This window comes from Papaver somniferum, chromosome 1 (genome assembly GCF_003573695.1).
Source record: "Papaver somniferum cultivar HN1 chromosome 1, ASM357369v1, whole genome shotgun sequence".
Classification (NCBI taxonomy): Eukaryota; Viridiplantae; Streptophyta; class Magnoliopsida; order Ranunculales; family Papaveraceae; genus Papaver; species Papaver somniferum.
In genome coordinates this window covers 235,326,251-235,398,339 of record NC_039358.1, presented here as the reverse complement: position 1 = coordinate 235,398,339, position 72,089 = coordinate 235,326,251, and the positions used below count along the sequence as shown (strand labels likewise).

General features: G+C 36.5%; 7 protein-coding genes, 1 long non-coding RNA gene and 1 pseudogene across 8 annotated transcripts; 7 read left to right on the top strand and 2 right to left on the bottom strand.

Moving 5' to 3' along the window:
• Positions 1 to 9,515: 9,515 nt before the first annotated feature.
• Positions 9,516 to 10,067, bottom strand: LOC113338758. The gene is made up of 3 exons (XR_003354840.1): positions 9,955 to 10,067; positions 9,687 to 9,769; positions 9,516 to 9,562 (listed from the first exon to the last, which is right to left on the bottom strand). It is a non-coding gene; the product is annotated as an uncharacterized LOC113338758 (long non-coding RNA).
• An 8,664-nt stretch (positions 10,068 to 18,731) lies between these two features.
• Positions 18,732 to 19,799, bottom strand: LOC113273032. The gene has a single exon (XM_026522806.1). The coding sequence runs from the start codon at positions 19,797 to 19,799 to the stop codon at positions 18,732 to 18,734; it is 1,068 nt and encodes a 355-aa protein (XP_026378591.1).
• Positions 19,800 to 35,023: 15,224 nt separating this feature from the next.
• LOC113273027 (probable LRR receptor-like serine/threonine-protein kinase At3g47570) lies at positions 35,024 to 35,686 on the top strand. The gene has a single exon (XM_026522803.1). It carries the CDS (start codon positions 35,024 to 35,026, stop codon positions 35,684 to 35,686), a length of 663 nt encoding a protein of 220 aa, XP_026378588.1.
• Positions 35,687 to 38,160: 2,474 nt separating this feature from the next.
• On the top strand, positions 38,161 to 39,510 carry LOC113273019. Its single transcript, XM_026522795.1, has 5 exons — positions 38,161 to 38,230; positions 38,339 to 38,584; positions 38,697 to 38,816; positions 38,924 to 39,124; positions 39,236 to 39,510. The coding sequence occupies exons 1-5, from the start codon at positions 38,161 to 38,163 to the stop codon at positions 39,508 to 39,510; spliced, it is 912 nt and encodes a 303-aa protein (XP_026378580.1).
• Positions 39,511 to 41,061: 1,551 nt separating this feature from the next.
• On the top strand, positions 41,062 to 42,645 carry LOC113338750 (leucine-rich repeat extensin-like protein 1). Its single transcript, XM_026584138.1, has 5 exons — positions 41,062 to 41,159; positions 41,285 to 41,521; positions 41,625 to 41,762; positions 41,891 to 42,064; positions 42,208 to 42,645. Exons 1-5 carry the CDS (start codon positions 41,090 to 41,092, stop codon positions 42,480 to 42,482), a joined length of 894 nt encoding a protein of 297 aa, XP_026439923.1. The 5' UTR covers positions 41,062 to 41,089; the 3' UTR covers positions 42,483 to 42,645.
• Positions 42,646 to 42,974: 329 nt separating this feature from the next.
• On the top strand, positions 42,975 to 45,436 carry LOC113273011 (annotated as a pseudogene).
• Positions 45,437 to 54,646: 9,210 nt separating this feature from the next.
• LOC113273005 (probable LRR receptor-like serine/threonine-protein kinase At3g47570) lies at positions 54,647 to 56,055 on the top strand. The gene is made up of 2 exons (XM_026522784.1): positions 54,647 to 55,928; positions 56,021 to 56,055. The coding sequence occupies exons 1-2, from the start codon at positions 54,647 to 54,649 to the stop codon at positions 56,053 to 56,055; spliced, it is 1,317 nt and encodes a 438-aa protein (XP_026378569.1).
• A 1,801-nt stretch (positions 56,056 to 57,856) lies between these two features.
• LOC113272996 (receptor kinase-like protein Xa21) lies at positions 57,857 to 59,551 on the top strand. The gene is made up of 3 exons (XM_026522774.1): positions 57,857 to 57,929; positions 58,120 to 59,073; positions 59,262 to 59,551. The coding sequence occupies exons 1-3, from the start codon at positions 57,857 to 57,859 to the stop codon at positions 59,549 to 59,551; spliced, it is 1,317 nt and encodes a 438-aa protein (XP_026378559.1).
• A 9,057-nt stretch (positions 59,552 to 68,608) lies between these two features.
• LOC113272992 (putative receptor-like protein kinase At3g47110) lies at positions 68,609 to 69,755 on the top strand. The gene is made up of 2 exons (XM_026522769.1): positions 68,609 to 69,245; positions 69,376 to 69,755. Exons 1-2 carry the CDS (start codon positions 68,609 to 68,611, stop codon positions 69,753 to 69,755), a joined length of 1,017 nt encoding a protein of 338 aa, XP_026378554.1.
• The last annotated feature ends 2,334 nt before the right edge of the window (positions 69,756 to 72,089 follow it).

Genomic DNA, 72,089 nt, shown 5'->3' with positions numbered 1-72,089 from the left:
CAGGCCCCTCTAACCAGGCTAGCAAGATTTGTTGGAAAACACAGGGTAATAGAGGATGAAAACAGAGATTGAAAGGAATGTTGTAGCACAAGCTTCAAGGCCTTACGATTCTTTTAAGCAATTATTTCGACCTTTTCCAAATAATTGGCGAGTACAATTGGTCATAAAAATATTTCCTTCAGGATACAATGAATCCCTAACAACGTTGTTGAATTCAAGAGTTGTACTCCGTTGACCCAACCAAGAACACAAAGTATTTTGTTTCTGAAAATGCTTAGAGAGAAAGGGTTTTTTTTTTTTTAATTATTGAGATGGGAGAAAGCGTTCCCTATTTAAAGAGGGATTCATGCCTTTTCGTGATGTCTTTCCATCACGACAGAGGCTTTCAACAGACATCAATTAATGGTGTCTCTTGAAGAAACCCTATGGGAACAGACACATTTTTTGGAAATTTCTGAAAAACCGAAATTTATTAACCGAAAAAGCCGGGAGGGCCTATGCTTCCCCGGACCCCCCCGGATAGCGGCAAACAATATTGAAAATATCTATAATTCTCCCCTATTTTCAAAATTGAAAAAACACAAAATAAAGTAAAAAAAAATTAAATCAGAGTGGATGCATCACCTAAGTGACTGCCTACGTACCCGAGTGGGATCAAGCCAACATAGTTTAGGCTTAGTTGGGAAATAAACATCTTTGTAGAAAACATCACATAAATGAAAGGTATATTTTGGATTTGAACCTTCACTTAGTGTAAGAAATTCAAAGCCTTATTGGGGTTCAGTGGTGAAACCAGTCTTGAACCAAGTACCCCATATGATAAAACCGGAATCTCAACACATACTGATTCCTGAGATTGTGTGTTCTGTAGCCAGCACATTAATGGCCATGTGCTTATCCAGTATTCATGAGTCTCTCAGAGAACGGTCTTTTTCTCCTAGGAAACGACCTGATTTCCATACTCATATAGGTAAGTCTCGAAGGTGTTTCTGCGAGACACCTTGTGATAAAAGTTAGACTTATTAAGGATTTTCATCCATCCGTTTTTTTCTTGCAGAACCATTGCACTAATTTGAAATGGGAAGTTTATAATTAGTGTGCTATAACCACATCCATAACTTGTTGGTACCACATTAAACCTTGTTTATCTATTTTAAAACATAGGTTGGGTTTCTGCTATGGGTGATCAACTTTCATTCACAGAACTTAGTCCCATTTCCCCATATTTTATTGAAAACACTACTTTTGGTAGACTCTTTGTGGATGGGCCTTCCAAGATCTTCTTTGATTCAATAAAGTTAACCGAAACTACTCCTTTCTTGAGTAGTTGTCTCACAATTTGATGTCTAAGACTTGCATATCTTGACTTCCCATTATATGTCTTGTTAGTGACATTAAAAATCGTAGCCTGATTATCACAATCAATCAAGACCGTTGGAGTTGTCTTCTTCCAAAATGGGATCTCTTCAAATAAGTTTCTAAGCCATTATGCCTCCTTACATGCAACCGTAAGTGCTATCAATTCTGACAACATTGTTGAATCAGAAATACAAGTTTGCTTCTTGGAACTCCAAGACACAGCAGCAGATCCTAATGTAAATATGCATCCACTAGTCGACTTGGAATTGGATTCTACATTATTCCAATTAGCATCACTGTATCCTTCTAATACAACGGGATAGCCTTGTTAATGCAAACCATAATCAATGGTTCCTTTCAAGTAAGCCAACACTCTTGAAATTTCTTTCCAGTGTTCAACTCCTGGGTTACTTGAAAAATGACATAACACTCCCACTGCTTGAGCTATTTCCGGTCTTGTGCAATGCATGGCATACATAAGACTTCCTATAACACTGAAAATATCTATCAAGATTAACATCTAGCGATAGAGGATGACTTCTGTAATTTAGCCTAGGCATGCAAATGCTTCAGACAAAAGCGAGCTAGATTGAGAACAAGATATCTCAAAATAAAAACAATTCTGATTTTTTTAACACTCTGAAAATTAACCTCTGAAAGTTAGCAGGTGTATGTTGACAATTCTAACATTGACAATGAGGCAATATACATAATCAACTGACTGGTTTATAAATTTAAACATGACTTGTGAATAAAGAGAGAATATATCACATAATGTAATGTGGATTAAAAAGGTTTAAATTTCTCGATGCTAATCAATACTTCGATGTTAACACTAAAACCAAAATAAAAAACAGAAAATGGGCCATTTGGCCAAAAAGGTACTTTTCCCGAATCAGATGGAAAGGTAAACTTTTCACCTAGGTGAAGTGGACGGGAGACTTTTTATTAGAAATAGACATAACTATCCTTTCTCTATAACACTACCATCGACGCTTTTCTTTCTCTGCACCATCTCTCTTTCTCCTCCGTCTATGTTTCTCCATCACAACTGATTTTCACAGTCTGTAATATTTACTTTACTTACATACGATAAGTGTGGTCTGGTCATTTTCACATTCCCCATTAAGGATAATATGGTAATTTCACAGTCTGTAATATTTACTTATTTTTTAAAAGGGTAGTTGGGTCATTTTCATAGTCTCCGTGATATTTATTACACTAATTTCCAGTAAGGGTAATATGGTTATTTTCACAATCTCTAATATTTGGTTTACTTATTTTTGATAAGTGTAGTCTGGTCATTTTCACAGTCTCCATAATATTTATTGCACTAATTTCCATTAAGGGTAATATGGTCATTTTCACAATCTGTAATATTTACTTTACCCATTTTCATTAGTTTCGTCTCCAGTTCATCCGAATGAGAAACTCATGTCTAACTCTAGTAATATTTGAACCTGGGATGTTCAATTCTGATATATTTCCTTTCCAGTGCATCCGATTGAGAAACGCTAACTCTAGTAATCTTCGAACTTGCAATATATCACCAGTTCATCCGAATGAGAAACTCGGATCTAACTCTATTAATCTTTGAACCTGGGATTTTCAAATCGAATAGTTGCAAAATATTTCACAGTTTTAACTGTTGTTGTATATGTCACAGTATGAGACACGTGTCGTCATCGAAATTGTTGTAATTATAGAGTAACAATTAAAATCGTTAAGATAACTGTGGCAAGTAAGACACGTGGCGTAATCTAAAAATTTAGGTCAATTGTTGCTATTAATTATTGTAACGCTTATTATCTGTGACCTTAATTAATAATTGTTACAGAAAAAACCGTTGCAAAAATTACAACAATATTAATGACAACGTTTTTTCAACAGGCTATACCTTTGACAAATCTTATCAGTAACATGTATTCCCTGTGACAAAATCCTGAATTTGGTGACCTTAAGGTGATGTGTACAGTTATGGGATCCTATTGCTAGAGATGTTTACAGGAAAGACACCAACTGACGATATGTTTAAAGACGGTTTAAACATTCATAACTTTTGCAAGATGCCAGAGAAAACTGAGAAGATAATCGATTCGCGTTTGTTGATGGATGTAGAAGGAGAATATTATAATGATAATGCAACAGATACATTGAATCATATCATGTCTACTTTTTTTTGATCGGTAAATAATTTTTTTAGATTAATGAAATAATTAGTACAAAGTACAAACCCCATTGAAATGCTTCTCCATTTTATGGAAGAAGCACTAGAATAGCTACTCACAAAATGTGAGAACCCCATGCAAATAATGAAACCCCGTTGAAATGCTTTCCCTTTTGTGGAATAATCCCTAGAATGGCTACTCACACAATGTGAGAACCCCTTAGAAATAACCCACATGACCCTTAATCATATTTTAGGGATCATGGTTTTTTTGGGGCCATGGTCTTATTAGGCCAACCTCCCTATACTTATAAGGAGTATTCTAAAGTTAGATAAATACACATTTATCCTTTAATTTAATTTATATTAAAATTAACTTAATAACTATATAAATCTAATCATATACATCTAATCTAAATGAATATATCAATCAAAATAAAACAAAGGAGGGGAATCGAAATTTTTTAGTTTTGAAAAAGAAAAATTATTCTCTTCTTCTTCTCTCTTTCCCGGACGTTCCTCGTTCGATTGAAAAACCCATCAATCTTTTTAATTCATTTTTGATTAGGAAAATTGAGTAGAAATCATCAAAATATGGTTTAAATGGAAGTTAAAAGTGGCATGTTCGGTTAGGATTAGTTTTAAAAAAACTAGTTTTGTAACCGAACATTCTTACACGAAGAATACGAAGAACACTTCGGTTATCACGAATTTAATTTTTCGTAACCGAACTCCGAGTTTGGTTGATTCGCAAAAAATAGTTTTAACCGAACTCCTCATTGAAAACTAATATATTGTGTTCGGTTGGTCCCAAAAAAATTCTAAACCTAGTTAGTAACCGAACTCTACCCATAATACCAAAAAAAAAAAACAATGTAATCGAACTGTGTTATTTTTCCCACTATGTTGAGTTATGATTTAACCGAACTTTGCCTACTCTGTTCGGTTGGTTCGCAAAATTTTCTAAAACTATCTAGTAACCAAACTTTACCCATATTACAAAAAGAAATTTTTTTTACAATGTAACCGAACTGTGCTATTTTGCCTACTATGTTGAGTTTCAATTTAACCGAACTTGTCCCACTATGTTCGGTTTGTTCACAAAAAATCTTGACAAACCAAACTCTTCACTAATTGCATAAATGTGGAGTTCAGTTAGATATTTTGTTGGGTTAAAGTTTGCGAACAAACCGAACTATTCTATAAATCCTATAAACAAAGTTCGGTAACATGTCTGTTTACCGAACGACTAAAAACCTCCATTAAAGAGCGAGTTCGATAACCTGCGTGTTTGCAAAAAGTAACCGAACTACACTTTCAGATGAGTTTGGTAACCTGTTCTTCACATCTGCTCTAAAAATTTACATTTTTTTGAAAATTTGGAGCAATTCAACCAGCATTAATTATCTAAGTTTGAAGCATACTTGGGTACCCAAATACCCTTCCTTGGGCTGTGGTTGATAAAATCCATCGTTTTTCATGTTTTCCTTATTCATCTTCTCTGACTTTACTCTCTCAATAATTCTACTTCTTTAAAAAAAAATCATCTAATTTTTTAATCTCATTAATTATCTTTAACTTAATCATCTCACTAATCATTATAACTATTATTTAGCACTTTTTTGATGCAAAACTATTATTAGCACTAACTAATCATTACCCAAAATTAATCAAGAGGGTAATTTAGGTATTAATATAAATATCTAGATAAGATGTGACCTACATTTACTTCTAATGTCTTACCCAAAATAAAACCATGGTCCCCCAAGAAAACTATGGTCCCCAAAAACGGTTCTTAGACAATTAGACAACCCTCTCACAGGTAGACCCTAAAACACTGGAAAAGCCCGATCCCAATAGAAAGATCTGAATCCAATTGGAGACCTTCATGTTTCCTGAAACCTAATTTTAATTTCATTTCCGCCGCCAAGTTTGTTGATCTTACGAACCAAATCCACCACAACTGAACTGACATCTTCCATAACCAAATCGTCGCAACTTCATTCGTCATCATCATAAACAAGTACCTTAGATTAACGAAATCAGTGATTTCGATAGGAGTTAATTGTTTCTCAGAGTTACCTTCAGGTAGAGGGAGCATGAGTGAGGTTTTTGTGGATGTAGAAGCGGTTAAGAATAGGTTTCATAGTGTTGGAATGTATTAAAATTGAATTGTTTCCTCTATCCATGTTAATATCTTACACCATTCATCTGCTTCTGCATTAGTCTTTGTTGGTTCCTCTTCCTATATAAACTCAGTGACCGAATATAAACAGTTCACTGCAGTATATTTTTAGTTACATAGTGTTGGAATGTAATAAAATTGACTGTTTGTTGTTATCCTACACTTTTTTTTTATAAGAAAAAGAGTCTAGGAAACTATAAAGTTTTCCCACTCACGGTTACATCTAGGATGATGCCTGTGCTGACTCGAGCGCCAGGCTCATCCCTCAAAAGGACATTAATGTTATTACAGTGATCCAAACACTAGTACAAACCTTCACATAGGCCACATTTTTTGGTTTACAGCCTAGCCACGTTTTGGGTTATTTGCGTGGCTACTGGTCATCAACATAACTATAGCCACGTTTTGTGTTACCTTGTAGCCATAATGCACCATTTGGTCATGGGTTTAATCATAAACCCATCAACTGTAGCCATAGGGAATCGTTTAGCCATACTTTTCAGTCTATCCCATCATATGTAGCCATAGATGCGAATATGGCCACATTTAGAAATTATGTATGTGTCAAATGTGTAGGATGGAAATAGACACAATTATCAACCCGTGACGAAAAGATATTTATTTAGCCACTTTTTGTTTATGTGTCCATAGTACATGGTTTTTTAAACATTTACATTTTAGAAATGGATACATTTTAAAAAAACATGACAAAAGATTAACATATTGCTACACCAGTTCTTTTTCTGGCAGGATTATTATATGGCCACAATGATTTTGTCTATGTGACCATAGCCTTCAGTTCATTTGGAAACTTGACAGCCACAATAAAATGTTTACCACCTGGTTGGGGAGAACCTCAATAAAATGTTTGCATGACCTCTGCATTCACTAAAATACGTAATTAACAAGCTTAAATTTTATGAAAAAATTAAGAAGAAAAAGACAAGCTTATTACAGCACAATGAACCACTCTGGAACACATACAATTAAATTTATAAGAAATCTCTTAATACAGCATTTCATTATTCCAGATGCAGATTTATACAACTGCAGTACCTGCCAGAGGGTGTCACTTTGGCTTGCGTATAAGTAAACCACGGCAGTCAGTTCGGAAGTAATTATTTCGGGATTCTTTACCCAAGTCTTGTCGATCTACAGTCGGCAAGATATTATCATTCCGAGAAAAAATTATTGTACTGAATTCCTCATCGTTGCCATCATCATATGCATCTCTGTAATTTTTGGGAGGTACCACAAAAACAATAGACTTTTTCTTATCTTTCTGGTCTTTGTGTCCCAACATAGTAAGCTCAACAATGTTGTAGCCTAGAATATCTCTTTTGACCCCACGGTTATTATCAACCCAAATTCACTTGAATAGATGAATTTTTCTTTCGCAGTAATCTAACTCCCATATCTCTTGCAAGACACCATAATAAGACGCTTTACCATATGTTACGCCATCATCTCTAGATATGTGCATGTCATTTTCCGCAACGCTAACCCCACTATTCTGGTGAATTTTACCATCACGAGATCTTGTGCGGAATAGATATCCATTGATGCGATATACAGTGTATTTTGTTACCTCGTAGTGTGGGCCGTGTGATATCCATCTTAAGTTCTCTGAGATATTTTCTCCATCGACTTCCAACTCTTTCTCAACCTGAAAGGGGAGAATACAAAAATTCAACTTGCTTGCGACTCTTAGAGAAGCCTTCCCTGCATACTTTGTCGGTAATGGTTTTCGTCGAGACCATTTTGTGAGTGTCAACTAGTGCAGTTTTTGTGAGCTCCAATCCCCCCTCCCTTTTATTTTGTTGCTCATAGAGAATATCATTGGCCTACCCTCCTGCGAACACAATCGACCAATTAAAGAAGTTAATACCAGACAATGTCTGAAGAAAAGCTTCTGAATTGGCCCATATCTTTCTTGATTCTTATGTTACTGGATTTATGTGTTATCAAACATACTGTTATCGATACAACAGTTTTAACTTAAAACTCTTATGTTTTTTAACAAGGAAGTTCTCATTCAAAATATTAAAAGAGACTGCGTAACATTTTTACTAGTCAGTCGAGAGCCAATAAACTAAAAACAAGTGGCAAACAGATGTAGATCAAAGTAAAGAAAGAACCTCGTAGAAGTGGCAAACCGATGTAGATCAAAGTAAAGCAAGAACCTCGTAGGAGAGGCAAAAATAAGGGTTGACATACGACCTTATGAAGTCACTGGGGACTCTCCGCACAGGACTCCATCGCAAGAGCCAATTAACAAATCATAAACTACTCTTGAAACCTTGCTATTTGATTAGTCATCATATTCAGGCTTATATACCACACTACTGTCCGTGTATTCTGACCAAGAATCCACGCTATGTAAATATCGATGTTAATCACTTACAAATGTCAGGTGAATTGAGAAAATAGGAAGGGCAGCATTGTATAACATGCGATGGTGGCCAAATGTAAGAGCCAAACATGATAATTGGTTAAGTACATTTCCATGTACGGACCTTATAATGGACATATCGGTCACACAATCCTTCAACACAAAGAAGGAAATCAAAACACAAACAAAATTTGGAGTACTGACATGTAATCAAAAATTGTGCGAAAGATACAATTAAGACTTGGTATCACTAATACTAAATAAAGGGGATTTTTATCAGAAGCATGAGTTGGTTGGTTATCAGATCAATTGCTCCGCCATCTAATCTATAGTCTATACAAATGTTTCTGGTGGCTTATAAATTCTATGAAGAGCTTATCATACAATCACATAATTCTCTGTGCGTGCCACAACAAAATACAGTTAGCGTAACTTGTACCTGCAGAATGGACATGTGACCAATATTCTTTCACCAGTTGACTAAACAACGATCCGTCCTTCTCCATCAACTTGATTGGTTCATCGTACACCATTATTTTACCTGTAGGATAATAAATAACACTTAAACTCTCCATTTTTAAGCACTATGAAATTCATTTTTCAGGGTCTGATTTTAGTCTTAGGATAAAATGGAACAATATTTAGTCTAACCCATTCATCTGCAAGTCATTGATTACCAGATACATCTGAACTATTCCACATTTTCCACAGACTACCAGATCGACCTCCATTCAACCTTTAGGTTACTGTCAAACCTAAGACAACGAGATCTATAAAAATCCCAAAGGAACACCCCCAAAGAAGCTTTGTAACAAAAAGTACTATAACCCCAAATACCCAATCCACATATCAATCTGATTATTAGTTATTAAGCCAGTAAATTTCTCGTATAGTCCACAATTCACGAATTCTGCACATTGAATCTGTAAATTTTCTGGTGGAAAACCAAAAGTTAGGTTCAAATTATGAACAAACAACTCTAGATATTGGGAGGCAGTAGGACCTCTCTTAGCAAGATAGGTTCCAAATCTCTTTAAGGTGAGTAGAATCATGGACATTCATAGATTTATAAATTTCAAAATTTATCAGAAGATGATTTCAAAATATACCAACTAAATAAATAGTACAAAATGCAAACTGTGTATATTTTTTTCTCTCAATTCCTAGACAAAGGTTCAACCACATACTAATTCTGAATGCAATCATCTACTCAACTATAAACAAAAATGCAAAAAATTGTAGAAAATTAACATCAGTCCCATTAAACTATTAATCAAAAAAGAGTTTGATAAGTGAGTTAAAAGAGACTGTTCCAAGAAATAGGAAATGTAGCTGAGACAAATTAATATCGAGCTTTCAATAATTTCACTTTTGAACTGGATTGGAGATCAGATATCTCTACTTACACGCATATTTCTTAGTTCAAACCAGAGCCCCATCTTTTTCACCACGATAACTACTGTTGAGAAAGCAATCCATCACATTCACAAGTGAGACATTATCTTAAACAGTTAAGAGGTATCAAAATGATGACAAAGATTAGCTCAAACGAGAGGGGAAAAGAAAGACAATAAGAAAATTACCACAAACTGGTGATTATTTCAGACTTCCAGTTGCTGATGGATACCCAAACGTCCAAATCCTTCAAACGAACAAAAACTCACGCCTGCACCAAAATAAAAACCCAATTAGCAAATCAATTTATTTTCTTTCGATGAATACAAGACTCAAATAGTAAGGAATCATACGAAATTAGAAAAACAAAGATGTAATCCCCACCAAAGCTTCAAAAGATTGAATCTATATAAAACGTATTTCAAGTAAATAGATGAACATATCAAGCTTACTTACCAGATTAATAGATTTGTGCAGTTACAATCCGATGAACTCTAATTTCCTTAATTAGATCGAAAAATTGTAATTTGTAAATGATTTGACTATGAACCGTTTTACGGGTTATACAAATTACCGCATACTGATCACTGATCTGAGGTTAAAGATTTGACTGGGAAATCAAAATTCAGTCACCAACATGCCCTAAAGCTTTGATGTGCATTCTATGTTTATGAGGGGAATCCTTTTGTGGGTTTTTAATGGGAAGAAACTCGTTGTTGTTGATGATGATTTCTTTTTCTCGAACAAAAATCATTCAAACGAAGATTCGAAGATGGGGTTTCGGTTTAGGTTAGAGTTTGGTGAGAGAAAATTATCTTTTGGTGGTGAATGGTATGAACTATGAAATTCCGTTTGTGGGTTTTGTTACAGCTTTGAGTCGAAATAACGCGAAGTAGAAAAATTATAGGCAAAGATGCAGCTAGGGTTCCAGTGGAGGGAAAAGAATTCTAGACAAAATTTGGTTGAAATTTCGTGGGATTTTGGGCGCCAAAACTTAGTTATTCCCGCCAACAAAGATTGAAATTGTGAAACACCTTGACCAGTGCATACGGATCGATGACTTGTCATAGTTTGTTGTCGTTAGATTTGAAAGACATGGGACGAGATATGAAAAGATATGAAGGGATTAGTGAAAAAAAAATTGGTGGGAATTTAGAGCGCCAATTTTATGTGAATATGTAATGTAAAATGGATCAAATTTCCTCTACCCGCTCCGTTTTAATTCTGATATAGGCATCGTAATGTGAATGCGTATTCTTTTGAAATAAAAAGGTAAAAATATACACAGGTCAATTATATTTGTGATCCATATTTCGTTGGAAAATGGGTTCAAATAGAGGATGAAATAAACACAAAGAAATTGTTGTACTCTAGACTTTCAAGAAAAGTCTATTAATGGATAACAGGAAAAGTCGAAGGGATCCAAGTGAAATTGAGCAAAGTCGAGTGACGTTGGGTGATATTGATAAATAACCAAAGAAATCGATGAAATACAGGTGAAGTGGGTGAAATTGAGTAAAAGTAATGGACATTCAGTGAAATAAAGGGATAGTCGAGGAAATGGAAGGAATCCCGATGAAAACGAGTAAGGTCAAGTGATATTGTATAAGCTTGATGGATAACATGCAACATGAGTGTGGTCGATAGACATCCGGTGAAATTGGTGCATCACCGGAGAAACAAATGAAATACGAGTATAATTCAATGAGGCGTTTCAAGAATTCGTTGAAATATACCGACTCAAAAAACCGTTTGATCCCATTGGATATGCTTAGATATTTATATAAGCAGACTGCATGACAAGATTATACGACTCTATGATCTTTTCAATCTCACTGGATGCGCGTAGAGATTTACATAAGTCGATATCGGGAAAGACTTTTGCAACTCTATAATTTTTTCAAGGCAAGTATATAGCTTCAAAATTTGTTGATTAGTTCCTTAAGATGCCCCACTAAAAAATTAATTATCATATAATCCGAAAAGAAAAGATAAAACCTAAATAAATATATATTTTTTGTGTTTCTCTTATTCCCTCAACTCGACATTACTTTTTTCCCATTTAGACTCATCAAACCAACCACGAAACTTAGATCAGGAAGAAAGACAAGAAAAGTGAATTCACTTTATGATTTAGACCATCAAAGTGCACATACATATATATCCTCTCGAGGAGTTTAGCGACCCTTGAAGTCTTCTTAAGGATATATCGAGGTACAACCGCATACAAGACTTTATTCAGGATCCGAAAGTCGTTAAACATATGATTCAGGTTGTAGTACTATTACAACTCAGATTCATTTGTGGATTAAGTCCATCTAACTCAATTAGGGTTGTCAGTAAGTGCCATATTACTCGTTATGGATGGTTTATCCATGATCTACTTCAATCTAATTGCCCACAATCTTCCAAGAAGATTACTCGACCATACTTGTTATGACGAATTCTCAACAAATTTGAACCAACTATTCAAGATTTTGCATAAATCGAAAATCACTAGATCATAGTCATTATGACTCAATATACTCGTTATGGATGGTTTATCCACATGATGTACTTTAATCAAATTTCCCATAATCTTCCAAGAAGATTACTCGACCATACTTGCTACGACTAATTCTCAACAAATTTTATCCAACTATTCACAATTTTGCATAAATCGAAAATCACAATTTCATAGTCATTAGGACTCAATATACTCGTTATGGATGGTTTATCCATATGCATTTCCATAATACTTCAATCAAATTGTCCCCAATATTCCCATAAGACTACTCGACCATACTTTCTATGACCAATTCTCAACAAATTTAATCCAACTATTCACAATTTTGCATAAATCGATCATAGTCATTATGACTCAATATACTCGTTATGGATGGTTTATCCATGATCTACTTCAATCAAATTTCCCACAATCTTCGAAGAAGATTACTCGACCATACTTGCTATGACCAATTCTCAACAAATTTGATCCAACTATTCACAATTTTACATAAATCGATCATAGTCATTATGACTGAATATATTCACTATGTTTGATCTATCCATTTATTTCCATCCACTTCAATCGAACTATCCATAATTTTGGTTAGTATTACTAGATCATACTCGTCAGGAATGAGTATCAACAAATTCATTCCAACTGTGCTCAATCTTTCGTTATTCCATTGAACCACTAGATCATTGTCGAAATTATCAGATAGGGCTCGGTATAACTGATTACACGCCTGATTATATGTATTCCAATTTTCCTCGATTTTCCCCCAACATTACTGGATTGACACTTATTTTCCTAATTATCCATAAAATCCAATGCAATTTAAATCAAATTTACTTTGTTCCAACAAAATGTCTTGATCAAATTTAATTTTTTTAGATCACATGGTTTAACCCACCAGTCCAACCCAGTCCAGTCCATTATGGTTTTAAGGTTTTACTTATGTTATTTCCACATAACATCGAATAGGATGTCCTTAGTAGATCTAACGGTGGATAATAGTTATCATTAGCCCAACCAATAGTTAGATCAATAGAAAAGAACCTCTTATCTTACGCTCTGTAACACCTCAAATTTCTTTTTTATTTTTCCTCCTCAACCAAAGTTACAGAGCGGAGAGAACTGGAGATAACTAAGCCGAGGGGGATAAAGTTCTTGGCTGAAAATCAGGGAAAGTTTGAGATTTGTTAGAGAAAAAAGGGTTCTCAATTTTGGAAATATTTTTAGCTCTACCGTAGGATCAAAATCAAATGGTGTTTTCTTAGGAGATTTTTCCCGAAAGAAGAAATCGTAGATGAAACTCAATATTTTTTTCAGTTCACCCTAAATAATTTTGAGCGGGATGAAAATCAAATGCAAAATATTTTGGGCGGGATTATTCAATCTGTTCAACGATATAAAGATCCCTAAGATGATGAGGAATTGCATCCGATTTCAGCTAAATCTTACAAAGGTAGATCTTGTTCTCAATTTTTCCTTCGTCTAGAAAGCTTAGTTATTAAAACCCTAATTGATTCAAACCTTAATTTTTGATTCAGACCCAATTGATTCAAAGGTTAAGTTTTGACACAAACCCTAGTTCTTAATTTTTGATTCAAAGGTTAATTTTTGACTCAAAAAAAACCCTAATTGATTTTAGTTTCTGTGTTTTCTTTTTTTCTTTTTTTTTATTAGTATGAGTAATTGGTACTTCTGATGTTGCTCTACAATCTTGTTTTAATTATTGGTTTCTAACAGAAGGGAATATATGGGGATACTGAGATTTTATAAAAGTCGGTCAATTTTTAGTGTTTACTCATGCATCTGATTTTGAACATAAATCAAGGTGTGTAAGAAGAGCGATAAAATTGATGGATTATTTTCATATTTGATTCAATTTTTAGTGTTTAGTTATGCATCTGATTTCTGAACATAAATCAAGGTGTGTAAGAAGAGCAATAAACTTGATATATTATTTTCATATTTGATTCATTGGAAGCAGGGTTTATGCACCTATTTATGTCTTATTAAGAAGAAGACTAGTGTTCTCTTGGGAACTTCTGGATGAATCTATTACCCATTGTTCTAGTGTTTAGTCTAGATACATATATGCATGTTTAAGCTTTTCCTCTGTTATGCTTAGGATCTTTATGCATAATTTAGTTATTATAATGAGTATCAATCAATACATGAATTTCCAGAGTATCTATATTTCATGACTGTGCATACACAGAGTGTTCTACACATAGGTTGTTGTTTTATTTATTAAGTTACAAATAATTTGTATTTACATCTTTTTTTTCTTTTGATATTCTGAGACCGCATCCTGCTCTTGCATCTAATCATACTATTACTTCTGTTAACTGTTATGCTAGCAGTATAAAAGGAGATTTCAAGATGTGCTTTCCTTTTTCTTTGTTATAGAATAGTTGTAGTTTTTTTCCCAAAATACTATCATCAGGAGGAGCATTCATCCAAGTTAGTACTGACATAATCAAGACCATTTTAATTAACTGTTATATTGAATACCAGACTTGTTCATCATCTCAAATGTTATGACATAATATCATGTTTTATAATCAAATCATCATTATGCTCGATTTTTGGATCATATATATGTATATGCAGTTTCTGATATGCCTATATACGAGAATTCCAGTTGGGAGACAGAGTATGATGATGAGTATGCTGATAATGAGACTGCTGCCCTGGAGGTTCAAGCCTTGCAGAATGTAAGAGAGTCAGAGGATGAAGGCGAAGATAGCGATGGTAGTGGCACCAGTTCCGATTCCGATGGTGATAGCTCCAGTTCTGATGATGAATCTACTGAAAGTCCTGAACATCCTGGTAAATGTTTGATCTGTTATACTAGCTTGTTTGTTTTGGACTTAAGTAGAATGTGTATACTCTTACACAATGTTTACTATTATTTTGGGTTTTTAAACTATAAAAGACACAGGGGCTCCAAACAATACATCATAGTCTGAGGAGATTACTGTTAGAGGTTTAACTAGACTTAAGAAGCTGAAGAAAAAATTTAAAGGCAAGAAACACGTGATAGAATTTGATAAACTTGGTCGATTTAAGGGGGAGTATAAATCTGAAATTGCTAGTTACATGGGTGTATTGGTACGTCGAGACGTTGGTCTCAGGCACTTGAAGTGGAAGGAAGTGAAGTCAGTGTTGAGGGATAAGTTATGGCACGAACTATTGGTATGTATATGCTGATCTATATTCAATTTTAATTATATTTTTGTTGGGTTACCCGCCATTAATATTCGATTCATATTGTGGCAGCGGTTTTATGAAATTGAGGAGACTAGGAGAACACAAATTATGAAATATTTTGGTGAACATTTGCGCAACTTCAGAAGAAAGTTGTATGTAAAGTTCATAGTGCCCAATTTGGGTAAACCTGGTAAACTAAATACTATTCCTAAACCATATCTTTGTATTGTGAACCAAGAACAATGGGACGAGTTCGTAAAGTGGAGGCTGTCTGATAAATGCAAGGTTGTATATCACATGTTTTAGTATTATTATTGATATTAATTTCATTAATTAGTCTAACTTTTTTATGAATGAAATTCTTTAAATCTGTATGCTCAGGAGTTGTCCATTAGGGGAGCTAAGGCGCGTGAGAACCACAAATATAACCACAGGACGGGAAGAGCAGGGTATGCAGGGCTGTTGGAAAAATTAGTAAGTCCAGTTTCTTATCAAAAATTAGTATTATTTCCAGTTTAAATTATAGTATTATCTATCTAATATTTGGCTTGTGTATTTTATAATTACTAGATTAATGAGAAAGAGATCCTTGAAGATGAAAATCCTTCACGGTCTTTACTATGGAGGAAGGCACATCAAAACAAAAATGGAGAATACGATGACGATGATGTTAGGGAAAAAGCAGCTCAGCTTGTAAGACGACTGAAACTATCTAGCTATTTGTTTTGTGCTTGAGTAAATGTGAAAATAATTTTGCTTTAATTGATTATCACTTCTAATCCCTTAATTCTTTTTTTGTGCAGGAGGATTTTGATAAGCAGCTGGAAGATGGAACTTTGACAAAACAACCAGGCAATGATTCTATCACCCTTGTGTTTGGGGAAGAACATGATGGGCGTGTAAGATGTATAGGCAAGGGAGTGACTCCAACAACGTACTGGCACCTGCCACGGAAAGGAGCATCCAATGAGCATATTGAACTGAAGAAACAACTGGAAGATGAAAGACGCGCGAACCAAATGGAGAGAGATAGGAAGGATGCAGAAATGAAGGAAATGAAGGCAGCAATGAAGGCACAAGAAGAAATGATGAGCAGCTTAATGTCTCAGCTAAAATCTCAAGGCATATTGAAAAAGAAAATCAAAAGCAAAAAGTCACGGGTATGTTTAACATCATCCAAGTAATTTTGATTAAGTATGTATTTCCTAATAATTCTGCAGTATCTAATATGTCAACTGCACTATATAGAAATCTCCTATTAGAGAGAAGTCTCTTATGCTTGAAACCCCTGTTACAAGCATTTCTCCGACTGAAAGGAATGAATCTAATACAAATAGAAATGACCCTGAATCTGAACATGTATCTCAGTCTACGGGATCGAAAGATAGTTCTGAACTCCAAATGGTATGTTTCTTTTGCAGGTATTTAAAATATATAGTGCTTCGAGAGTTCCATTTTTTGTTGATGTTAATATAGCGTATCTTTTTGTAGTCTGGAAAATACAAACAAAAGTCTCCTGCATCTGAGCATCTACCCCTTAGTTCACCAGACAATTCTCAATCGAAAGACAAAACTGAACTTTCAACGATATGTCCTTTTCACAGGTATTTAAGCATTTTTAGATTTGAATCTGTTGATTTCAATATAACATTTATGTTTTGCATATTGGTAAATGCAAACTGGCTCATGCTTCACTGATAAATATCATTGCATGGGGTTCGGTTCTTCCATCAGTGCCAGGTCAAAAGGTTCATGGAGATCCACTCCGGGATGATTGTGTCAGAGTGACGGTTGAAAAATCGATATTAAAGAATCATTGTTTGCCAGTCCCATCTACACATCTCAAAACAGTAGAGGATGCTGAAAAATCTATAGTAGCTTGGCATAAAGAGTTTGTGATCTCTTGCTCTAGTGTAAGTTGCTTTATTATACATGTTTATTACCTTCTGCATCCTGACCATATAACTGTTAACATGGTTTTTTCCCTTAATTATACATCCACTGGCTTGCTGCAGGGCCATCCACTTTCAGACCCTGGTGAACATGATTCTGACCCAAACGATGAATATGATTCTGAACCAAACACTAAGAAGACTAAGAAGAAGAAACCTTCATATATGAAGAGCGGGGAACTGAAGTCTCGGAGATCCATCAAGAGACTCAAGACTGCAGCCTAATTATTAATAGAAATAGTCGTGGACTATAGGATTTGGATGTTTAAACTTTTAAGTCTCTCTTTGAAAGTTTGTTTTCTCAAGGTTACTGCACAATTATCAGATTGAGATGTTTATTATATTGTGAAATGAAATTATTTTGGTGCAATTCTAATTGTAGTCTTCATTAATTTTTTATGGATGGTTATTTAGGTGATTTTTGAATAGCTACATTGAAAACACTTGATTTGTCCAAAAGGTGAACAATAGCTACATTCAAAAAACTTGATGTGTCCAAAAGGTGAACAATAGCTACATTGAAAACACTTGATGTGTCCAAAAGGTGAACAATAGCTACATTGAAAATACTTGATGTGTCCAAAAGGTCAACAATAGCTACATTCAAAACACTTGATGTGTCTTTCGAAAAAATTTAGCCACGGTGCTACAAATTTGTAGTAGCCATAACTTATTAATTGGCCATGTAAAATGTTTATCATGTGTCCAAAAATATGGATGGCCATGGTACCATAGATTAAAAGTGACTACAAATCATGTATTAGCCATGTTAAATTATTTTTCGTGTGTCCAAATGATAGAGATGGCCATGGTTGAGAAAAATTATTGTGACCGCAACTCATGAATTGGCCATGATAAAATGAATTTTGCGTGTCCTAGTACACGCTGTTGGAGCGATTTTTCTGAAAACCCAGTCGCATCTGGCTTTCCATATGAACCAACATGTAGTGACAAATGTTTCATTCCAGCTAGCCATGTTGTTGTCATATTGGAACCAGTTGTTTAGCCAATCATGGAAATTATTGTACTGAGTGAAGTGATTATGGTTTTTGCCAAACAGTTTTCTCCAAACATCAGAAGCAGCAGGGAAGGAGAGATGAACATGAGTTATATCTTCAGCACCATTTTTGCAATAGGTGCATAAAGGATCAATGTAACTCAAAATGCTAGTTGTCTTAGCATTAGTTGGTAGGATTCCATGAGCACATTTCCAGACGAAGAGCTGAATGACAGGGTTTGTATCAAGACCCCAGATTTGAATCCAAGGGAAAGTTGGATTATCTGAGGTATATTTAACTTGGATCTTCTTATCATAAAGTGATTTGACTGAAAACTTATTGTTGTTGGTGAGGGGCCATCTGATTTCATCCTGTTCATCCATGAAGTGAGGTGTTTGAATAATCAGGTGAGAACCATTGGTTTATAATGCTGATATCCCAATCCCCATGGGTATTGAAGAGCTGATTAACAGATATGAGGTTCTCTGGGCAGAGGCTTGGTTTTTGAAGTCCCCCTGGGAGGTTTGTGACCCATTTGTCTTCACAAATATGTATGTTCACTCCATTTCCCACGTTCTAAATGTAATATTGTTGGAGAAGAGCTATGCCTTCCATAATTCCTTTCCAGATCCAAGAGTCTGTGGCCTTTGGTTTGGTATCTAATCTTATGATTTCAGTGTTGGGATAGTGGGATGCCTTCATAGTACTGCTCCATAGGGAGTCTGGCTCTGAGACAAGTCTCCAAGCAATTTTAGTAAGCATAGCCATATTGAATATTTCCATGTTTTTGAATTCCAGACCTCCTAATTCTTTGGGTTTGTTTACTGCATCCCAATCAAAGTAATAGACTCCTATGGATTTGTCTTGTTCTTTATTCCAGAAAAAGTCTCTTTGAATGGCATTGATCTCATTGCATATGGTTTTTGGAATTTTGAAGCAGTTCATCTGATATATACTAGTTGTGGAAGTGACAGACTGAATCATTGTCATTTTTCCAGCAGTAGAGAGAGTTGTTTTCCATCTAGCAAACTTGAATTTAAGCTTGTCTATACAAGGCCTGAAAGCTTGGATCTTACTTTTTGTGGTGAACAGAGGGGAACCCAGATACTTGTCTGTTGGATTAATCCTTTGAACCTTCAAAGTATTACTGATGTTATCAGCAATGTCCGGGGCAGTGTTCTTGCTGAAGAAAATACCATATTTTGAGAAGTTTATCAACTGTCCAGAGGATTGACCAAATTCCTTAAAAATCTGAATGAGATTATTGCATTCCCGAAGATTAGCTTTGCAGAATATCATGCACTCATCAGCAAAGAGCAGGTGATTCATAGACGGTGCATCCTTGCAAATCTGGATACCATGAATTTTTTGATGAGTTTCAGCATGGCTTAGATACCTGGATAGGGCTTCCATACAGAATAAGAATAGATAGGGGGATAAGGGGTCCCCTGGTCTTATCCCCCTAGAGGTTTTGAATAATTTTCCTGGAGATCCATTGACCAGCACAGCCATACTTGTAGTGGAAATGCATTGAAATATCAGGTTGCACCAATGAGAGCTGATTCCCATCTGAGATAAAACCTGAAGAAGAAACTCCCAATTGACTCTATCAAATGCCTTTGCCATATCAATTTTAATTCCCATTGTGCCATTGTTTCCTTTTTTTCCTCTTCTAGTATTCATGTGGTGAATAATTTCATGAGCTATGGCTATGTTGTCAGATATTTTCCTTCCATGGATGGAAGCAGATTGAAAAGGAGATATTAATTTTGGTAAAAGAGGTTTTAGTCTTGGGCAATGAGTTTTGAGATGATTTTGTAAGTAGTGTTACACAGGGATATTGGTCTGAATTGAGCTGGTATGATAGGTTTTTCAGTTTTGGGAATGAGGGATATGAAGTTGGAGTTCATTTCTTTGAGGATATGCCCAGTTGTGAAGAAGCTTTGAACCATGCGGATGATGTCTTCTCCCACAATGTCCCAGTTGGCTTGAAAAAAGTTTGGGGGGAAGCCATTAGGACCTGGATCTTTGTCACCAGTCATGCTGAAGAGAATGTTTTTGATTTCCATGGGTTCAGGTGTTCTGATAAGGTTCTGATTCTCTTGGTAGTAATTGTGGTGGGTATGAGCTTTATAATGAAGGGGTTGATATTGATGGGTTCTTCAGTGGAAATTGATAGACACATTTATGTGTCTAATATGTCTCTATTATATGTATTGTTAGTGCTCAATTTTGTATTTATTGTGTTCTTTTATGTCTTTGTAGGAATTTTTAGATAAATAATCCCTTGCGGAGAAATGGGCTCAAAAAGCAGTGTTTTACACCCCGGAGAAATGTATCGTAGGCACCCCAGAAATGCACCGGAAGAACCCCAGAAATGTCCCGGAGGAACCCCAGAAAAATTACTACTTTAGCCCCAAAAATTACTATTTCCGCCCTAATTGCTAAAGGGACTCCAGGAATGGATTAGGGGGAGGTCACTTTCTTCCCAGAATTTGAAAATATTTTTGGCGGGAAAATTATTTCACACACACTGGCAGATTTTACGAGCATGATTTGAAAGGTTTATGAGTAGACTAAAGAGCTGAAATTCAAGGGATAGACTCCTTATGGGTATATGAATATATTTTGAGTGTTGGAATGGCCTGAGTTGGGCCCAATCGCCGGATATTTTTCACAACAGTTAAAAAAAGGAAAATAGGGTTTCAAGTTGATTTATGGAAATTAAAGGAGACTAAAGGCAAGAAAAATAATTCTGAGGATTCATATACATATTTAGAAGATATTGGAATGATCGAAACATCTCAGAAACGCGTGGAGAAAGAAAATATAGAAATTATTTCCCGTGGAAAATATTTGTGTTCAATGAAGATTATTTGGAGTTATGACGAGATTCAATGCGTGATATGGGTATAAATAGTCTCTTAGGGTGATGTAAAAGGGGTGTCGAGAGTTGGGAGGAGAGAAGGAACGCTGCAGAATCGAGAACCATGATTTATCTCTGCTACTGCTGCTGCCATTGATGAAGATGAAGAACACGAAGAACGGACTCGCAGCAGCAGTCGTTTATCAACAGTGTCTAAGACGCACACTCGTGGGTCGTAGTTCGTCGTACAACAGCAGTTATCATTTATCATTCTTCTTGTAACAGCTGAACAACGCCTTTGCAACAGTTATTTCTGTTGCGATTTTTCTGTTCAATTGTTTTACACCTTTTCATCATTTGTAAACCACATTTTGAGCAATAAATAATTATTTTGAGAGCATTTTTACTATGATGAGCTAAAACCCAACACTGGGACGACGGAGGAGGCCAAACTTCATACTTGGGGTAATTTCATTAATTCTTTTTAAGACTTTTGCATTAATTTAAAATTGAAATATGATTTGAATTAATTGGTTGTTATTTAATTTGATGATGTATGCTTGGCTTAGGTGTTTTGATACATCATGCTTAGGACTTACAATCAATGTTTTGAAAATCTACTTTGGAAAAATAAGAATCCATATAATTTATGTTTTGAGCGATTATTGTTGAGAATAAATCATTGAGCCCTATGTTATGAAAATTGGCCGAATCATTAGTCCCAGTACCTCTCGCCCATTGTGACAAATATTGTGTATATATTTTTATTTTTAAATCTTTACAAGTCCGAGCAACGAACTTTTACTACCACTTTCAATATTACAAACAACCATCTTGGAAAAATGTTTGGTGAAAGTTTGGGTAATTTCAGCAGTATCATGGATCCAAGTACCATCTTCTTGTTGGATAGTATCAATCCTATTCCTCCTATATCTTTTCTTAGCAGCAATGTGGAAGTATCCTGTATTTTTATCTCCAAGCTTGATATGTAGGTGTCTAATCTTGGTATTCTAGAAAGATTCTTGCACATGTTGCCAATGTGCCACCTGAATTCTTGCTTCTTTTAGCTCTGCTCCTCTAGATGAAGTAAACTGATTTTTTTTTATCCAATCCAGAGTTTTGATGCAATCTTCTAAATTAGTTTTGATGTTTCCATAGACTTCCTTATTCCACTTATTTAGCTTGACTTTGATGTCTCTTAATTTCCTTGCTATTTTTATGGCTAGAGATCCTTTATGAGTTATCTTCCAGCAGTCGGCTATAATGTTTTTGCAGTCTTCATGATCAAGCCAGGGACCAAGGAATCTGAAGGGGATTTGACCATGTCTCCATCTAGGATTGGTATTGAGAATGATTGGGTTATGATCATAGCCTAAGGCAGTGAGGTTTGAGATGGTGGTATTTGGGTGGTTGTCTAGCCAAGCTTCATTAGCTAGGCCTCTATCTAGTCTTTGTTCTGTGAGCTGAGTACCATATCTCTTGTTAGTCCAAGTGAAAGGGAATTCAATGTAGCTTAGATCAGAGAGATTTGCTTCTTGTATCTTGTTTAGGAAAATATCAGCTTCAGCTTGATTGATCGGATGCTGGCTAAATTTTTCATGATCATGAAGGACAAAGTTGTAATCTCCCATAATCAACCAAGGTAAGGAGTTAGCAGCAAAGGTTTTTTCAATCATACTCCAGGAGTGTAATTTATCATTAGTAGAAAAGGGACTCCCATAGTAACCGGTAAATAGCCAAGGTTCACCATGTAAAGGTTTAATGATGGCATTGATATGATGGTCAGAGAAATCCTCAATGGTGACATCTAGGTTGGTTTTCCAAGCAAGAACTAGTCTTCCATCTGTTTTAGCTTTGCCCTTTGGTTCTACAAACCAGAAATTAGTGACTCCTATATTTCATAGGAGTTTTTTTAGATTTCTAACTTGTCGTTTGGTCTCAGATAAGAATATTATTTCTGGATTATGTTTATTTAGCATGATGTGTAGGTATCTAATAGTGTCATCTTGTCCTAATCCTTAGAAATTCCAAGCTATGACAGAGTAAATTTTCCAAAAATAAGATATAATAGGATATGAGAAAATGTTGATTTTGTAACCTGGGAATGAGTAAGATATCCTATCAAAGTAACTGACAGTTAACCAAAGGTCAATCCTCATAGTTAAGATGCTGCGAGTGTAATTATATAACTGGATTATGATGTGAGTTACCTGGTTGTTTGTAGGCAAATTATCTCCCTCCATATTGCTAGTAGTATTGTTTGATAGTTATTCCTCATCCATTGTGTGCTGGCTATTGTACCTCTTAGCTGAGTGGTATGCATTCCACTGCATTGTTTGGTCCTATGGCTCATACAGTTTACGTTTAGGATCCACAAGGTGGGGGTGTTGATCATCATCGACAGCTTTTAGTTTTAGATCATTTCTTCTCCTCTCTCATATTAATCTTTTTTCTCTGGAGTGATCCTCCATTATCTGCTGTTGAATGGCAGCTAAGGTGGGGATGTTTTGGGTTCCACTGTTGTTAATTGGTTGGTAAGGTGCAATGGTTGGGAAGATGGTTGTAGGATCCAGGGTTTCCTTAGGCTCAGTGGGATTGGCAACATTATTAAATCTCTTTCTTGCTGTAGTCTTAATGTTGGATTTCTTCTTCCCCTGAGAGTCTTTGTTTTTGTAGCTCTCCATCAGCTTCTTATATATTTTTTGACAAGCTAAGGCATCAGGGTTTGAGGTTGGAATTTCTCCAGTGATTGGTTTATCCATCCCAGCTTGAAAAATCAAATGTTGTGGTGGACCATCAAGTTCTTCACAGTGGTTTCTGAGAAGAGTAGTCTGTTGTGCTTTCCTCATTTTTATAGCAAATTCTTCAGCTCCAGTTTTATCAGTGTAATAATGAAGTAATGGTGGTCTGTTTGGGCTAGTTGGGGGAGTGATGGTGTTGTTGGATGATAGGGGAGAATTGGGTGTGGATGGGAACTTGTTTAGAGGGTTGTAAGTGTATTGTTTGACTGGAGTTCTTTGGGAGTTGTCTTCTTCTTCAATGTATAATGGACCAGGGTGATCAAGAGTTCTGCAGACTTTGCAGAAAGCAACACCAGTGAGAGCATAAGCTAGCTCGAGCCAGTGGGATGTAGATTCATCTTCATAAGCATCAATGCCATATTTTAGAGGTTGGGTAACATCCACAGTGATCTGCACTTCTAGATTCTTCTCATCCTCATCTCTTCCTTAAGGTTTCTTAGATCCTTGGTGAATACCATCTGGAGCAATCATGTTTTTTATGTCTGGGATAATGTGAGTTGGGATTCTCTTAACCAAAGACCAAATGCAGACTTTATAGAAATTGGCTTCATCAATGAAGTCTGGTCCTGAGGATGAGACTTCAGTTAAAACAATGATCTTGTTAAAAATTCCTCTCGTTCCTCCTTTTCTGAAAATTTTGTAGTCTTCAATGCTAGTCAGCCTGATTTGGTAGTAATTTCTTCTTTTCTTCCAGAGAGAGACTTCAGCATTCCTTTGTAATTCCAAGTTGGTATTGATGAATCTTGTTATTTCTCTTGTTTCATAGGATATGTTGCTGCAGAATCTTCCAATGAAAACCCATTTCCAATAAATCTCCTTCTTTGGTAGAATGTTGTCTTTGTTGATAAAGACTTTGGGGAAGAGGTCTGCTGGCATTTTTAGTGAGGAGTTCATTTGTTTCACTAGGTTGTCTATATTTTCCGTATTCTTAGTTCCTGAAGAGGAGGCCATGGGAGTATGGGTGTTGGATTTTTTATGAGGGAAGTTGTGAAAGGAGTAGAGGTGAAGGAGCGTTTCAAGGTTTAGATTTGGATTGTCTTTTTGTTTCACTTTAATTTGAAATTTGAAATGTAAAAATTTGATTTTTTTTTTTTTGCTTTGAATCCACCATTTTTGCAGCTGAAAAAGCTCGGTGCCGGTATGGACGTGGTATTAATACCATGCCGGAAGTAGCCATACCGGCATGGTATTCATACCATGTCCATGTCGGCACTGAGTTTATCCCCCATTTTGAAATTCAAACCGGCATATTATTCAACCAAAAAACTATGCTGGTACGCTATGCAGGGGTCTGGGGATAGATTTCAAGCCAGCACCGAGCTTATCCCCCATTTTGAAATTCAAGCCGGCAGCGCCCCCTATAAGAGTGCGAGACAGCGTCTCGTAGAAATTTTTCGTATTCCGTTTTGAATTTTTTCTGGTTTTCATCACTTTCGGCGCCGTTAGTTAATTCTCGAGCATGCCGGCACCGTTTTCGGACATAGTATGTTGCTTAAATTTCTATGCCGGCACACGATGTAAAGTATCCAGAGGATTGAATTTTTTTTCACTTGACTACCGGGATTGATAGATTTTTATCGAGCATTCTGGCATTTAGTTACGGCATTGTATGTTAGTTACCAAGCATGCTGGCATTTAGTTACGGCATTGTGTGTTAGTTACCAAGCATGCCGGCACCGTTTGCCGGCATGGTTTTCATCAATTCCGGCATGGTCTTCATCACTTCGGGCGATGTAAAATAACTGAAATAAAAAAAAACATTAACAACAACGACAGAAAAAGAGAAAAACACCTACCTCAAATGCAAGCAAACCCTCATAAACCCAAACTAGATTTCATAAGAGGGAGACAGTATAATAAGAGGGAGAACGGGGTGATGGCGGTGGTGGTCGACTGCATTGCCGAGGGAGGGAAGAGTGACAAAAGAATGAAAAATGAAGAAGTGAATTTGTGGACTTTTAGGGTATACGAGACGGGGGTGTACTAGAGGTGTAGGTATGAAAAGAGAAATGGGTTGATGACCACGCGGTGAGGTCCAAAACTTAGGTTCAAAGGTGTGGGCCATCAGTAACCTACATGGAGCCTATTTGTCATCTATGGTCCAGACTCTGGGTTTGGTAGTGCGGACCTTTCTGAACCTATATGGCATCTATGTGGCAACCCATAATTTGAGGATTTATAAAGTCTAGACTTTTCTGAGAAAGGTCCGGATCATTTTGACCTAATTTTATAAAACCAAATTCTAATTATAGGATTTTTGAATAATTTATAAAGGTTCAGTTAGAGGTCTGGACCTTCCTCACTAAAATTAGAAAAAACATATTTTCTTTATTTTTATTTTTCTAAAGAAAAACGATTATTGATACCAAACATCACATCCAAATGCATTAAAGATTATTACAATAAAATAATCCACATATTCCTTAAAATGTGTATTCATTTATTATTTTGTCATTCAAATTTTCTTTCTCATTAATATTAAAATGTCCCATGCCCAAAAAAAAAGTTATATGCTAATTTTTTGTAATCACGATCTCTTCTACTACCGATTAATCTTCCGGTGAAAAGTAGAACCACGACCACGTCTCAACATTACCATCGAAAATACATTTGAGAAGATAACCAAAAAAAGATACTAATAAAAAAGCAAAGGTCCACAAATTTTGGGGATATCAATGTAATAAAAATAATTTTTAGGGATAAAATTGGTACATAAACCTATATTTGTGTATTAATTTATTTATCCGATATTTTTGGAAGGTAAACCCAAAAAAAAGGCTTATTTTTAATAATTGCGCCCCAGGGCCTATGGTACTTGGAATTTCACCAGATAATTTGTTTTTGGACAGGTTAAATACCCCTAAGTTATTTAAGTTGCCAATTTCCATGGGTAGTGAACCAGTAAATGAGTTACTAGCTAATCTGGGAAGTGTTGACAGGGAGGGAAGTAAAATTTGTTTGGGTATACTACCACTAAGACTGTTGGAGTGTAGGACCAAGCTCTGCAATGATTTGGGTATACTACCACTAAGACTGTTGGCTTGATGGGAGTGAACCTGTCAAGTGATTGTCATCTAAAAAGAGTTCAACCAGTCGTGTTAAGTTACCGAAAGAGGATGGGGATCAAACCAGAAAATATGTTTCTTCCCAAGTCTAATCTTCCCAAATTTTGAAGGTTCCCAATATCCGAAGGAATACTACCTGTTAACAGGTTGTTACCCAAATGAAGGCCTAGTAAACCTACAAGATTCTGAATACCCGAAGGAACACTTCCAAAATTTTTATTATTTTCCAAAACTAGTCTAACAAGGTTTGCTGTGAGATTGGCCGTAGAATTCGGTAACACTCCCCCTAAATTATTATCTCCTGCAAGTAGACCCTCCAAATTCGTACAGTTGACTAGGGAATTAATAAACCTCAGATCATTAGTTTGTCCATTTCCAAGATTATTTCCTCCTAAATATAGGTGCTTAAGACTTCTAATATCGCCAAGATTATCAGGTACTGATCCCACAAAGTTATTCTTTTGCAATTGTAACGTTTCAAGTTTAGACATATTGGAAAATGAAGTTGGAATTACTCCAGTAAAATTATTTTCGGAAATAGCAAAAAAGGTGAGATTTGGAAGTGTGGAACCAATATCAGGAGGAATACTCCCATGGAGTCGATTATCCATCATAGAAATGATTTGAAGTGACGAAATATTATAAAGTGAAGAAGGGACGGTACCTGAAAACCTATTCGAATCCAGACTCAGAATTTCTATGCTTGTTAGTTGGCTTAGAGTGCTTGGAATTCTTCCTTTTAAATTGAAGTTATAACCAATATCAAGGAAACCAAGAGATGAAAGGTTACCCAATGAAGTAGGAATCTCTCCTGAAAGATTATTAACGCTATGATCCAGTTGTACGAGATTTGAGCAGCTAGAAATATTTGCAGGAATTTCTCCTTGCAAGGAGTTAAGCGAAAAACCCAAGCGTTTCAATCGAGAAAGCCGACCAATTTGCTGTGGAATTTCACCGGTTAAACTGTTGTTTCAGAGGATGAGTTCCTTGAGAAAGCTAAGGTTTCCAATGTCAGGAGAAATGGAACCTGCCAATTTCTGAGAATTAAGATTTAACACGGTGACTCTACTTGGATGGCAAAGACTACATATAATACCTCTCCATTGGCAAAAATGAAGTGAATTATTCCATGTACTCAGCACTCCAAATGGATCTTCAGTTATTCCATCCTTGAAAGCCAGTAAGGCCGATTGATCATTCGATTTGTTATCATCAACGACAACAATGCAATTAACGTCAGTGTACATACACGAGATGATGAGAATAAGGCTGCATAATACCATATTGAAAGTCTGGTGTTGTGGTGATAACTCCATCTTGAAACTCCCTTTGGCTATCAAAAGAAAGACTTGTACAATCATGTTAATACTTAGTTGGGTATTGATGGTATATCATATACACGTTGGAGTTGAACAAAAGGAGAGGATTTCAATATATGCTACAGCTAGCTGCTCCTGGAGTGGGAAAAAGCAAGAACTTTAGAAGATGCATGATGCCAATTAAGCACTGGCCGGTGACTCAGTGAAGCTGAGTTGGTGAGACTTCAAAAAGAAATCAGAATATTATTAGACTTCCACACATCTCAAAAAAGAAAACACAGAATATTAATCAACCTCCAACATTTTATAACGGAACTTCTTCTAAGCAGAGAGAGTTGGTGGAGAGTATCACCGTGTTGATGCAATGTGGTGGGGAAGAAATTAGGAAGATCAATGGAGGACTAGGGACTCAAGTGCGAACACACAAAATGAAACGTAGCAAATTTTTGTTATATGAATTCTCTCTAAAAGTCTAGTCTGACCGGTATTCCCACTGGTATTACAAGTATTATAATGGACTAATGGGTTGGTTGCATTATTGCTTTTCTACTTTTCGTATAGAATGCAAAGGTTTTTTAGGTTGTGATTAACATGAATGAAGATGCTTAATGGGTTTCATTATTGCCTCATGTAGGGAAGGAAAATATGCTCTTGATGGGGTACAACGTACATAGATATATATTATTATGAAAAGTAATGCATGATAACATGAAGATGCTTAATTGCTTCAAAAAAAGAAATGAAGATGCTTAATCAATGTGCTTGCAATTTAATTGCACTAAAATAGCTAGAAGGGGGGATCATCAACTTTTTATTTTACTTTTTTTTTTTTATTTTGGGTTTAAGAAAAAGTATTTATCAGCTGCGTATGACTACTGCTTGTTCTATCACGCACTAGGCTGATAAAGGACATTGAGACCTTGAAGATGAATTTTTAAGACGTCATCTTTGAGCAGAGATATAGAGGCTAATTCTGTGGCACACTATCCGTCACAAAGTTTATAGAAGAGGAAGAACCAACAAGGACCAGTGCATAAACAGATTAATCGTGTAGGATAACACCATTGTCTTATCCTCCTAACTTTTCTTCACATAAAAAATGCTACGCGCTCTCTCCTAACCTGATTTTCTCCTCTTGCACCGGCTTTCTTTCCTGATCTCTCTTTGTCTTATCCTCCTAACGGTTCAATAACGGTCATTTTTAGCCTGAAGTTAGGCGTATGTACTAGCCGGTGCTTCAAATGATTCTCAAATCACTCAATTCAAACGATCAATGCAACTACATTGATCAAAATCACTCAATTGACAATCACAGCCTCACAATCACCTGAAATCAAGTCGCCTCAAACTCACAAATCTGTCAGTCACTCTACTGCTACTAGCACAATGACAGGATGGGAACGTTTCAAAATCTTGACACAAGCTGATATCACAAACAAATCTCTCAAACCCCTCACCATTCACAATTCTAAATCCCATTGAATAGATTGCACTCAGCAAAATTATCAAACTCTGAAATCTCTACACCTCCTAGAACGCCCTGAATTCCATAAACCACCCAATATCCGTTCACTAATGCAGATAAGGTCTTCACTTATTGAAACATGTCTGCTGGAAGTTCTCAACATTCTACAAAATATGGATACTCAGTCAGCTCTCGACTCAAATTGGTCATGGAAATACTTAAAGCTCTGCAAATCTAAGCTTGAAAGCTTGTCTTCTCAATGGAGCGAGTATGATGACAAGGCTGCTACCCAATTTCTTCTAGATTATAATAAGATTGAAAGCTTGTCTTCCCTATGCTATCTTACATTCAAATAATGCTATAACTCTCTACTCTCTTGATTCCAACGAGATAACTGCTATTAGTTGGCAAAACTCAAATGTCAGCCATGATAAAGATATTCCTATTCTAAATCAATCCCATGCCTCTATCCAAATACTAACCAACACATCCTTTGAGGTAACTTCAAACCACAATACCCAACTCAGTACCCGATATCAGATTAGAACCATTCAAAATCAAAATCCTACCACACAAATCAAAATAAACATTATTTACAACTGTGATAAAACAACCATCACTAGTCAAAATACCTTTAGTCATATAAACAACAACCATCACTAGTCAAAATACCTTTAGTCAAAATACCTTATTTACAACTGTGAAAAATCACATCATCAGGCATATCAGAAGAAGCAATTACCTCTCCGAGACCGAACAAGGCAAGATCAACTGCAGATTCCGCCAACCGACGCATCTTGGGAGAAAGCATAAGCAAATTGGGGAAGACTACAGTGTCTTGTGGATGTCTAAGACGCTCATTCTCTCGTATCTTGAGCTTGTGTGTATCAGGAACTAGTGCAGAGAAGAATCCCTGGATGGCACCACCACTCACAATGTGCTCCTCCCCTACAAGGTTAATTCCTTCTTTGACCACGAATTGACCTTTGTCAGAGTGAACAGCCCAAATTACCCACCCCTCCTTTGATGCTTGAAGTTGGGGCAACTGGGAACTAAACACCTGAGATTTGGATTGATCATGCACAACAGGCTCCTCTCTCTGGTCACCCTCTCTGCATTCAACATCTGCTTGATCATCCAAATTTGTATCCTCATCACTGCTTACCTCCACTATCTGCAAATACCGGAAATTAGAGATTTCCAGATCAACTTCAACACTGAATTCAATGATAAACCAAAATACAAGTACAAATCTAAATATCAATACCCAAAAATCAAAAACTACCACAAGTCTATCAAACATCATTACCTGCTTCTCATGCATGTTATGCTTGGTCCTCTTGCAACTTGCCTCATTACTAGCCCCCTGATTAGTCGACATATCCGGCTGTTCAGTCTGACACAAATTCTCAGTATACTCTCGCTTCGACATAGGGATAATTGCTGAGGTCTAAATTGGGTACTGCGATATTGGATGAAGGAAGGTACAGAGTTATGGAATTGGAAAATAGAACTGCTAATTTCCTCTAAGAAATACTGGATGAGAAGATCAAAAAGATCGTGCCTACGATATGCATGCAAAGACCTATCAAACGTAGTCTCAGCTTATTGGTCATGCGTTGGCGACTGCAGGCACTTGGCAACTATTCGAAAAGCAAAAATTCAAATCGGTCTATCTCCAGTCCGGATTTGAATCCATTTTATGACCCACCACCTTCAAATGAATTTGAAAATCCTATTGAGTCTGTATCTGGGAGCCCAAGAAAATTAGAAGAAGAAAATATCCAAAATCACTCTCTCAAGTTCACTCTCATATCTGATTCCATTAATGAATTTTGGCATCTACCCCAACTACCAAATTGCAGTGCCAGCATTATCAAAACCGGATCACACTACATACTCAAAATAAAGGTTAGCAAATGCGCACATTACAAGTACCACTCCTCCAGCGAACCACACTCACTGCTCAAGACAAAGGTTTGTAGACACACACATTACAGGTATGGGTTTAACCCAGTTACTGAGTTAAGCAAGGTAAATGACATGTTAGATATTTCTATTATCGTCGCTTTCACTTTGAATCCCACTAGTAGAACCCACCCAATGAGAGATAAAAAAAGTTTCTAATTATATACGTAATAGTCATGCACACATCACTGTCATACAACAGGCAACCCACATAACCCTCACATATTTTGTCAATGTCACACTGCAGTCCAAAATTACAAGAATCTTAAAGTACATATGTCTTCCAATCGTCTGCATTCTGTACCAAAGGTTAACCTCCCATCACAACCGACACATCATCAAACACAACCACCCACTCCCTAAACCAACCCAAAAAATTACTAGGTGGATGTTAACCAAACCACAACACATAGGTCACTATACCAGCTTAGAGTACACATCTACCTTAGAATATACATTCACTATCAAAATAATCATGATCTTTCAAGATAAAGTACAAAGCCTATATCACTATCAGAACATAGAATACACAGTTATCACATGGATCAACTCTTCTAGGTACTGGTATATGCAAATTTCGATCATCAAGTATTATGGATATTGTCTTGTCTTTGCTCATGCTTACAGGTTCTGCTCCTTCAGATTGCTAGTAGTCCAAGGCAACATCAAACTCATCCATGTGAAGGAATCTCTCAGCTGGAAGCCATGATCTTATCCTTGGTCTTATGCCTGGTCTGAGCATCACAGCTCTAACTTATCTTGGCACTCTCATACAACCCCTGAACAACTATATCAAACAAATAGTATGTACTTCAAGCAGACTGACAACTTCAACCTCTTAGCAACAATTCTCTCTTCACAATCATTCTCCATTTTCACCAAATTAATTTCCCTCTCAAATTTTCTTTTCCTCCTTTTACTCTCACCTCACTCAACCAAACACAAATAATAATACACTCTAATCATTTATCAAAAATCTTAAGATTTTACTAATTATTATTAATCACTAGTCCTGATTAGTGAGGGGTAGATTAGGAGTTACATAAAATACTTAGATAAGGAGTGACCCTGATTTGATATTTGGTCCCATTTTTGTCCTTTTCTTATATCCCGTAATTTTTTTTTATATCTCCCAATTGCGCGTTCAATAACAACCAAAGCTCGGTACGCGTCCTGATGTAAACTCTATTTTTAATTATATTAAAAATAAATAAATTATACTAACTAATTATGAAATCAAAAAAAATCTTATGACATTCCGATTGGTAACTTTTAATATTTGGGGCAAATTTCGTTACAAACTACTTTGGCAACCAGCATGTACTAAATAGAAGAATAACAGGAACAACCAAGTTTAGCTTACAAGGGTTGTACTTAATTTGTCTGACTTGAAAACATGGTGAAGTTGCTTAAAAGTGAACCAATGCTAGGAAATCTATAGAGCATAAGAATGAATATGCAGTTAAGTGGCATCAATTCGTTAGGTTGGCAACCAATTCATGTCTCCAACACAATCTCTGTAGCTTGTTATCCCTTGCAAGAAATTGTAACTTCTTCCAATCTCTTCTATATGTATGATGATTAATACTCAAAAATATCCTTGCACCCTGAGACAATCAAAATTGAGTCTCCTGAGACCACTAACATGAAGGATGATAAACCATAGAGTGGTACAAAAATGAGTCTGCTGAGATGGCGTAAACACCATATTGCGGTATCCAAATTCAAAGATCACTGAAGGAGAAGATTTCATTAGTGTACAAGTATAAAATATTTGTATGTGCCTTTCAAGGAGCACATAAACACTGGCAGCCTGGGACTACATCCCATAAAATTTTCTCATTATTCAATTTCACCGGAAATATCAAAATGATGTGATTTATTTACCTCATCACCTGGCCACTCAAATGTATTAATGCAATTTTCAGCTAACAGTGAAGTTTCAAATACAAAGTTCACTGGGACATTTTCTCAAACAGTAGCAAACCTGGTTTACAAACACCAACAAACTGATGGTAGGCAAATCCAACACGAGCAAATATTTTTAAACCCTAGTTTTAAAAATACAAAGAAATAAATCAGCAAACCCTAGTTATAAAACCATACGAAATTAGTAAACCCTAGTTTTGAAATACCAAGTATTAACGAAGGGAAAAATAACGAAAGGTTTTGTTTTTTTTTTTGGTCTTGTGCTAGATAGAAAAGTTTCCTAAAAAAATCAAAACGAATCGTACCTCAAATTGGGTAAGCAGCATTTTTGATCTTCCCCGCTTGATCGATCAAGAGATCGATTTGAGAGATTTCAGACAGCTGGAAAAGTTCCTCTTTCGCTTTAAATAATTTTATCTTCCTCCGACTAGGCAGCTGACTGTAATATGCATTAGCTGACTGTAATATACCCACACATGACTATGCATAAAAAGTCAGGACCTTAATGGCATGTTTATAAATAATTATTAACATTTGTCTGTATATGTCCATAAATCCTATTTTTGTGTATTCTTTTATTTGTCCGATATTCTAGAAAATTTTATGAAAAGAGGGTTATTTTAGATAATTAAAACCAAGGGGGGCCAGTGTTTAAGCTTAACACACTTATATTTGGATGGTAACTTATTTCAAGAAAAAATTCCTATAGTTATTACTTCCATAGAGGGTCTGGAACGTATAAGACTTTCCCACAATAATTTTTCCGGTCTCATTCCGAAAGGCTTTGAGAATCTAACGACACTCATTGATTTGGATTTTGGAAAATGGGTCATTTGTCCAAATATTTTTAAATTACGGTTGAAATGGACGAGTAAAAAATAATTTGGGTGAAATGGCCAAAAAAAAATAGTAATCAGTTTCATCCTAACTTAAATTTAAAAAATAGCAAGGATGAAACTGGATACATCCTGTATAAATTAAAAATAAGAAAAAATATTTGAAAATGGGCACGATGAAACTGATTACATCCTGCCTATTTTTACATTTTTGTCCATTTAAACAGTATCAAAATCTAACTGTCCATTTCACCCAGAAATTGTTGATTTAGGTCTTTTTAACCAATTTTGTGTTTGGATTTATCATATAATAACCTGGAGGGAGCGGTACCGAAAGGCGGCCCGTTCAGGAATGCAAGTGCATTGTCAGTTGAAGGGAATAGTAAGCTTTGTGGTGGTGTACCTTTTTTGAAGTTAAACAACTGCTCCATGTCATTAAACCCGAATTCGAAACAAAAGCACAGGAAATTAATGCCTATTACAATTAATATCATCATCATAGCTATTGTGGTTTCATTTTTAGCTTTTTTTTTTTTTCTGTTTTTCATCACTCTTTACCGGAGAAATAAGCCAAAAAACATTCTTCCTTCAGCAACTTTTGGTATAAGTAACCGGGTATATGGAAGTTTCTTATAATGAGCTTCTGAAAGCTACCAATGGATTTAATGATTCGACCAACTTGCTTGGTGTGGGATGTTTTGGTTCTGTGTATAAGGGAATTCTTCATCAGGATGAATCAAGACCTGTTGCAGTTAAGCTTCTACACCTTCGGCAAAGAGGCGCAACCAAGAGTTTTATGGATGAATGTGACGCCCTCCGAAAAGTTAGACATAGAAATTTACTCAAAATCATAACATGCTGCTCAAGCGTTGATTTTCAAGGTAGTGCTTTCAAAGCTCTAGTTTTTGGGTTCATGACTAATGGGAGTCTAGATAATTGGTTGCACCCAACAATAAGTGACACAGACAACAACGATGAATTACTAGTAAAGAATTTGAACCTGCAAAGAAGGTTGAACATTGCAGTTGACGTTGCTTCTGCACTAAATTATCTCCACCATGATTCTGAATCGCCTATTGTTCATTGTGATCTGAAGCCAAGTAATGTCCTTCTTGATGATGATTTAAGTGCGCATGTGGGTGATTTTGGGTTGGCTAAGGTTCTTCATCACACCTCTAGCAATTCTAGACAGCTGAATGAACAAGATGCAAGTTCAATTGCAATAAAGGGCTCCATTGGTTATGTCTCCCCTGGTAAGAAAATCATGATTAGCTGTTATTGATGCACGAGGAACATAGAGCCAGCACCACTTTCACATTTCTATTGATTAGAAAGCATCTCAAACATTAAACCGGAAATGGTGCTGGCTCTATGTTCCTCGTGCCATGATAGAAAGGATGCGGAACAAACAAAAGCAAAAATAAATAAATGATGATCTTGTTCTCTAATATTATACCCTTTTCATTTGATGGTGTATCCCTTCTTAAGAATTAACCCCTAAATGGGCTGGATCTTAAAGCTTCTTCAACAAGGATGCAACTAAACGGCAAGCAGACATTAAGCTTCTTGACGAAAATTTTGAAAATCACCAGCCAGTCAATGAAGAGAAAGAAAGCAAACCCATTAGCAGCCAAGTCTTCTAAACTTTTTAAAGCAAGTATAACTTTTAGGCATATATTCAAACTTTGAAGTTGGACACGGGGGGGTGGGGTGGGGGGCGGGTGTGTGTTTGTGCTTAGTTTTGCTCATCAAGAAAAATAATTACAGTAATTATCGGAAAATTCAGTCCAAAACACAAGAACACATTGATTGTACTAGTTAGGTTTATTTGAAATTAACAAATGATCTCTTACTTCTGGTTCCCAAACTGATAATAAATATTCGAATGTCTTGAACGGCCTACTATATGCCTCCTTGCAAAGAAAAACAAAAATTCATCAGGAAATGGATATACTAAAGACATGAAAGAAGATCCATACTATGAGGAATTTTTGGAAGCACGAAACGATCAACTCGCTCTTCTCCAGGATCTTTCAACGAAACAAGGCTATGCATATGAGGAATTGCTTGATAAACCCCTTCTGCAGCTTCAGCAGACCATATTCTCTTAAAAGTTGCGGGGTCATGACAAGAGAGAACGTTATTCTGCAACAGCAGAATTTCACTCTCAGTTCGGGACAATAAGCGAGTTAAGCCTTGATCCTATTTTCTGCTGAACCTCCTTATCCATGTAAAAGAGTTAAAGTAGGTACGTTCTTCCAAACTATGTCGGTAGTTGTTCATATTTTCTTCTCGAATACCCAGATATCCATCATACCATCCCCTTCCTTTACATAAAAATAAGACAGATATAGATTTGCTCCACAAGATCCAATATTAACGTCCCTATCAGATTTGGGTTGACAAGGTAGTGATGGGAGAAACCGAAATGTTTCATCTGCTAAATCAAAGGCTACAATATCACAGCTAAATGTAGAAGATCTTTTATTTATTAACCAATGCAGAGCCCAATTAGCAAAAACGCCCGATCCCCATAAATAAAAGGCAACTTTTGGTTTGCATCTCCACCCACTGCCATCACCAAGAGTGTAAACATGGACGCTTTGCATGGCAACGGTACTTTGACCAAAATCAATTGTACTTTGACCAATCTTAACAACCTTGTATGTCTTGGTGGAACGACAATAACCGAATCCAACATGACCATACTATACTCTGAACCGATGTTCGGAACACGAATACGTTCACCAGTGATATAGGATTGTAAATAAATATAGATTCTGAAATTACGTAACATACCAAACCATTGCAAGTACCAACAAAGTTTAAGAACCATAAACCAGTTTCTATACTGCTTATCTCTGTAACCATCTTGTAAAATTCTTGTGGTTCTTCCGTACAACTAAAATTAACCAACTCAGAAGATTTTTCTCTGTAGCAGAGTTTCATATCATATCTGAGCCTAGTTACGAAAAGCATACCTTTCTTTGGTAATTTCCCCAAGAGATTTCTCCAGAGTCTGCATACTTCTCTGCATTGTAAGCCGGATTTTAAACCTGTATTCGTCTTGGGTAATCGAGATAGTATCTTTAATACGATATCTGAATTCAAATTTTCCATCGATAAAGATAGCTTTTTGATCTTCTTGTCGTATGTATACCTAGGGTTTTGTAATCCAAAAAGAGCCACAACAATCTTGGCCTCGGTACACGGCAGACGGAAGTATATATATAAAAGTATTAGCGTGGTTTAAGAATCTTGGTTATTATATTTTTCGGAGTCTAGATATAGAAGGTGCTCTTATTCCACTGGCCAGCAATTACCTCCTGACTGGCTGTTAAAAGCGTATAGTGACAATCCTATCCTGGCTAGTGCAAGAGTTGAATCATCCGATGACATTATACTGTACCTGTCGTGTCACTGGAAACCAGAACTCTCGACTTCTGAATCGGTCTGCATTCTGCAATAATAGAGGGAAAACATATTAAATAAAAAAGCTATTTAAATTTAATGTGCAAACCATTAGAAATATTGATCATTAAAAGCCAATCTGCATGGTTACCAATGTATACAACGTTGTACTGGAGCATTAATAACTGCATCGTAAACCAAGGTATTTCCATTGGGTTGACATTGGAACTATAAAAATACATTACTATTAAACAGAAATTTAGCCTTTGTATGTACGGATTGGAGCCCATCACAGCTATAAGTAAAGATAAGCTATATCTCATTTTCAGCATTGATCTAGAAGTCATGGCTAGAATTCCGTTTTCTTACTTTTTGTTCGGTTGCGTCGTTCTTCTGGTTGTTTTATCTGCCTCCCGTAAGTATGCCTCTTTGGATTTACAAGTTAGTAAATATGATTTTCTCAATGTTTAAAATTATCTGTATTAATATTGATTTTTTTTTTCTTTCTATGATTTGGTTGCAGAGCTTTCAATAGCGGATTATGTATACTGCCCAAAACAGGACGATGCTTTTTGTCCCGGTAAAGAGTGCGAATCCATAAATTTTTCTCCCGATCTCCCCACTTGGGACTGCTCTTGGTGTTCCTACAGATGCCATTCGGCATACCTTGATGCCTTTAGAGGATCCTTTTGTTACATGTCTGCGAATGGAGTATTTGCAGCCTTAGAACCGCACTGCCTTTGCTGCTTTCATTCTATGGCAGATGAAGGTATGTACTATGTGATAATAAACTAGAGCAGATCACGTCAATCCAGTTATATGATAGCGGCTTATAAACTGTTAAAAAACTAATAATGGTTTTATTTTTTATTACTCTTAAGCAACAATGTCACCGATGGGGACACCGATTCCGGCACCAGTACAACTTCCTCCACCGACTCCTCCTTATGTTGAACCTGTGGCGCCTCCACAGCCTCCCCCGGTCTTTACAGTCAATCAAGGTATACACACTGAATCTAGCGGGTACATAATCATAAGATTTACATAGCTGATACTCTAAATATTCGTTTAACATTTTAGTACCTGTTTTGGTTAAATTTGTCTGTAGATCATGCTGTTTATTGTTACGGCGGATATCCAGTTACTACCCCTGTTGGTGACTGCTCAGAGTGTAACGAGAGATGTAGATTAGGATCATCCCAGCAGTATGGACTTCCAGGAGCCTTCTTCCAGTATGGACTTGCAGGAGTCTTTTGTTACAACACCCGTCAAGGAAAACCTTTTTGTAACTGCTGCGTCTATGGTGATAGTAAGTGACAAAAACAAATTATAAAATCTTATCAAAGCTCCAAGATGTGTTTGTTACAGAGGTTCTTGCATATTATTGATATTTTGTATGGTGTATGTGTGGATTGTCCAGTGTCGTTCGTACTACCCGATCCGGTATTAACAGCCCCACCAATATCGCCGCCACCAATTGTGCCACCAACTGCGCCACCAGTAGTGACGCCTACACCACCGACAGATGCTCCACAAACCCCTGCATGTGCTGAACCTGTGACTCCACCATTACCTCCGGTTATGTCTCCTGATGTTGAACCTGCTGCAGCTCCACATACTCCAAGAAAATTTAAGAAGAAAAAGGATCCTAAAGTTGAACCTGCTGCAGCTCCACATACTCCTAGAAAATTTTAAAAGGAAAACGATCCTAAAATCAGCGATTAATCTTTACTGCATAGTTGGTCACTCATTTTAATCAACCATCGAAACTACTATCTACTGCTAAAATAAGACACGCTATGTAATTCTTTTTTGTGATCAATTATGAAAATTTAAAGTTGCATGGTCTACTTAAATATTTATGGCTTTTTCAATGCCACATTTTTCTCGCTTGATATTAACAGCAACATCATGAACGCTCTACTTGCTCTTCTCGATGTTTCTATCTCTATCCACAAGATTTGGAATGCCAATCACCCAGTAGAACGCAAATGAAGATGGTCAATGGTATCAAACATCACAAATTGAGTCACATTTAAAAATTAGCTATTCCTAAATACAAACTAAGCAAAAGGCAAACTAATTAAGTAGTACCTGTCATATTAGTTTTATTAATCACGATCCAGCTTTCGACCTTCTGTCTGTGATTTAACATTTTTGTTAGTTACTCGTATTGACGAGCCCGTTATAGATGTTCTTTCAATTGAAGCAAAATTATTGACTTCTGACTTACCATTCTGCAATAGAGACACAGTACATGAAAATAAAATAAAATTCAAACTAATAGATACATGCATCATATTGGAAGCTTATGCGTAGTCCATACAACTTGTACTAATTTATTTGTATATTGCTGTAAAGCAACATTAATAACCGGAAATGCTATTCCCCTCGAAGGCAGAACTCTAGCCCACCACGTTAATAATCATCAATATTAACTACCATTCACACCACCAATATTATGGTCAGCAAGATCAAATCATAACTCATCACCATCTACCATTCTCTAGAGATGATTCTACAAAACCCATGTTCTCCGATCCCAAGATTTGAGACTAGTAATTTTACATCTATTAATTGATTTTTAAATTCAAATAAAGTGTGTATCTGTTGTGTTCTTCTCAATGTTTATTTTTATGTATGATTAGACTTGAGTTTCTCAACTAAACTGTAATTGTTCTTCTGTTAATCAAATAGAAAAAAGGCACTATTTTGAATTTTTGATTCCAGACATTCCTGTTTATTTAAACTAAATTGTTGTTTTCATTATTAGATTCCGGCAAGTAATATCAATCTATACAATATATCAAGAGTTTTATTTAATTAAGAATTTTGTGACATGGTTTAAACCTTCAAAAAATTGTGATGGGGGAATTGAGGCAGTAACAGAGAAAAGAGAAATTAGGTGAAGAAAGAGAAAATAAAGGAAATAAATAAAAGCGAAAAAAAAACATCACACGTCAAAAAAAAATGCCCCACAGTAATCTTCCGAGTCACCTCGCCAAATCAGAGCGAGTGCAGAGTAGTGTGCTAAGCCGAGAGGGGAATAGCATTTCCGATTAATAACTGCACCGTAAATCAAGATCTAATCCATTGGAATGAACTCGGAGCTATTAAAAAAAAACATTTGTTAAATATATAGCTTGCAAGTGTCAAATTAAATATGAGTGGATCGTGAAGAAGTCAACTAAGTGAGCGACATCCGGTGAATGCTATAAGTAAACGTAAGTTGTATGTACTCACAAATTCAACTTCAGAACTGATCTCTAAAGTCATGGATGGAATTCCTTCTTCTTATTCTTTGCTCGGTTTTTTCTTTGTTCTGGCAATTTTATCTTTCTCTCGTAAGTATAACTTTTTCTGTTTAGAAATTATTGTATATGATTTTTCTCTATTGCGTCAAGGTTCTTCACCATTCATAGGTACAGTAAGATCGATTAATGGTGATTATTCTGTGATTTGTGTGTAGAGTTGTCAACAGCGGATTACGTATACTGTGGGAAACAAGGTGATCCATATTGCCCTGGTAAAGGCTGTGAAGCTCCAGTTTTTGCGTCCCCTGATCCTGGTAGTAACTGCGCTACATGTAGTGAGAGATGCAAAGGGGATTACAATGATATGTATAGAGGATCTTATTGTTACATCAGTCCGCAAGATGCTATCCATCGTTACTGCCTTTGCTGCGTTCATTATATGCAAGATGATGGTACGTGACCCTAAACTACACAACCGATAACAAAATTAAGATGAACTGTAGAAAAATGTTGACATTTTGTTTTTTCCGTATGGTGTATGTGTGGATAATCCAGCGATATATATACCACCAACAACGGCACCAGCACCAGGAGAACTTGCTCCACAAACCCCTCCTTATGTGGCGCCTCCACCTCCTCATGCTGAACCTCCGCCGCCTCCACAAGCTCCCCCAGTCTTTATATTAAATCATGGTATGTACAAATTTCACAGTTTAAACGCTAGTCTATGGATTATATTTTGCGTTTTGCTTAAACGCTAATGTTCATAAAAAAGGTAGTCTAACATTTTAGTATTTCATTTTGGTAAAATTTGTGTGTAGATCCGGCCGTTTCTTGTGATAGGGGATATACAGTTACTACCCATGTTGATGACTGCTCTGAATGTAATGAAAGATGTAAATCAGGATCATTCACAGATGTCCTTCAAGGAGTCTTTTGTTACGACACTAGTGCAGGAAAACCTTACTGTAACTGTTGCGTTCGTTATGTGGAAGGTGATGTTATGTGATAAAAGAAATGTAAATTAATCAATATTTAAAAATTTATATGCTGACCGAGGCTCTGCTGCCTCACGACTGTGCCACAACCTAGCCAGTCTGAAATTACAGGTAATACTTAATTTTGTTTATGTGTGTAGTGACGCAGTTACCAATAGCGCCACCAATGCCGGCACCAATGGTCCCACCAGTAGTGACGCCGACACCACCGACTGAAGATCCTCAAACTCCTGGATGTTTTGTACCTGTGACTGAACAGACACCTCCTGTTTATCCACCTGATATTAAACCTGTTGCGTCTCCACCAACTCCTGTTCCTGATGCCAAAAAACAGAAAGGAAAGGATCATCATCGTAAGATCCATCCGGTATCGCCTAAACCTGTGGCGCCAATTGCTTCTCCCCCACCGGTATAACAACCTGAAACAGAAAAGGACCCTAAAGTCAATCATTAATCCGTCCTGGATAGTTGGTGACTTGTCACAACTAAACATCAAAGCAACTATCTACAACTAATTAAAATAAGATCCGCAATGTAATTTTTATGTTATAAAAATCTTAAGTTTGATGGTCTTCATAGCTAATGTCTTTTTACATTTTTACAAGCACATATCAAGAAGGAAATTAATCTGTCCTGTATAGTTGGTGACTTATCACAACTAATAGTCAAAACACTGGGTCTTCATGACAATAATCTTTCCGGAGAGATTCCAACTACATTGGGTAACCTTTCATCATCTCTTACTGTTCTTGATATCGGTTATAACTTCAACTTGAAAGGACGAATCCCAAGTACTCTAAGCCAACTAACAAGCTTAAAAATTCTGGGGCTGGATTCGAATAAGTTTTCAGGTATTGTCCCTTCTTCACTCTATAATATTTCATCATCACTTGAAGTCTTCTCATTGATGGATAATCAACTCCATGGGAGTATTCCTTATGATATTGGTTTCACACTTCCAAATCTTACCTATTTTTCGGTTGCAATTAACAATTTCACTGGAACAATTCCAAGTTCGTTTTCCAATATGTCTAAACTTGAAAAGTTCCAGTTGGGAACAAATGATTTTGTTGGATCAGTCCCTCTTCAACTTGGTAACTTGAAAAGTCTTAAAGTTTTTCGATTAAGAGAAAATAATCTTGGAAATGGACAAGCTAATGATCTAAACTTCCTCGATTCTCTAGTCAATTGTACCAACTTGAAGGTTATAGAAGTAAGCTACAACAATTTTGGCGGAGGTTTACCTAGCTCTATAGCCAATCTCACATCAAACCTTGTTGAACTGAATTTAAGAAGGAATCAGATATATGGAAGTATTCCTTCGGGTATTCAGAATCTTCAAGGGTTGACAACGCTTATTTTGGGTATAAACCGCTTGTCAGGAAATATTCCTGCAGGTATTGGGCTCCTGCAAAAGATGGGAATGTTAGGTTTGGCTGAAAACAAACTCTTTGGTTCAATCCCTTCTTCCTTTGGTAAATTAACACAATTGATCGAACTATATTTAAATGGCAATAACTTAACAGGTATAATTCCATCAAGTCTTGGAAACTGTAATTCTCTGCAGATATTAGACCTTCACACTAATAGACTAAGTGGTAATATACCCAAACAAGTGTTCCAGCTTCCCTCTCTATCAAGGTTGCTCGACTTGAGCAATAATTCACTTACTGGTTCGCTTCCTTTAGAAGTTAGTAACTTCAAAAGCCTTGGGGTATTAATCCTGTCCAATAACAAACTATCAAGGGAAATTCCAAGCATCATAGGCGAGTGTTTAAGCTTATCAAAACTAAGATTGGACGGTAACTTCTTTCAAGGTAACATTCCTCCAGCTATAACATTCTTAAAAGGTCTTCAAAGTCTAAGACTTTCTCACAATAATTTGACTGGTACAATTCCTAATGGCCTTGAGAATCTAACGATGCTCATTGAATTGGATTTGTCATATAATAATTTGGAGGGAGTGGTACCAAAAGATGGAGTGTTTAAGAACATGAGTGCATTTTCAATTAAAGGGAGTAATAAGCTTTGTGGTGGTATACCTGATCTGGAGTTACCGAATTGTCCCATCCTATCAAAGCAAAAACAGTCAAAGTCAGTGCATATGAAGGTTATAGTTATCACCATAGTTTTGGTGATCATATTTTTGACTTTGATTATGTTCTTCGTCGCTTTTATTGGGGAAAAAAGTCAAAATCCGTACTACCTATAATGCCTTTGGATGTGAGTATACGGTTCAAAGGAGTCTCTTACAATGAGCTCTTTAAAGCTACCAACAGATTTAATGATTCTACCAACTTGCTAGGCAAGGGAAGTTTTGGCACTGTATATAAGGGAGTTCTCCAAGATGAATCAAATCCTGTCGCAGTTAAGGTTCTACACCTTCAACAAAGAGGTGCAACCAAGAGTTTCATTGCTGAATGTGATGCCCTAAGGAAAGTTAGACATAGAAATTTACTCAAGATTTTAACATGTTGCTCGAGTAATGATTTCAAAGCTCTAGTATTTGAGTTCATGCAAATGGCAGTCTAGAAAATGGGTTGCACCCAACTATGAGTGACACAAACAACAACGATCAACTACAAGTGAAGAATTTGAACCTGAAAAGAAGGTTGAACATTGCAGTTGATGTTGCTTCTGCACTGAAGTATCTTCACCATGATTGTGAATCGCCCCTTGTTCATTGCGACCTGAAGCCAAGCAATGTCCTTCTTGATGATGATTTAGTTGCCCGAGTAGGAGATTTTGGCTTGGCTAAGTTCCTTCCTCACACCTCCAATGATTCTCTACAGCTGAATGGACAAGATGCAAGATCAATCGCAATAAGGGGCTCCATTGGTTATGTGTCTCCTGGTATGCAAGTTATTTATGTCTGTATATGAGTGGTTCAATTAGATTGAATTATATTTTACTCTACATGTTTTCTTACAAATCTTCGCTCTGGTTTGAACAGAATATGGAATGGGTGGTGAAGTGTCTACACTAGGCGATGTGTACAGTTATGGGATCCTACTGTTAGAGATGTTTACAGGAAAGAGACCAACTGATGACATGTTTAAGGATGGTTTAAACATTCATAACTTCTCTAAGATGCATGCATTTCCCGAGCGAGTTCTAGATATTGTCGATTCACGATTGCTGCTGGAATTAGAAGGTGAAGATCTTCATAATAACGAAACTAACAATTTTTACATGCGAAGAAGTGAAAGAAGAAACAGAGCAACACATACTAAGAGAGAAATTTTAGCTTCTATCATTCAAATTGGAGTTATATGTTCCTCAGAGTTACCTTCAGATCGTATCAACATGAATGCAGTCATTCTGGATGTACAAGCAGTTAAGAAACGGTTTCTTGGGATCGGAATGTAATAAAAATGAGTTGTTTCCACTGTCCATGTTGCCATCTTACACGATTAATTTGTTTCTGCAGTTATCTTTATTGGTTCCTCTTCCTCTTTGAACTGTATGACGAAATCCGAAGAGTTCATTGTGGTCCAAGGATACAATTTTAACCTGTAATCAGAAAACAATTTACGGTTGGAGGAAATTATCAAGCAGTGTCATGGATAAGAAATGCCAAAAATTATAGCGAGGCAGTCGCCCAAATGGAGCAAATTAGTGCTCATGGATAAGGCAACCCCACTAATCGCTTTGGTAAATGCTCTTTTTTTTACTTAACACACAAAAACGAGAATATCTTAATCGAGTATATGTCACATTACCGTAAATTACACAGAAGCAAGCAGCAAGCATTTCTGCAGTATTGATTTTTCAGGGATATATGACATGTCTTCACTAGCAAAGAAAATATTTTATCAAAAGGACAGTAGAACTTCACCTGATTGGATGACATTTAATGCACAAAACTATAGAACATGTCATTATAAACGTAAGACAACAGCATATTTTGCACACATCTTTATTGCGATGCTTGTTTTTGTTACAAGAGTACTGTTCAGCTACTGCTTGTTCTGTAGGTTTTGTGTCAGTGCTCAGTTTTGGTAAGATGTCCTACTAAATCTGCATATCTGTAGCCTAATATCAAACTGCTATGTCAGATTTTGTCATGAAAAACTAGCGCAAAAAGAGATTACTTCATAGAAAGGATGCAGAAGTTACAACGAACACATTAAGATGGTGAAGCATTGAAGAATGTGGACCAATCATGTAAGTAGAATATCTTAAAGGAAACATAGACAACAATGCATATTTCTACTGATTAATTAGACACGATACCACCTCACAGACAATCCAGAAAGTAAAACGAAATTCTAATCCAGTAGATATGCACTACTCACCCTTGAATCCGCTGGAAATCAGCTCCAATGCCCTTCCCACATCTTATAATCTCAATTTCAATATTTTTCTCTATGTTGATTTCAAGTTTGAATGAAAAAATTGGAAATCACAGACTCAAATTCGGTAGATATGCTCATTGAAAAACATAATCTCAGATTAATTTTTCAAATGTGATTCCCATTGATTCATTCGAAACTTGAAACTGAACTTCTCCAATTTGCCATAATTTCATTGAAAACCCACGATTTCTTTCGAATTCAAAGACGAACTCCAAAAATCTGGTTCTGATTGTAGCCGATCTTTAGCGGTAATTACCAAGATCATAAATCACAATCCATCGATTCCTAATTTCTCTGGAAATGAATCCTTTGAAACTCTCACTAAACTTCCATCGATGTCGAAGAAACTCTGCAATCCGGTAACGGTAAGTGGAGTACTGGAGTTGTATTTTAGCAGAGTTGGTCATGGTTCTGAAGCTGTAGGTCGCGGTTTAGTTCAGGGAGTGAGTGAGTTGTATATTTGTATGACCCCTGTTTCTGGGCAGGTTGTGTATAGGCAGGCAAACCCGCATAAAACTTTTACCACACTTTTATGTGATAAAATCTTTATGAGATTAAATTTCTAGCCTATCTGCAACTTGTTCTTGGACAAAAGGTTTCGGTTATCGGTTGTAATGAACCCCGCCCCCTCCCCTAGGCTAGCAGGAGCCTATTCTAAACTAGATTTTACACATGTCGATCTATGTTGTTCAGAAAATTTAATCAATTGGAAAATTAGGAGTAGGAAGCTTACATGTTTTAATATAATAAAGTCATGCCGATGATTTTATAGACACTTGTTAGAAGGCATATGAGTATGCAATCCTTATATATGATTTTTTTTTAGGAATAATTTTTTAGGGACCATGATTTTTTTGAGGGGACCATGATTTTATTAGGCCACCTTCCCTATAGTGATAAGGGGTGTCCTAAAACGTTGAAATGACTAGCCTATCCTTAACTTTATTTAATTTAAAACCAACCTAATAACAACCTATATATATATAACCACCACCTCCTCCCACCACCACCGCCCACCACCACCGATTACCACCACCACCAACCACCGATTACCACCACCACCTCCTCCCACCACCACCACCACCGCCTATTTAAGAAATGTAACAACATCAATGAAATCACAATTAAGTTTTGTTACATGATAATTTTATCGGGTATAAAAGACGCCAGCCGCAGCCTGATTCTGCCATGGGACCACTCCGGAGGTATTTTCCAACAAATCCTTCACTTTAATTTGATTTTGATTGCTTCAATCGAATAGAAATCATCAAAATAGGGTTTTAGTTGGAGTTACAGAGCCATGTTCGGTTAGGACGATTTTCCAAAAAACCCTAGTTTACTAACCGAACTTCTTGAAAATGAAGAACACGAAGAACAGTTCGGTTGTTTCGCAAAAAAATTTAAAACTACAAAGTAACCGAACTCCACCCTTAGAACCGAAAAAAAAAATTCAGTGTAACCGAACTGTGTTGTTGTGGCCACTATCTTGAGTTCCAAAATAACTGAACTTGGCCAATAGAGTTCGTTTTTTTCGCAAAAAATTTTAAAACTACAAAGTAACCGAACTTAGCCAATAGAGTTCGGTTGATTGGCAAAAAATACTTTTAACCGAACTCCTTGTATTAGAACAACAGAAGTTCATAAGTTCGGTTCCTTCGCAAAATAAGGATATCACCGAACTTTAGTGTACGAAAATAATGAGAAGTCCACAAGTTCGGTTCGTTCGCCAAAATGTTAAGTTTTCTTTGTAACCGAACTCTACCTTTGAAACTTCGTAACCGAACTCTACCTAATTCGCCAAGAAATAAATTTCGTAGTAACCGAACGTTTTGCCTAATTGCATATGTTCATATATAAACCCAGTTCGGTTGATTCGCAAAATATGTTGAAGTTTGCGAACCAACCGAACTTCTAACACTAGGTTACTTTTAACCTGCAGTTCGGTTGGGAACTTGGTTGCTTTGAAGTTTGCGAACTAACCGAACACACAAGATGTACCCAAATAAATTGTTAAGTTCAAAGTTCGGTTACCTACCATTTTATCCTAGGTAACCGAACATTACACTGTACGACCAAAACCTCCATTAACGAGCGATTTCGGTAACCTGCGTGTTTGAAAAACGTAACCGAACTACACTTTCAGGTGTGTTCGGTTACATGTTCTTGACATATGGTAACCGACTGACCCAAATCTACATAAAAATTTTCATTCTTTTTGAAAGTTTGGAGAATTCAACCAACATTATCTAAGTTTGAAGCACACCTGGGTACCCAAATACCCTTCTTCCAGTTGTGGTTGGTAAAATCCATCGTTTTTCATGTTTTCCTTCTTCATCTTCTCTAACTTTACTCTCTCAATAATTCTACTTCTTTAAAAAAAACCATCTGATTTTTTAATCTCACTAATTATCTTTAACTAAATGATCTCACTAATCATTACACTAACTATTATTAACACTAACTAATCATCACCCAAAATTAATCCAGAGGGTAATTTAGGTATTAATATAAATATCCAGATAAGGGGTGACCTAGATTTACTTCTAATGTCTTTACCCAAAATAAAACCATGGTCCCCCAAAAAAAACATGGTCCCCAAAAAATCGTTCTTTTTTAGGTACCAGAGTAACGAAAGTTAGAGGTATAAAATGTGTCGGCCCAGCACAGCCCAGCCCACATAATTCTTCCTTTTCCCATAACTGGAATTTTAGAACCGTTACCAAACTTTATTGTTGATCTGACAGACTCATCAAGCTTATCAAACAAATCTTTTATGTCGCACATATGGTTGCTGCAACCTGTATCTAAGTACCACTTAAGTTGAGGTTGTTCTTCTGTTGTATGACATGCTAGTAACATGTTCTCAGTCTTCTGCTCTTCTTATTCTTCTTCTTCTTTTTCTTCTTGACTTTCAGCAATATTAGCTTTGAAATTTGATTTATAATTATTTTTAGTAGTTTTTCTAGGTTTTGGACACTTTGGAGCAAAGTGCCCAAAGTCTCCAAAATTGTAACACTGAACTTTTGATCTATCAACTGGTTTTCTTCATTGATAACCTCCAGTATTAGATCTCCCTCCATTGTTATATCTTCCTTGATAGCTTCCAGCATTAGTTTTTCCTTGATTGCTTCTCCAGTTAACTTGACTCTGAAGTGCTTCCTCAACTTGTTTTGCAGCAGCTTTTTTCTCTAACAATATTTGTTCATAAGCTTGTAATGAACCCAACAACTCATTAAGAGTCATTGTTGCAATTGTGTTGCATTCTTATATAACAATGACCTTTGATTCAAACTTCTCAGGCAAGCTTCGTAAAATCTCCTCTACAATAGTTGAATCTTCTACAGTATCACCGTTGGCATTCATCTCATTGACAAGATTCAATGTTTTTGAGAAAAAATCTGAAATTGTTTCAGTTGTCTCCATCTGTAATAATTCATATTTTCTATTTAATGTTTGTAATCTGACCTTCTTGACCTTGTTAAATCCTGTGTAGTAGCTTATCAAGCCATCCCATGCTCATTTAACTTCTTTGATGTAGATAACTCTATCCATGAGAGATTCATGAATGCCCTGATGAAGAATATATGTAGCTTTAGAATTCTTCTTTCTGTTTTCAGTTAATTGAGTTTGCGCAGCTTCTTCAACTACAACTCCTTCTGCTGGTTCTACATAACCATCTTTTACGATATCCCATACTTCCTGGTATATGAAAATATTCTCCATCTGCAACCTCTAGTGTTCAAATTTTTTTCCTTCAAACATTGGTACCTTAATCTAACTTAAACTCGTCATCTTCTTAAACTTAATAACTCATACTCACAGCCCTAGAACCTGATACCAGCGCTCTGTTACCAGATGTAGAAGATCTGATATCAAAGACTTAATGAAAGAACACAAAACTAAACTCAAACAAACACTTCTCTTAATTTATGTAATATGACTCATGGCTCAGCAACCTATTTATATGATTAACAAACTTGACTCTCAAGTAAAAAACACTTTACTAACTTAATCAAACTCTAACAAAGACTCTTTTAGAAAATTCTCACGTAAACAAACTCTAAAACAAGAAATACTTGCAACCCAAATAAACTTCTAAATACCGTACCACGCGTCAACAACTCTTGTTGATCCCTTTTGTCTTCTTCATAGTATCTTGGTTTGTCCTTCAACATATCAATATCTTTTGTATTAAAAACAAAATCTGTAATTGTGTTTTTTGGGCAAAACATTCAACTCCCCAATCTCACATATTGTAATATCGTTCGGGCACAACGCAACACACTAAGCTATTGTATTATATTGTGCCAGGTTAGTGCCATGTTGTGGTCAAATTTTTTCTTGTTTTGTCCGGCTGCATTATAAACATACCGACACTGCTCACTTTACACATCTAGTTGCCACCACAACCACGTGCCACCTGCAGTTTTACAGTAAGTTTTCACAATCATGGTGAAGACTATTGGGCCGACCGACTTGAGGGCCCGAAGGGAGGGAGTCTCTTTTATGGTCGTTTTCTTTTTGTAAATTGTAACTTGTAAGAGTAAAAAAAATGTGCAATTTGATAAAAAATCGGAAATGGTTAATATTAAAAACCAAAAATGTCTTTCCCTTTTAGTGTAATAATTATAACTCATTATATATCCTATTTTTCAGAGGTACATTGCCAAACAAACTAGAATAGAATATAACATATTTGAAAATCCGCCTTTTGGAATTTTATAAATTTTTATCGCTTTGGAAAGATTTTTAAAGAGATTTACATAATGAGTACAAACAATAATATCAAATTTATAATTTTTACAAATAATTCGAAGGTATTTATTCTGTCAGACACAATTTCCGAGAATTGAATGCATAGTCATTACCCAAACCACCACAAAACATACATAACATATTATGCAATAATTCTTTGGTTTATGTAGTATCAGAATCTCGCAACAATTATGTCTCAGCGAAATTATCAATGGTACAACACAGTAGCGTCGCAGAACAGTTTCAGAAATGATAGAATAAGTGACGTCATCTAAAGTCATGAGAAAGATGTGACAGTCTTGCGAAAATTAGAGAGATTGCGAAATTAACATTTGTAAGGTTCCGAGAATGTCGCAAATCATATCCGAAGATAAAGGACAGGTTAGCTGTCATCCACTATGTATTTCCTTATAAATAGTCATTCGAGTTGTAAAGGAAAGATAGATCTTTTTTTAGTAAGAAACAAGTAAATAGGAGAGAGAAAGTTGAGAGCAGAGATCATTCTTGATTTCTTTATCTTTCTTGTAAGAACATCCAAAAATTTATCAATAAAATTAAGAGTGTAAACCTAAAAATGAATTAATCAACAATGAAATCATATGAGGGATGTAGTGTAGGATTTCCTGCAACTACATAATGGCGCTGGAAACAGGGAGGAGTTGAAGATTATTCTAGAAAAAGCTAAAGATTGATATTTAGATTTGTGAAAATTTAAAGTAATTGATTAAGAATTTTTCATAATTTCTTGAAATATTGTTAGCATTGAAGAAATGGCTAGAAGAAGAAATACATCCTAACAACTGACTACTATTAGAAGAAGCAAAAGAATTGCTGGAAGAGAAAGAAGTGAAATGGGAGAATCTACTAGAATGAGAAATAATAGAGATAATCTAATTCAATCGCCAATTCAACAAACACTAGTTCAAGAGAGGAATACAGATTATAAAACACAAGAATATCAAATTTTTGTTATTAACGAAAAAATCGGAGGTGATCCTCATTTTAGGGAAATTTTTTGAAAACTTGATACTTAACCATTATGCAGTCACCAAAAACGATGCATAACACATTCTGCAGACGCATAACGAATTATGCAACCATTTTTTCGACTGCATAACAAGTTATGTATCTGCATAACAAAGTTATGCATCTATAACAAGTTATGTAACCATTGTTTTGGTTGATTTTAGCCGTACATATAAAAAAATGATGCATAATGCAGTATGCATCCATATTTACGGATGCATATCAGGTTATGCATCTATTTTCTCGATGCATAATGCATTATGTAGCCATATTTTCGGACGCATAGCAGGTTATGCAGGTTTTCTGGACGCATAACAAGTTATGCAACAAATTTTGTAGATGCATAACAGGTTATGCATCCATTTTCACGAATGCATAACATGTTATGCAGACAGTTTCTCGACTGAATGACATGTTATGCAGTCATAACCACATCATCATCTTCTTTCATGTTTCATTAACTTCCACGCAAACCATTATCTTTCAGTTATTCGGGGGCTCTTGGTCAAAATCATGTATTTACACCATCATCTTCTTTCATGTATTTACACCATCATCTGCAATTAAACCTTCTTCAAAAATCATCCATACAATATATAACTAACAACATAGACATTTTGCTGTAGCACTCATATCATCACATTCCTCCACCTCTCAATTGAACCCAATTTTAACCCACATCCAAAAATCCTCCGCAAATTTGTGTTTTTGATGTTGTTGTAGACCACTAGCTACTGCCTGCAATTACCCATCGAGTCGCTACAGCTTCATTACATCTTCGACTTGGTCTCTGAAGCACAGAAATGCCGAAGTCTCTCTTCGTTGCTCACTCCAGTCTCCATCAGCAATGTAGTAGAGAAGGACAGACACCATCTTTTTCAACTCCCCATGTTCACAACGTCTAAATATCTGTCTAGCACAACCACCAATGGCTTTGAAGCTCGAGTCTTCTCCATTTGTGTCTTCAATTCTGCCCGACAAGTCGACAACCATTGTTAAATCAAGAACAAAAATGGGTAAGAACCCATCTCCACGGAATCGATTCAATTAACCAAAGACCCCCAATTTCAGTTCAAAACCAGAATTCCCAAGAATCCCATTTTAGTTTCTGCTAGGTACTGCTGATTTTTCAAATACAAACCTCCAATTTCAGGCCACAGCAAAACCCCAGTTGACAGCAACAGTGGCATCTATTTCAGCTGGTTTTCTGGCATAACCAAAACTCCACCAAACTCTGTCTATATCCAGAGAACACTCGACGGAAATCAACACCAATTTGACCTGCAAACACCACCATTACCTTCATAATTTCTCTCTCAATCGAGCACCACACTGAACCCCAACAGATCCATTTCATTTATCCAACAACTCCATATAAAACCCGTTTCAGTTAACTTCAAAAATCCCCAAAATCTGTTGCTTAAACTTCTCGTATATAGCCATGAATCAATGGAAGAAACCCTAAGTCAAATCATCGAACAACACCAGTTCTTCAATCAACATACCCCAAATTATACCACCTGCAATCAATCCACAAGCAATCACACCCAAATTCAATCGTTGTTGTTGAGAGAATTGAAGCAATTGGCTTGAAATTCAACCCTCAAACACCACGGATCCATTCTCGTCATCGTTGCTTCAATAAATCCTTGATGTCTCCATTTCAGTTCAACTGCAGAAGCTCAAAATGATGCTCAGATCCCCTTTCAACCCCCAAATACGAAGATGTTGAGATTTACCCGTGAATTGAAGCTCCAATGAAGAACTGAGATGAAAACAATAGGGAGATACGAATCAGAGAAGAAGAAGAAAAAGGACTGAAACATAATTTCAGAAATTATGGGTTTGGGAGATATTTTGTTGTAGAAAATGGGTGCGCGCCTGTGTTTTTTTGAGCATGAGTTTCACAGTGGGAAGAGTCTGTAAAATGGGTCTGTCTGTAGTTTTCACTTTCGGCATTCACAAAGACTTAAAAGGCCTACTCAGAGGTCCAACACCCCTTTTGGCACCATCAAATTTTTAGTCATTTGGACAAAATTAAGGTCACCTTAATATAAGAAATGCCGGCCACATTGTCTATTTCTCTGTGATAGTGAATTTTTTGCTTTAGACGGAAAAGTGTAAGATTTCTTTTTAAAAGAAGAACAAGAAGAGGTCTTTGCTAGTGAATACAACCAGGGTCATTAATCACCAAGACTTCAAATGCTCTCTTTAATTAATGAATTCTCCTTATAGAACACTCCTTTTAGGCACAGCTAATTAGCTTATAGTATAACCCAACTAAGTTAGAACCTGATCATTACAATTTCTTTGCCAATTTTTAAAAGGGGACTCCAAATCTGTACATGTTAGAGATATGAAGTTATTAGCGAACCATCAGAATTCTTTCAGCTTCAGAACTACACTATGCAGCCTTAGTCTCGTAATTTCTTGTATGTCCATGAGTGTCAGCTGCCTTGTTGCGATCAACGATGAAAATAAATCAAGTGACAGACTGGCGCTAATTGCATTTAAGAATGAAATCACTGAAGATCCGTTTGGAATATTGAGTTCTTGGAACAACACGAATAATTCTCTTCATTTCTGCGAGTGGAGAGGTGTTACATGCAGCCGTCGTCATTCTAGTAGAGTCACCATGATTGATCTTCGGTCACAAAGACTGCAAGGTTCCATATCTCCTCACATTGGAAACCTTAGCTTTCTTCAGGTTCTCTTCCTCCAGAACAACAATTTAAACGGAGAAATCCCACAGAAAATTGGTCGTCTTTTTCGATTGAAACATTTGGGTCTTACAAATAATTCCTTGGAAGGAGAAATTCCTCACAATATTTCTCATTGTTCCAAACTCATATACATTAGTTTATCTGGCAACAATCTTGTGGGAAGCATTCCAAATGGATTAGGCTACTTGCCTAATCTACAAATGATTTGGCTTTCTTATAACAAACTTTCGGGGGAGATCCCAACTTCATTAGGTAACCTTTCATCAACTCTTACTCATCTTGCTCATTTCAATAACAATTTGGAGGGAAGAATCCCAAACACTCTAAGTCGGTTAACAAACTTAAAATTACTAGTTCTAGAGACGAACAAGTTATCAGGTACTGTCCCTTCTTCACTCTACAATATTTCATCACTTGAAGAGTTCTCATTGATGAATAATCAACTCCATGGTAGTATTCCTTTTGATATTGGTTCCACACTTCCAAATCTAATCTATTTTTCAGTGTCGGGAAATAATTTCACTGGAAACATCCCAAGATCATTGTCCAATATGTCAAGGCTTGTGATGCTCCAATTGCAAATCAATAATCTAGTTGGTTCCGTACCTTATAACTTTGGCAGCTTAAAAAGTCTTGAATTTCTCGGACTAGGAGGAAATAAACTTGGAAGTGGAGAAGCTAACGATCTAAACTTCCTCCGTTCTCTGGTCAATTGTACCAAGTTGAGGTTTTTAGACGTATCTAAGAATAATTTAGGGGGAGCGATACCAAACTCTATAGCCAATCTCACAACAAATCTTGTTACCTTAACTTTGAGTAGGAATCAGATATATGGAAGTATTCCTCCAGGTATTCAAAATCTTCTAGGATTAACAACACTATATTTGAATTCAAACCAATTGACAGGAAGTATTCCTCCAGGTATTGGTCTCCTTCAAAATATGGGAATATTAGCTTTGAGTAGTAACAAACTCTTTGGTCCTATCCCTTCTTCATTTGGTAACTTAACAAGATTGATCCAACTCTATTTATTTGAAAATAACTTGACGGTTTTGCATCCATCGAGTTTTGAATATTGTAAATCTTTACAGATCTTGCACCTACAAACCAACAGACTAAGTGGTAGCATACCCAAGCTTCCCTACTTTTCAATTATCAGTCTAGACCAAGTCAGTTAATCTCGGATTCCGGTTTATCTCGGTCCCGAGCGAGACACTGGTACAACGTTGTCTCGAGAAGATTCCGTTTTCAAATTTCGGTGTAATTTCGGTTCCAACTTTTATAATAAGAAGTGTTTGTTGCCAGGTTCAATTTCATGGGGATGGGCGTTAATTCCAAAACAGTCCGCCCGTAATGCAAACTAAAATCCCGTTTGGCGAGGATCCAGCTAGATGAAAATTAAGCTTACCAGGCGTAAACAGTAACTCTCATATGGATTGGTGAGAAATTTTGCTGAGGCCAGAGTTCTGAAAGACTATTAGTAACAATTAATTCCATTCACAAATAAAATTGGAAGCATTTCTCATCCACATCCAGAGTTCTGACTCTGAACAACTACTTGACTACTACTGCCCACATTAAAATCCTTTTCAACTTCTTGTACCTCATGGTCCTCATCATCAGTATCAGCATCAGACTTCTCATCAGATTGTGTGCGACGATACATAGCATCAACGTTATCCCTGTGAGCTTTCTTTAACTTCTTTATAATGTCATTTTGTCTAATTTCATTTATAGTTTCAACTGTTGCTTTCATACATGATGAAACATTCCCTTTTACTTGTGTGATATGCTGCTTAAGCCTAGTAATTCCACCACCACTCATTTCTTTGTTACAAAGCGTACAACTTAGTTTCTTCGGAAATGCAGGATCTTTGCATGTAGCCCATTTCCATGCTGGATCTGTAGTTTGAGTCAGACTAGAAGATTGAGGGAGTATTGACCCACACGTAGTGTTTGATTTATTAGAATTGGATGCATTAGAAGAATCCATAATCACAACCTGAAATTCATGTAAAATTGAAATTATGAGAACAATAAGCAAACTCTATTACCCAACTGAACTTTCTTACAATTGGGAGCCAACTGAACTTGGTACACCACTGGCTAATACAACCAATTATTAGCACAAAATTATTACCACTGCCTAATAAAACTCTACTTATGAACATCGATGTATAGTTTATAAATTGATATCATATAATGACACAAACATCACCTCAACCACATTCCTACCTGAGAAGCATAGAATGGATGCCTACCTCAGATTTGCATCCATCTGAAAGAAGACTATTACTTGAGCCACCCAAAGCAAAATTAAATACTTCTTGAGCTTAACCAACAGCTAATACTGCTACCTGAGGAAACCGAACACCCAATTCTTCATTACTAAAGAAAATCAACAAGAACCCTAAAATGCATCAAACATTGTCACAAATATGAAGTGAACTCAATATTTAATGACCTCACCAGCAAATCAACAAGAACCCATGACAAATCAAAAAGAACCCATGAAAAACAAATTCAGTAATTAAACAAAGAAGGATTCAATGGAAATTCAAAACCCTAATCTCAGATTAACATCAAAAGAACTCACAATATGATAGAAAAGTTCTCAAAATATATAAATCTAGCTTCGATTAACACCACAAACCCTAATCTTGCTTCGATTAACATACCTTGTTTCGATTATGTGAGAGAGAGTCAGAGACTGAAGAAGAAACGAAGTGAAGAAGAGTGAATCGGTGGAATAGGATATTAGGATTAGTTAGGTTAAATTACTAAAATACCCTATCTCGGTTGTTAAAATCGGTGGAATTCCGGTCGATATAACCGAGTTTTCCGGTAACTTTTTGTATCACCGGAATTTCGTATTTCGCTATGCTATGAGCCGAAAAGGGTAATTTTTCGGCGGAATTTCGGCCGAGATGGCCGAAATTGACTACCTTGGTCTAGACTTGAGTAATAACTTATTTACTGGTACACTTCCTATGGAAGTTGGTAAGTTAGAAAACATTATGGAGTTGTACGTAGGCAGAAACAAGTTATCTGGTGAAATTCCGAGTACAATTGGCGAGTGTTTAAGCTTAATAAAACTAAGCTTGGATAATAACTTGTTTCAAGGAACCATTCCTTTAGCTATTACTTCCTTAAAAGGTCTTGAAAGTTTAACACTTTCCCTCCTTAAAAGGTCTTGAAAGTTTAACACTTTCCCACAATAATTTATCTGGTGTAATTCCAAAAGGCTTTGAGAATCTAACGACGCTCATTGGTCTGGATTTATCATATAATAATTTGGAAGGAGCGGTACCAAATGACGGAGTCTTTGAGAATGCAAGTAAATTTTCAGTTGAAGGGAATAGTAAGCTTCGTGGTGGTATACCTGTTTTGAAGTTGCCAAAGTGCTCCGTCCCTTTACACCCAAATACAAAGCTAACACAAAAGAAATCAATGCCTGCCAAAGTTATTATTATCATCATAGTCGTGGTTTTGTTTGCAACTTCAATTGTGATTTTTGCTACTCTAAACTGGAGAAAGCAGTCAAAAACCAAACTGCCTTCTACTTCTTTAGAAGGTGAACGGTTCAAAGGTGTTTCTTACGATGAACTTCTTAAAGCTACCAATGGATTTAATGATTCAACCAACTTGATTGGTAAGGGAAGTTTCGGTTCTGTATATAAGGGCATTCTTCAACAAGATGAATCAAAACCCGTTGCAGTGAAGGTGCTACACCTTCAACAAAGAGGTGCAACCAAGAGTTTCCTGGCTGAATGTAATGCTCTAAGGAAACTAAGACATAGAAACTTAGTCAAGATTGTAACTTGTTGTTCGAGTACTGATTTTCAAGGTAATCCTTTCAAAGCTCTAGTTTTTGAGTACATGGTTAATGGGAGTCTAGAGAATTGGCTGCACCCGAATGCAAGTGATACAAACAATGACGATCAAATACAAGGTAAGTATTTGAACCTAGAAAGAAGACTGAGCGTTGCAGTCGATGTTGCTATTGCACTAAATTATCTTCACCATGATTCTCCATCACCCATTGTGTATTGTGATGTGAAGCCAAGTAATGTCCTTCTTGATGATGATTTAACTGCTCACGTGGGTGATTTTGGCTTGGCTAAATTCCTGTTTAGTCCCTCCAGTAATTCTAGACTTCTGAATGAACAAGAGGCGAGCTCTATTGCAATAAAGGGCTCCATCGAATATGTTCCTCCAGGTAAGAGAAGAAATTTTATCATTAGCAATTATACGTACATACGTACAAGTAAGTTTGATCGGAATCCACTGTGTTTTGTTCTGAAGGTTTAATCTTTGTTTCCATGTATGCAGAATATGGGATGGGAGGCGAAGTGTCAACACAAGGTGATGTGTATAGTTATGGGATCTTATTGTTAGAAATGTTTACGGGAAAGAAACCAACTGATGACATGTTTAAGGATGGTCTAAACATTCATAACTTCTCTAAGATGCACGAGTTGCCAGAGCGTATTGAGAGGATTATCGATTCTCGTTTTCTGTTGGAATTAAGAAAACATCATAATGAAGCTGAAATTACAAATTACAATATGTGGAGGAGGAACGAAGGAAGAAAACTTAGAACAGATATTTTGGAGGAATGACTTCCACAAAACTTGTGGAGATGAAACACTTCTATTTATATTAGAGATAAGTACATTGAGATAACAATATATTCTAAATAAAGATAACTATCCCATGTTATTAGTCGGATCTCATTGTTGCTGACCAGACTTGGTTGTTGAGTCTTCAGATTTGTTACTTGACTGAGTTGATTGAGAGATTCCAGGGTACACCACACTACCTGCCTTAACACCCCCCTTCAAGTTGTACTGGAGTTTACGGATGTGCAACTTGTCTCTTATAAAGTGAAACCTTGGTGCAGACAAAATCTTTGTGAAAAATTTCTTGTTGATCTTTTGAACTTATGAAACGAACTTGTAACTTCCCCTCAAACTGTTGTATGAGAAAATTGGTGTTTCTCTTCAAATTCATAATGTGAGATAATCAAAGTACCTCTTCAAATGGTTGTGTGAGATAGTCGAAATACCTCTTCAATTGGTAGTACTGATCTGTGTCGGTTAACAGATGTAATTGGTAATGGTTACATGTGTTTTAGTATTGAAATTTGTTTAGAACTGGTTTTTAAGAATGTTTTTAATACCAGATCTAAAGTGTTGATACATGGCCTTGCCACTAGCTAGAGACATGTGAACAAGCTTGCTTAGCAGAAAACGGTGTTAATGGCGGTGGTGAATTGTTATGATTTGGTGATAGAGACTTGTGTTGCAGGTAAAATGGATGGATGATGTGAGTAAAGTAGGTGATGGAACTGGTGATATGGGTGAAAAACAAACACCTAAAGATGATGTAGAGTTTAAAACTCTCTGAAGTATTTTGATGAGCAGATTAGGGGTATATTATTTCTTTCACAGTGGAAGAATGAGGGGATTTGAGTGTTTGGATGCTGATATGAAAGTGGTTTTGAAGTTTGTTTTTTTTTGAAGATTTTTTTTAGTTTTTTTTTCGGTTTTTGAAAGAGAAGCGTGGGTTGGATCTCTAACTGATACCAACTTAGAACAATTTTGGAGGAATGACTTCCACAGAACTTGTGGATATGAAACACTTGTATTTATATTAGAGATAAGTACATTGAGATAACAAGATATTCTAAATAAAGATAACTATCCCATGTTATTAGTCGGATCTCATTGTTGCTGACCAGACTTGGTTGTTGAGTCTTCAGATTTGTTACTTGACTGAGTTGATTGAGAGATTCCAGGGTACACCACACTACCTGCCTTAACAAGAAACATAGCTAGAGATACAATGAGACAAATGTTGGCTGACATAATTCAAATTGGAGTTAAATGTTCTTCAGAGATACCTTCAGATAGAAGCAAAATGAATGAGGTGGTTGTGGATGTTCAGGCGGTTAGTAATCAGTTTCTAGGTATTAGATTGTAATCCGAGAACATAAATCCTTTCACAAACCATGGAATCCTCTACCTCTAATGACAAGTATTTGTATTTGCGCTCTATTATTCGTAGTTTGGTAGACTCCTCTACCTTAAATAAATTATTTGTGTTCATTTCTTACCAGTATTTGTTTTATCATGCAGAAGGCTTCTACCACTTAGCAACTTATCATACTGTGTGCAGGCTTCTATTAACCTCTATATCACATGACGAAATTGCAAAATGCGCATTTAAGATTGGTGTTTTCATTGAGTAGTGAAAATTCATAATCACAAGTGGAAAGTCAGATTAAAAAGAAGTAAGTTGGAAAAATTACCTAATGAAAATTGAGATTATTCTCTACAACCCAGCCTATCATTTCTCTTTCTCTCTGTCAATTCCCTTATCAAGCATCAACATTATCTCATCCTCGATTACAAATTAATCTACCCCGCTAGCCGATTGATGGCTCATTTCAGAGGTGATGGTGGTTAAAATACTACTTCTATTGTTGAGATTTCGTTCCCTGCTAAAGGAACCCCATAGCGAGCCTAACCTGGCTCAATTCAGAAGAGTTAGGAATATAAGCAGGAGTAAAGTTTACCACATCTAGCTAGATCAGCTAGAAAATGGTGTGGACTAATCTGCCTAGCTAATGAGATAGTATGTAACTCTTAACTGAAAATGTAAACTGGTGGCAGTGAGGGCGGGATACGTTCTTTCTGAATGTATTCATGACAAAAGATGATTATAAGGAAATGTCCGTGTAATAAAAATCAATTCGCCGAATAAAGCTTAGCTGATGAGATACTATGTAATTATAACAGTACTAATGGGGGGTTGGGCTTTGCCCTCGACCCTGGTGGCCACCAATAGGAACGTCTCAGACTCTCACTACTCAAGAGTCTAGGCTAGGGTCTACAGGTTGAAAAACCAAGACCCTAGACCCCAGGGTCATTAATCACCAAGACTTCAAATGCTCCCCTCTTTTAATAAAGTCTCCTTACGTTTGGACGAGTATAGGACACGTACTCCCTTTAGGAACCACTATATTTGTGCCCGTGCTACGCACCGGGCATTTTTTTTTTTAACTTGGTGTACACGGGGGGTTCATCCCGCCCCGTGGCAATGATGATTTGTTGTGCACGGGGCATCGTTCCTCTCCATGGTGATGTATTTTTTATTTGATGTAGCGACGCGTACATTAAATAGGTAGAGAAAGGATGGAAAATATGTGCGGATTTTATTAAAAGTTCCCTTTTATTTTCGCGGATATTTATTATTTTCCTTTATCTTCGTGTGAAATATGTAAGGTTTTTCTGTATTTATGTATTAATTTGAAAGAAAAATCCTAATATAATAGGTATTCGACTTCCGAATCGAATTTGAAATTCCATATAATTCTAAACACCTAGATTTATGTCCTTACTACGTACGGAATTTGAAATTCCATAAAATTCCAAACACCTGGATTTATGCCCCTACTACGCACCGGGAAGATTGAATTTCCCATAGTAGTACCTGGTTATACCAAAACCGGAATGCAACCCTTTCGAAATAGTCATCGCCAGAGATTGTGGAAAGTCCCCACAACCCACTTCTCATTCCAGAATTTTCCTCCAAGATACAGTATTATGCTTTTGTAGTGGTCAAGCACTCTAGCTACAAAGTAAAAGATAGGAAAATTAGATTACACGGTACAAACCACTCGACCAAATTCTTAAATTCAATGATTTCCATGACTGGCCCTTTAAGTGCAATTGTTATCCATTTGTGAATTAAAGATGCATATAACATGACAACTGAGCACAAATCTACGTTAATCGAAATTAATCCAACACTAACTATAGCGTGAAACATGAAAGAAACAAAAAAGGAAAAGAAGAGGGAGTACCTACTCTCCGGGCATTGAACAATGAGCCTACTTGGCGTTAAAGTAAGGCCAGCATGTACCATCAAAGAATACTGCTTCAGCGAGTACCACGACTCCCACAATTGGAATTCCATGACATCCACAAAACCAATCATCCATCTCCAATGATAACAAATAACATAAAATAAATTGGACGGTTGGTAGTTTGTCAGTTTGCTAAAGAAAATTTTTGTTGGCACAATCACTGTTTTGGAGTTGTATCTCTTGGATTGCCTGGTTAGCTCTTTCTATGACCTGGTCCTGGAGGGACAACTCCTTCGAATATATAGAACACATCAAAATATTTGATATTGGCCTCCGGAGATGGTGATAACCCCTACACGCACAAATAGGAAAATCAAGGAAATTAGCTTAATTCACATTGCAAGTGAAACCAGTATGTTGTTTTTTGGTCCCGTATCCAACATCTTTATCTACACCTTCCCAGTAAAGGATAGAACAAAGGACGGAAGAAACAGCTACTTTCCCTATGCATTCAAAGTTTCCAACTGAGTGTGTTAGTAATACTATAATCAACTGTTCAAAATCCCCACTGAGTCCAAATGTGTAACCTGCAAATATAACCAAAACATATGTTTGGAATCTCGAGCTTTATGGCAAGGATTAAAAGATTAAGATATAATAATCAGTCTAAAGATACACGTGTCGTCTCTAGATACGTACATAGTAACGGCAACGGCAAGATGAAACTTAGCTTATATAGAGACAACTCTCTTTATTGATGTTTAGAAAATCTCTCAAAACTAAACCCTCATCAAAAATATTATGAGGGTCGAAATAATTATTAGGGAGAAATAATTTTTTATTATAAATTTGTAGCGATTCAGAGGTTATTAGAGAATAAATTGAAGTGTTTTTGATGAATTTTTGAATATGAGACTAAAATAGAGATTAGAAAACGTTTCGTTGCTGTTGTAGGTGACGGGTGAGTTAGGATTTGAGATTGTTTCTGAAATAGAAAAAGAAATTGATGATGGTTATCTGGAATCAGAAATTGAAGATGGTGATGAAAGTGAGATAAAAGAAGTGACATTTAACCTGGAGCAACGAGAGACAACGGAATTAGCAATTGGAGAGAGAACTGAGATGGATTTTGGAGAAGGCAGAGTAGAATCATCACCTATAGATGATTTTCTACAAGTCCAAGGACACCTGTAGTTCTTCCCTTCAACGTGCGTCGTTTTCCGAGGCTGCCAAGGAAACATCAGAGCTGATAAATGAAACGGTAGAGAAACTAAATTCAGTCAGGTGTTTTGATCTTACCGGCGGAGACTCTCCACTTTGGTGTATCGTATTATGGAGAATTCTTTTTGAATCATCTCTAATTAATCTTCCATTGGATCTTATATATGAAAAACACAGTGAAAGAGTCAATCTCAGGGTTAAACTGTTAAACGTTGCTGCCACAAACGATCAACTGGATCAAACTAGGCTGGAGATTGATAAACTATTGACAGCTGGGGAAAGCGTCCTAGCTGAATTTGTAGCCATGCAAAAAACGGTGACAGAAGTTACTTATTGCTTTTATAACTGGTGGTGCTGGTATGAGGAGTTCGAGTCATCTTGGGACTTTAAGCAAGCAGGATGACCGGAGTTAATTTATCAATATAGTGAGCACTTTGATTCTTCTATGTTTATTTTAATCTTCTAGTGGAGAATTCCATTTAAAGTCTTAGGTGCCACTGTGTTGATGATCATTAGAGAGGCATTTCACAGTAAAATCCATAAATTAATCCGCGTAAGTTAATAATTTACGGCTAATCAGTTAAAGTTAAGAAGTTAAAACTCTCCCAAGCTTGACGCAGTCTAGGATTAATTCTCGGCTCTATAAATAAGGGAAAGCATAGTGTGTGTAGCTAAAATATCGACAGTTCTTCTCAGTGACAAGCTGCTATTACCATGAGATTGAAGATTTTAGAAGGGTGATAGTCGCGCACGATGGAGCTTTTTACATCGAAGTTTTTCATAATTTTCTCGAAATTAGTTGCATAACACGTTCTACAGTTTTTTTTTTTTTTTGCATAACTTGTTATGCAGTCCAGAAAACGGTTGCATAACACGTTATGCAGCTATTTTTTTCTTAGTATTGAAACTAACAAAAAATAACGTTGCATAACTTGTCATGCACCTACAATAATATCCACATAACATGTTATGTAGTCGTGAAATGGATGCATAACAGGTTATGCATCCCAAAATATGGCTGCATTATGCATCGAGAAAATTGTTGCACAATCTTTTATGCATCGAGAAAATAGATGCATAACCTGATATGTTGTTATGCATCCCAAAATATGGCTGTATAATGCATTATGCATCGAGAAAATTGTTGCACAATCTTTCATGCATCGAGAAAATAGATGCATAACCTGATATGCATCCGTAAATATGGATGCGTACTGCATTATGCATCAATTTTTTTATGTACGCACTAAAATCAACCAAAACAATGGTTACATAACTTGTTATAGATTCATAACTTTGTTATCCGAATGCATAATTTGTTATGCAGTGGAGAAAATGGTTGCATAATTCGTTATGCGTCTGCAGAATGTGTTATGCATCTTTTTTGGTGGCTGCATAATAGTTATGTATCAAGTTTTCGAAAATTTTGCCTAAAATGATGATCACCTCCGATTTTTTTGTGAAAAATAAAAATTTGATATTCTTATTCGTACTTGTTGCATAGCTCTCTTAAAAATATTTCCAACGGTATAAAATTCGTAAAATTCCAAGGCGCGGATTTTTAGATGTGTTATATCCAAGTTGCGTTGTCAATTATACCCCTGATGCATAACCCGTCATGCGGATGCATAATCCGTCATGCAGATATTTTTAATAATTTCATGTAATTGTGAGTGTCAAAGAAATAATTATGGATGTCATGATACCTAAAATGAATTATGGGCCTAACAATGAAAATATTAATTTTTTTGGGCGTGTGCCTAAGTTTTCCATAATTAAAACCCTAACCTTGTTTTTTGTTTTGTTTAAATCGTTTGATTGCGATCAGCCACCTAAATATTTTGATCGGAGATTAGCCACCTAAATATTTTGGTCAAAACGGGGTTACTTTTGCAAAGTGCCTATTGGCGGGGTGGCGGGTGACTACCGTGATAACAATCTGAACCATACTATTGATATTGCATATGCATGATATATGTTCTATTTATCCTTAGCATGTCATGAGCCAATAAATAACGCCGTTCAACTCAATCTTTAACTCAAGGCACACAGTCCATTTCCATTTACTCTGGTTTTAAAAAATGCAAACAAAAACTAGACCAAGGACTATTGCATGTGATTGGAAATACTGGAACAGTGTCAAGAATTAGTGACCTGTTTATGGGCATCTTCAAGTGTGGCTCTCTCAACTTTTAAAGGCTGTGATGACTTTTCAAAGCCTTCGGGATACAACCACATGCACAGGGACTTCAATATTCAATCAAAGGCATCTAGCTAGAGGCTAGACCTCTACCCAATGTTAATAATTATCGCAAAGACTTGGAAAGCGGCCCTTATGTTTGGACTACGTCATATAAAATGCCAACGTAGTTAAACCCTCATCCCTGCAAGTTTACAATATCTTTACAGATTTCTAAAACTCGGATATAGATTTTTTGAAGATGAAGTTATTAGCAAAGCATCAGAACTCTTTGAACTTCAGTACTATACTATTTTGCAGCCTTACTATTTTCATCATTTCTTCTTATATGTCCATGGGTACTAGTCTTAATGGTGTTGCTGCTGCGATCAAGGATAACAGATCAGAAGACGACCGACTGGCATTAATTGCTTTTAGGAATGGAATTACTGGAGATCCACTTGGAATATTGAGTTCGTGGAACGACAAGAATAATTCTGTTCATTTCTGTGAGTGGAGAGGTGTTACATGCAGTCGTCGTCATCCTAGTAGAGTGGCAATGATTGATCTTGATTCCCAAGGATTGGTAGGTTCCATTTCTCCCTAAATTGGAAACCTTAGCTTTCTTAAGGATCTCTTCCTCGGAAACAACAGTTTAAACGGTAAAATCCCACCGCAGATTGGTCGTCTTTTTCGGTTAAAATGCTTGAATCTTTCAAGTAATTCCTTGGAAGGAGAAATTCCGCACAATATTTCTGGTTGCTCCGATCTCATATGCCTTGTTCTTTCTCATAACAAGCTTGAATTCCAAATGAATTAGGTTACTTTTCTAATCTTTTATATCTGCAACTTGATAATAATAAACCTTCGGAAAAGATCCCAACTTCATTAGGTAACCTTTCATCATCTCTTGATTCTCTTGATCTCAGCTATAATTTCTTGGAAGGAAGAATTCCAAGCACCCTAAGTCAACTAACAAGCTTAAAATACCTGGGTCTGGATTTGAATAAGTTATCAGGTACTTTCCCTGCTTCGCTGTATTATATTTCATCACTTGAAGTCTTCTCAATAATGGATAATCAACTCCATTGGAGTATTTCTTTTGGTATTGGTTTCACACTTCCAAATCTCTGGTATTTCTCGGTTGCGAGCAACAATTTCACTGGAACCATTCCAAGTTCATTTTCCAATTTGTCTAAACTTGAGATTTCGCAACTGCAAGATAATAATTTAGTTGGATCAGTCCCTGATAACCTTGGTAACTTAAAAAGTCTTGAACGGTTATATCTAGGAGGAAATAAACTGGGAAGTGGAGAAGCTGATGATCTACACTTTCTCACTTCTCTAGTCAATTGTACCAACTTGAGGGGGTTAATTGGATCGTGGAATAATTTTGGGGAAGTGTTACCTAGCTCTATAGCCAATCTCACAACAAAACTAAAACTCATAAGTTTTAGTAGAAATCAAATATACGGAAGTATTCCAACAGGTATTCAGAATCTCATAGGTTTAACAGAACTCGCTTTGAGTTCTAACCGGTTGACAGGTAGTATTCCTCCGAGTATTGGGAACCTTCAAAATTTGGAAGGATTATATTAAAAAAACAACAAGTTGTCGGGTCCAATCCCTTATTCCTTTGGCAACCTAACAGAATTGCTCGAACTCAATTTAGGTCACAATAAATTAATAGGCTCAATTCCTTCAAGCCTTGGATATTGTCAATCTCTGTAGAGCTTGTCCCTTGGCACCAATAGATTAAGTGGTAATATACCTAAGAAAATTTTTAGACTTGCCTCTGTTCTAATTGTTCTCACCTTGGCTAATAACTCACTTACTGGTTCACTTCCGGTGGAAGTTGGGAACTTGAAAAACATTTGGGTGTTGCAACTGTCCAACAACAAATTATCCGGTGAAATCCCAAATACCATAGGAGAGTGTTTAGGCTTAATATATCTAGTACTAATGGATAACTTCTTTCAAGGTAACATTCCACAATCTATTACATTCTTAAAAGGTCTTGACTATTTACTTCTTTCTCACAATAATTTGTCCGGTATTATACCCAAAGACTTGGAAAATCTCAAATTCTTGCGAGCATTGGATTTATCATTTAACAATCTTGAGGGAGAGGTACCAAAAAAAGGGGTCTTTAACAACTTAACTGCACTTGATATTAGTGGAAATTGTAAGCTCTGTGGTGGTATACCTGACTTGAAGTTGCAGAACTGCTCTCTGCCATCAAACTCCGATACCAAGTGAAAACATGGGAAATCAATAGCGATCAAAGTTATTATTATCATCATAATTGTTGTGGTTTTATTTTTAACTTTGATTGTATTTTTCCTCACTCTGTACTGGAGAAAGAAGTCAAAAATCAAATTACCTTCCACGGCTTTAGACCGGTCCATGGGTATTTCTTACAATGAGCTTCTTAAAGCTACCAATGGATTTAATGATTCTACCAACTTGATTGGTAAGGGAAGTTTCGGTTCTGTATATAGGGGAATTCTTCAACAAGATGAATCAAAACCTGTTGCAGTTAAGGTTATACACCTTAAACAAAGAGGTGCAACTGCGAGTTTCATGGCTGAGTGTGATGCTTTAAGGAGAGCTAGACATAGAAATTTACTCAAGATTATAACTTGTTGTTCAAGTACAGATTTTCATGGTAATCCTTTCAAAGCCCTGGTGTTTGAGTTCATGGCTAATGGGAGTCTGGAGAACTGGCTGCACCCGACTGCAGGTGACACATCTAATGATGATCAACTACATGAGAGGAATTTGAACCTAGAAACAAGATTGGACATTGCAGTCGATGTTGCTTCAGCGTTAAATTATCTCCACCATGATTCTGAATCACCCATTGTGCATTGTGATGTGAAGCCAAGCAATGTCCTTCTTGATGAAGATTTAACTGCCCATGTGGGTGACTTTGGCTTGGCTAAATTCCTTTTTAATCCCTCTAGTATCTCTAGACAGCTGAATGCACAAGAAGACGCAAGCTCAATTGCAGTAAAGGGCTCCATCGGTTATGTTTCACCAGGTAAGAAAATAAAATTTGTTAGCAATTGGTAGTTTAATTTATAATCGATGATTTTTTTTCTTCTCGAGAGGTCTAATCTTTATTTTGGTTTATGCGGAATATGGAATGGGTGGCGATGTTTCAACACAAGGTGACGCCTATAGCTATGGGATTCTTTTGCTAGAGATGTTTACGGGAAAGAGGCCAACTGATGACATGTTCAAGGATGGTCTAAACATTCATAACTTCTGTAAGATGCATGAGTTAACAGAGCGCGTGGAAGAGGCTATCGATTCATATTTATCACTTGAATTAAGAGAAGATCATAATGATACTGAAGTCACCAAGTCCAATATGTTGAGGAACGAAGGAAGAAACATACACAAAGACACAATGAGACAAGTCTTAGCTTCCATAATTCAGATTGGAGTTAAATTTTCTTCAGATTTACCTTCAGACAGATGTAACATGAGCCAGGTTGTTGTCGATGTACAAGCCGTTAAGAATCAGTTTCTAAGTGTCATGTTGTAACTGGAAAACTGAACTCCTTTCGACAATCCATGTAGTTCCTTAATAATAATTACATCATGAATGTAAAATTTGGTGGATTCCTCGAAAGCTATAATTTACCCATGCTTTTCTAGTTAGCCAAAAGGCCATGTTATTTTATTTTTCTCTACTTTTAGACATCGTGCTTAATATTTACGGCTAAGGTTTTTGCAATATATAGATATATATAGATGTCCAGTGAGGGATTGCAAGTTCAATTAGTTCCTTTTACATCTCTGATCAAGAGCTTCAAGAAGAAGAAGAAAAAAATTTATTAAGGAATCAACAATGGAGAATTATGGTGCAGGAGGAAAAGTGGAGAAACTTCTTACAGATGTCACATTAGACATATTTAACCCAAGGAATCCGTCTTGCAAGGTCGGAAAGTATGCAGGTCATGGAGAAATCTCATTGAGAAACCCAAGATCGGCCTCCTTTCTGCGGTTTCATCAAACACGAATATGGACAGTAAAGTTCGAGTCTACTATGGGGGAAAATACAATGAGCAGCTTATCGAGGATGTCGAACAAAACTCATATGAGGCACTTGCAAAGATTGATCTATCTGTTATTATAAATCACTCTTATGTTGGTAGTTTCATGTTAAGACCTTACATGGTTGGTTCTTGCAACGGCCTTGTTTGTTTTCATGTATACCACCATGACATCTGTGATCCTGTTTATATTTGCAACCCATTAACAGGAGAGTGCACTCATATTCCGAAGATAGAACGAAAAAATGCATCTCCAATGGCAAAGAATATCGTATTTGGTGGTTTCGGCTATTGTCAGTCAACTAACGAGCACAAGGTTATTGGAATTTACTATGACGACCAGGTCACTGGCAGTTCCGAACGTGTTGGGAAAGTGCAAGTATGCACTCTTGGTGGTGGAACTAGTGGATGGTGAAACATTAAAGATATCTCATATGATTTAGGGATTCTGGTGTTTTTGCACATGGAGCTGTTTACTGGTTAGATCGCAGACAAAAGTGTAATGTCGTTGCATTTGATTTGGAAGATGAGAAGTATCGGATGTTAATTAATCCGTCGGTTATTCTTATTCCATAAAATCATATAAATAGAGTTACAGGAAAATCTGGGAGACTTTATTGCATATCGTATATTCTCCCAGATAAATAAGGTAACAGAAATATATTGTCTATTACACCCCCTTAGTCATAACGGGAGAGGAGCACACGTTAAGACTAGAACGAAAACGAACAAACAATACTCGAGGAAGGCCCTTGGTGAAGATGTCTGCATATTGACTGTCAGAAGGAACGTGCAAAACATGAATCTCACCGATACGTACACGCTCTCGTACAAAATGAATATCAATCTCCACATGTTTAGTGCGTTGGTGCTGGACAGGATCCCCTGACATGTAAATAGCACTAGTGTTATCACAGTAGACAACTGTGGAACGACGTAGAGGGATGTGAAGCTCGAGAAGTAAGTTGCGTAACCAAGTAGTTTCAGCAACGGCATTGGCAACTCCTCGGTATTCGGCTTCCGCACTGGAACGAGATACAGTAGCTTGTCGTTTGGATGACCAAGAAATCAGGTTGTCTCCAAGAAAGATGCAGTAGCCAGATGTCGACCGACGAGAGTCCGGGCAACCCGCCCAGTCAGCATCAGAGTATGCAGTCAAGCCCGTGATAGGGGAAGCGGAGAGAAATAAGCCGTGATCAAGAGTGCCTTGAAGATACCTGAGAATACGCTTAATAGCTTGCATGTGTATCTCCCTGGGATCATGCATAAATAAACAAACCTGCTGCACGGCATATGAAATATCAGGGCGGGTGAACGTCAGGTATTGAAGAGCCCCGGCCAAGCTTCTGTATAAAGTCGGATCCTCGAGTGGAGGGCCAGATGTAGTACTGAGCTTCGGTTGTGTATCAACAGGAGTAGTGACTGGGTTGCAGTTCGTCATTGATGCACGAGCAATAATATCTTGTGCATATGAGGACTGTGATAGAAATAATCCTGAATCTGAGCGAGTCACAGTAATACCCAGAAATTGATGTAACGCGCCAAGGTCAGTCATAGCAAATTCACATTTCATCAACCCAATGAAACGCTCTAAAAGTGCATCATTAGAAGCGGTTAAGACAATATCATCCACATATAATAATAAGTATGCAGTGTCCGAACCAGAGTGATAGACAAAAAGTGACGGATCACAAACACTTCCACGAAAACCGCAACCAGTAATAAATTGTGCAAACCTTTGAAACCATGCTCGAGGGGCTTGTTTGAGGCCATAAAGAGACCTACGGAGGCGACAAACATAATCAGGATGAGCGGAATCAACA

Coding starts and splice junctions, on each gene's coding strand:
- LOC113273005 (XM_026522784.1), top strand. CDS start 54,647: ATGAGTGTCAGCTGCCTTGTTGCGATCAACGATGAAAATAAATCAAGT. Junction 55,929..56,020: donor TCCTATCCCTTCTTCATTTG/GTAACTTAACAA, acceptor AAATCTTTACAG/ATCTTGCACCTACAAACCAA.
- LOC113273032 (XM_026522806.1), bottom strand. CDS start 19,799: ATGGGAATTAAAATTGATATGGCAAAGGCATTTGATAGAGTCAATTGG.
- LOC113272992 (XM_026522769.1), top strand. CDS start 68,609: ATGGGTATTTCTTACAATGAGCTTCTTAAAGCTACCAATGGATTTAAT. Junction 69,246..69,375: donor CATCGGTTATGTTTCACCAG/GTAAGAAAATAA, acceptor TTTCAACACAAG/GTGACGCCTATAGCTATGGG.
- LOC113273019 (XM_026522795.1), top strand. CDS start 38,161: ATGGCTAGAATTCCGTTTTCTTACTTTTTGTTCGGTTGCGTCGTTCTT. Junction 38,231..38,338: donor GGTTGTTTTATCTGCCTCCC/GTAAGTATGCCT, acceptor ATTTGGTTGCAG/AGCTTTCAATAGCGGATTAT. Junction 38,585..38,696: donor TCATTCTATGGCAGATGAAG/GTATGTACTATG, acceptor ATTACTCTTAAG/CAACAATGTCACCGATGGGG.
- LOC113273027 (XM_026522803.1), top strand. CDS start 35,024: ATGGAAGTTTCTTATAATGAGCTTCTGAAAGCTACCAATGGATTTAAT.
- LOC113338750 (XM_026584138.1), top strand. CDS start 41,090: ATGGATGGAATTCCTTCTTCTTATTCTTTGCTCGGTTTTTTCTTTGTT. Junction 41,160..41,284: donor GGCAATTTTATCTTTCTCTC/GTAAGTATAACT, acceptor ATTTGTGTGTAG/AGTTGTCAACAGCGGATTAC. Junction 41,763..41,890: donor AGTCTTTATATTAAATCATG/GTATGTACAAAT, acceptor ATTTGTGTGTAG/ATCCGGCCGTTTCTTGTGAT.
- LOC113272996 (XM_026522774.1), top strand. CDS start 57,857: ATGGCCGAAATTGACTACCTTGGTCTAGACTTGAGTAATAACTTATTT. Junction 57,930..58,119: donor TACACTTCCTATGGAAGTTG/GTAAGTTAGAAA, acceptor CCTCCTTAAAAG/GTCTTGAAAGTTTAACACTT. Junction 59,074..59,261: donor ATTCCTGTTTAGTCCCTCCA/GTAATTCTAGAC, acceptor CCATGTATGCAG/AATATGGGATGGGAGGCGAA.